Source organism: Erinaceus europaeus, chromosome X, assembly GCF_950295315.1.
Source record: "Erinaceus europaeus chromosome X, mEriEur2.1, whole genome shotgun sequence".
Taxonomy (NCBI): Eukaryota; Metazoa; Chordata; class Mammalia; order Eulipotyphla; family Erinaceidae; genus Erinaceus; species Erinaceus europaeus.
Window position 1 is genome coordinate 112,623,249 of NC_080185.1, and position 72,089 is coordinate 112,695,337.

Here is a 72,089-nt window from a genome sequence, read left to right on the forward strand (position 1 = left end):
AGCTCCCCATCTGCAGGGGAGTCGCTTCACAGGCGGTGAAGCAGGTCTGCAGGTGTCTATCTTTCTCTCCTCCTCTGTCTTCCCCTCCTCTCTCCATTTCTCTCTGTCCTATCCAACAACGACAACAACAATAATAACTACAACAATAAAACAAGGGCAACAAAAGGGAATAAATAAAATTAATTAAAAAGAAAGAACCTCCACAACCCCAACAGATGATTCCTCAATGCCTTCTTTTATTTCAAAGAAGCACAGGCAAAAGGAAATGGGTTTTGCATTTAAAGCCAAATACAACCATGAAGAAAAGCAGAAACAGGCCTCTCTTGGAAAACAACATAATATTGGCTGTTACCTACACTGCTTTTCTCAATGCATTTAGATGGTTCTGTGGCAATGCACATAAAGAGTGCCTACTAGAATTCCTAAGCAGGTTTCTCTATCAAAGTATCTTAAGGTTTCACAGTATCATCAAGTCACTGTGATGGCCAAATACTTTTTGTTCACTAGTATCTTATCTGCAACACAAGTTAACTTAAGACCAAGTGAATAGGAAAAAACAAGTAAAGGAAAACTCTTGATTTTGCCCTCAAAAGTGGCAGACTAATAATTTTCCATCTCTTTCACTGGTGCTATAAGTGCTGAAAGGATCACATCACTTCAGTTTGTACCTTGTTGGGATTTATTAACTGTGATTCAAGCCCCATTTGTGTGCGCACATGCACATGCACTTGTGAATACGTGTGTGGTATGCCTTGACTATAGCCAACACTCCACTAGGGTAACTTAAAACAAAATAGGAATTTATTTACAATAGCAAAGATGTCAAAAATAACAGGAACAATATATAACAAATCCAAGAAATATTTTATGAAAAAGGCAAACAACATATACACATAAAACAAAATCCAAAAGGGCAAACTTATAAATTTTGACTTTGTCTAAACATGGCAAGATGGTGTTTTATGAATACTTAAGTAACATTGGGCCAATTACACACACACACACACACACACACACACACTTTTCAGCCATTCTGTTTGCTCAGTCTTCCTCTGAATTCTACTTACCGTTAAGGAATGTAACTCAGGAGAGGCCATACAAGATGTATGGCATACAGGCTATATGTACACTAAAGTATAATATACTTACTGGCAGGCAGGCTCACACTTAGAAAGGGGAAAATGGAAGGTATAAACTATGTCCCATTTTTACCTGCACATTGTATTTCTTGTGTATGTGTGTGTGTGTAATTTTGTCTACCATAAAGATGTTACACTAATCTTTGAAGTTCCTCAAGTGCTCTAAAAGAGTGCTTCTCAAACTTGAGTATGCATCAGAATCATTTGGAGAACATGTTAATAAGACCCATGTCAGGATCCCAATGCCCAATTTCCTAATTCAACAGGTTTGGGATGAAGCTGAGAATTTGCATTTTTAACAAAAGTCCCAGGTGATTATGTTTCTGCTGCTGCTGGTTGGGCACAATAAAAAAAAAAAAAAATCACCACTCTGGCTGGGATCTGTCAGGCCTGCTATTCCAGATAGTCAGCATGCAATGGTGATCTTGCCTGTAATTGTGGACAGTGAAGCTCAATGTGCTCTTGATCATTCACCTTGTTTTTCTATTGACTATTTTGACTATTCAGCAAGTAACTGTTACTACGTAGTTGAAGAACTGCAGCATCTCATCTTAAAAATCAAAAATGAAGGGGCCAGGTGGTGGCGTACCTAGTTGAGCGCATGCTACAATGTTCGAGCCCCCAGTCCCCACCTGCATGGGGAAAGCTTTGCAAGCTGTGGAACAGTGCTGCAGGTGTCTCTCTCCCTCTCTTATCAATCCTTTCCTTGATTTTTGGCTGTCTCTAACGAGTTAAGATAATGATTTTTTTTTAATATAAAAAATGGGGTGGGAGTAGATAGCATAATGGTTACGCAGAGACTCTCATGCCTGAGACTACAAAGTCCCAGGTTCAATCCCCCTCATCACCATAAATCAGAGCTGAGCAGTGCTCTGGTAAAAAAAATAAAAAATAAAAATCTAAAATGACTCAAGCCTATTTCATTATGATTCTCTTCTTGACTCACGAAAGCTTCTACCTAACTTCTGACTTCTATGACAATGATAAACCTTTAGCATCATCAACCACAGTCCTTCAAACTGGGCATAAAAAGTAACTAACTGTAAAGCAAGGCTTCTGATTAAATATGCTATGAACTGATAATGAATTTTAAGTGCTCTCAAAAACCTCTTAGTGCATGGGAAAATTATCTCAAGGGACTAGGAAATGCTAATAAAGCAAATTCTTTATGAAGGGGGGGGGAGAATTTCCAGGACATGCTCATCAAAAAGTCACCAGTCACCTCCTGACATCTCTGAATTATTACTTATACATTCGGAGGGCTGAGATATTATCAGTATTTGCATCCAAGTCACAAAATTTAAAATGATCAAGCATTTTGCATTCTACTGCTGCATAAAAGGAATTCAGAAATGGGGAAATGAAAATAATCCACTGCTTTTGATGTTTATTAGGCTTTACAAAAACTGTACATTTTTTTCTTAAGAAAAAGCATTAACTTAGTACTGGTATCAAATAAACTAAACATTCATTAACAGGAAAATATTCTGATTTTTATTTTTGCACGTTATTCTCAAGTACACAATTACAATAATGTCACACATCCCTATATGATTTTCTTTTTATGTATTTTACTTTTTTTTACAAAGTATACAGAGGGAGGGACATACAATATTTAATAGGATACTTCTACAGAACAATAACTTATATTATGTCCTTGTAAAAATCTGTACCTCTTTAAAACATTTAACTGAAACATCCATTTTAGCTTTGCTAATCAAAAAATTTTTAAGAATTAAAACTAGGCTGTTTAACTAATGTCAGTACATAACAGTGACTACAATTTCATATTCTTTTTATACAGACAAATACATTTTATTGTATTCACTTGACCAAACCCTTAATACCTTTTAAAGGTTTCAATATTGTGCTTTAAAAAGAAAAGAACTGTGTATGATTCCAGACTTATGTAAGAGAAATATAAAGTGTGAAAAGTGTTGTGTTCCTTATCTTTCAGTTTATTTAAAAAAATATAAATGACCAATTATTTATATTTTCTGTATTAATTTTCTAGGACATTTAAAAAGTAATAAATGTCCACTGTTACGTGTTTTCTTTTACATTTCTAGAAATAGAAATTGAGGAAGATTTTTAAATATTCTCACAAAAAAACGGACAGAGCTTTCAAGAATAGTACCGCAGGGCAATAAATCACACAATTGTATGTTAATTTATAACCAAAGTACATTATAGGGCCTAAGAGGGCAGAGAATTCCCAGTGGGGGAGGCCCAGGCCTTGGCTTTGACTGGCAGCCAGGTTGGAGTTCATAACAGCCTAAAGTACTTGATTTAGAACTAGACTAAATCATACTAGTAGTACTTCAGAGGTTTGCCAAACATCAAATATTGAAATTTCTAACCCTATAAATACAACTCTTGAATACAAATATTGATGGCAAAGAGAAAAGGTAAAAACCTAACAGCACAAGGGGGATGGAGCACCATAATGGAGTGGCAAGGCAGCTACCACCAAGTGGGAAGTAAAACCCCTCAATCACCCGTGCTGGATACTCTTGTACTGACAGCTAACTTAAGGGACTCCAAAAAAACTTGTTTTCTGTTCTCCAAGATTCATCTTAACATGACCAAATTAACTAAGTTCATGCTATGAATTTATAATTCTGATTCAGAATTATTTACCAAAACAAAAACAAACAAAAAACCAAAGTTAACTCTTGAAGAAAAACAAAACTGAAAGACTTAGTAATGTTCCAAAATAAGGCCTCAGATTTTCCTCATGCACTTAAAACACACCTTTATCTTCTAATCAAAGCCAACTTGAGCGTTAAAACAGTTTTTAAGGTTTGCTAACTGGAACTAAGAAGTAACAGAGTAGGCTGAACTTGCCAGGTGTAGGACGTAATTAGCACCCAATCTGGTACATGGAGTCTTTTCTTCCTCAGACCCCCTCACTTGGTAATAGAAAATTCCCTCATTGGCTTCTCAGAGAACTTGAGGGAGTTATGCCAATTGATACTCATTAGCTTTTCAGAAAAATATAAAGGCATGGAGCTGAAGTTGTATGAAAACATTCTAACTAGTAACATCTTAACTTCTATTTTTCAATTACCAAAGATATTTAAAAGAAAATACCTTTACTCTTTAAAAATACTAGTGTCCTTATTTTCCTTCTAATTCTTCACCTGAGTAGTCTCTCTGAAGAGCATAACTTACAAAATGCTCTCTCATGCATCCCTGCATCTTTCATGTTACTGTAAATTTAATACTTTTCATTATAGATTTTAAACAACTACTACTTGGAGTTGTGTGTATAAATATGTAAAATAAGCAATACACACAGATACATGTTATATATATATGTGCATATAGATAATCCAGGGTACATTTACATATATAAAGTTGCAAGAGATCCTATGAGCCACAAATTACCTCTAGGATATTCTGAAATGCAGTCCTCAATAAGTCTCATTTGCAGCACACAACCATTCCAAGACAAAGCAGCACAGACAGAATAATCAAATTACAACAAGATCAAGCAAAAAATTTCAATAAAGTTGTCTAGAAGTTTGCTATGCTGACAAGAGGTGTAAATACTCCAAAGAAACAAACAACAAAAAAGCATATTTTGTCTGCAAAACAAAATGAGAAGTATACAGGGCCCCAAACACTGCTCTTTACTCAGCTAAGCCAAAGAACACAAAGAGCGAGTGTGAACTTTTACTGTCATGTGGCCTGAAAATAGTAAGATAAGTATATGACTTACTTCCATGTTAGGATAGTTAGATCTGACTGTAAAATCTCCCAATAATATTAGTAGATGCCTCTGACAATTTTGTTGTGAGAAATTTATGGGGGGAAATGAGTCCACATGAATACTTCCAGAGTTACCAATCTAAAATTACCTTAACTTTAAGTTAAATGGTCTTAGAAGAGTACCAACAAGGTAAGCAAGGTAAATATATTTAAATAAATATAAAACTTCTAAGATAGAAAAATTCAATATAGAACAAGGGATTACTTTATTAAAAGCAACTTGCTTGTTGCTGCTTTTCCCCAATTATTAAACAAACTGAATAGAATTCAGAACACGCTACTGAACAAAATGTAAAAAAAAAAGTCAACTAGAAGCAATAACTCTATTTGTACACAGCATAAATCAATATACAGTATTGTATGTGAATGAGACTGGCTTTGAAATGACTTTTCTGTTTCAAAGCCAATGTCTCTACAAATGTTTGTGGAAGTACTATTAGGGCAGGCCAACTTCTTTATGATGCCGCATTATGTGTTGGTTCTTTTCAGAAGGTCTTCGGAACCCTTTCTTGCAGTACTCACATCGGTGAGGATAGTCTTTTGTATGAATGGAAATTACGTGCCGTTTAAAGCCTGAGGCATCCGTAGTGCTATACTCACAGTACTCACACTGATAAACTTTTCTGCCACTGTGTGTCTTCATATGCTTTTTAAGCTCATTTTGCTGCCTAAATCCCTTTCTGCATCTCTTACATCTAAATGGCAGATCCTTTGTGTGAACTGAGAGAATATGGCGACTTAAAACAAACGGATCTGCAATCTTGAAGTCACAATGTCTACATTGGTGCATTTTTTTACCCTTGTGGGCAGCCACATGTTTCTTGAGTTCTGAAGGCCTGTGAAAGCCTTTATCACACATGTCACACTTATGGGGATAGTCCTTGGTATGAACTGAAATTATGTGTCGTTTCAAATCACTTGAGTTCGAACTCTTGTGGTCGCAGTGCAAACACTGGTGTGTTTTGCTTTCTTGATGGATAAGAGCATGTTGCTGCACCTCTTTGGTATCTGAGAAAGTCAGAAGACAAATGTCACACTTGAATGGCATCTCTTTACTATGCTTAGTTTTTACATGCGTTTTCAAGTTAGAAGAGTCTGCAGACCTATATTCGCAGTACTGGCACTGGTATGGTTTTTCCCCAGTATGGATTCGCATATGTTTTTTGAGCTCTGATGGGTGACGAAAACCTTTACCGCACTCCACACAAATATGTGGAAAGTTCTTGCTGTGCACTGCCAAAAGGTGGCGATTCAACAACCCTTGTTCAGCTGTCTCATATTCACAAAATTTACACTTGTGCATTTTGTTGGTTCCTTTTTCTTTATGCACCATTTTGTGAGTAAACAAAGCCCCAGCATGAGAAAAATGCTTCCCACATTCATCGCACTCAATGGCCTTCTCCGTCTTGCTGGTGAGCTTGTGACTTTCCAGGTGGTTATGTAAACTTATCTTCTTGTTGGTAGTGTAATCACAGTCAGTACAGCGGTACTTCTTCTTGGTTAGGTGTTCAGGATGGTTTTTCATGTGCCTCTTCAAAAAGCCTCTTGACTTAAATTTTTTCCCACAAATCATGCAAGGATAGACAGTCAAGGGATGTCCATCAGGGCCAATAATTATAGCTAAGAATGAAAAAGAAAGGAGCATGAGTCATCAAACCAAGTTCTGTTTTGATTTCTTCAAGAATTTAAGGTGTGTATTCTGAGCTTCATTGGGCAAGCATGCTCCTAAGTTAGGCTACTTAATAGTTCCTTTACCATTTTTTCAACACAATCCCATCACAAAAAAAAAGTCTGAAATTTTCACTCAGTGTGTCACTTCCTCCATTTATGAATTAAATCAGGTGGTGGCACACCCAGTTGAGCATAAATATTACCAAGCACAAGGACCTGGGTTCAAGCCTCCTGCTCCTCACTTGTGGAGGGGGGGGGGGCGGGGCACGGATGGATGGATGGGACACACGACACTTCTTGGGTAGTAAAACAGGTCTGTAGGTGGCTACCTTTCTCACCCTCTCTCTGTCCTATCCAATTAAAAAAAAGTAAAAAATGGCCGCCGGAAGTGGGAATGGTGGAGTCAGTGTTGGCACAGAGCCCCAGTGATAACCCTGGTGGCAATTTACAAAAAAAAAAAAAAAAAAAAAAAAGGAGAGAAATCAGTGCAAGATTCTTCATAAAAATCAAGTTTCGTAATAAAATTTTTTAAATTTGGCTATACAAAAAGAAATTTTATATCAATTCAGTTAAAGTTTAAATATACCCACAAAATATGTAAATTGATATAAGAATAGACAAGAATGAACTGATGTATTTCTCCTGCTTCTTTGTAAATTATGCTGGCTTTATGCTGACATAGCCAGATTCTGTAAATAAATGTATTCATTTCGTTTTCAAAAGGATGAATGTCCAAAAAACATTTAAGGGAGTTATTTTTTTCATCTCCACATAGAAATCACCAGAGTGATTTGAGTTTTTTTTTTTTTTTTTTTTTTTTTGGTATTATCTTTATTTATCTGATAGAGACAGCCAGAAATGGGAGAAAAGGGGGTGCTAGAGAGGGAGAGACAGAGAGACACCTGCAGCCCTGCTTCACTACTTGCAAAGTGGCGGACTGGGGGCTCGAACCCAGGTTCTTGAGTGTTGCAACATGTGCACTCAACCAGGTGCGCCACCACCCAGCCCCGAGTTTTTTGTTGTTTTTTTTAATATTTATTTATTCCTTTTTGTTGCCCTTGTTGTTTTATTGTTGTTGTTATTGGGTAGGACAGAGAGAAATGGAGAGAGGAGGGGAAGACAGAGAGAGGGAGAGAAAGACAAGACACCTGCAGACCTGCTTCACCACCTGTGAAGGGACTCCCCTGCAGGTGGGGAGCCGGGGGCTCGAACTGGGATCCTTACACCAGTCCTTGTGCTTTGCGCCAAGTGCGCTTAACCTGCTGAGCTACAGCCCGACTCCCCCGAGTTTGTTTTTTAACTCATGTTTGATCCATGTTTCTTTTTATGCAAGGAAATCATTCATGAATATCACTGAATTCTTAAAATTATATTTTCAAATTCAATACATAAACACTACATGTAGTCTAGCAGCTAAAATGCTATTACAACACCTCAGAAGATGCATACTAGAGTTTCATCTGAGAGCTCGCAAAACACGCTCCGCTGTGGAACTCGTGTGCCCTCACCTGTTTGGTACTGCCTGGAATCAGGTCTTCTCCTTTTCTTTGGTTTTTGTTTAGCCAGTCTGCCAAGCCCAGCAGACTCATCTATGTGCAAGAGGGCACTTGCAGTGCCATTCCGGTTTTCAATTCCATCAGAATTATTACCTAACAATGCGCATTAAAAAACAAAATTATACAGTATAATAAATTATAAAGAATTAGGGGTGCTTTATTAACTACAACAATGAAAAGTAAGTCATGATACTCATGAATGACAGAAACTCCCCATTCTAGGTAATGGGAGTTATGAGCACATTTATATGGTGAAACTACAGAAAATGCCTAGCTTCCAAATCTTATAAAAAAAAAAAAAAGTCAGCATTTTGCCCCATGGGTACCGTGTTGTCCCCAAACTGTAAAGTCATGGGTAAGATAAAATCAAGACGAAAAGTTTCAGCTTGAGAGCCTGTGGACTTCTTGGATTACATAGACATGAAGGGGATTTCTGTTAAAAAATAACACTAAAAGGAGATTTTATAATCTTCCCTTACTCTTGTTCAAATCAATAACCTTTATAAGATACTGATATTTCAGATTTCTGAAACGTAAGACCACAGAAACCATTTTTCAAACATGGATTCATGTTCAGTCCAAGAACCAACTGTAAGAGCTGAGATTTGACTTACCGTAAGCTGCTGCCCACGCTATTGGCATGAAAGTTTTGATTTCATTGTCATCTATTTGCTGTTCGTGCGCTGCAGCGGCTGCAGCGGCTGCGGCAGCAGCATCCTCCTCCCCTACAATCACTTCCATATAAACTTCATCAGCAATTTCAGCGACATCTAAGTGGAAAATAACGTACACTTTTGAGACCAGGTCTACATGACTACAAGAAATATATTTTATTTGAACTCAGATAACAGGTAAATAGAAATAAGGTTCAAATGTCATATATCTAAAACATAGCTTTTAGGGACGGGACAGCTCATCTGAGCAATCAATACATATTCCTGAGCAAATCATTCATATATTCTTGGCTTTCACCATTATTTGATGCTCTGGTTCTCTTTCTTTCTAACAAATCTTTAAAAAATAAATCTTTCTCCCACAAAAAGGCCACCTACTTACTTAAATCTTCATCTTCTTGCTGAGAGTCGTTGACAGTCATATAAACCATCTTTTCCCTTGGCACACGAATACTGCTATTCTGATCAAGTAACTCAACTCCATGATCATTCTCAGGCTCACTCTCCACAATGTCCACAGTGCCACCTGTCAGGGAAAATGACAGCTCCAAGCATGTATACAAAAACTTAGCTTCCATCTGTTTTCATGTATTATATTTTACATACTATTCTACTGCTATACTGGAATCTTTTTTTTTTTTTAATAAAGTTATCTTCAGAAATTTCAAATGTGCTTAATTTAAACCACCCAAAAGTAATCAGACTGAAGCATCTGGATCAAAATATGCAGATATGCTGAAGGTTTCCTCTTACCTAAGTCATCTTCTCCAGGGTCAGCTTTAAAAATATACACCTTGATGACTTCAGGGCAAGTGCCATCCACTTTACAGGGATCAATTTCTGACTCTGCGTCCATAGTCATTTCAGAGGAACCATCGTGCTCTATTTTGCCAGCATCGTCCACTGAAAAGGGAAGAAACACATTACAATAACAGTAAATACTTAAATAAAAGGTTTGGTTTTTGTTTGTTTTGTTTTTCCCTTTTCTTACCAGAGCACCGCTCACCTCTGGCTTAAGGTGGTTTGGGGGGACTGAACCTGGGTCTTCGGAACCTCAAGCTTGAGAGCCTCTTTGCATAACCATTATACTATCTACCCATGTCCATAGTTTTCAAAATGTCCTTTTTATTGAGAGTCTGTAACTCGATTCACCTAAGAAATTTTTTTATCTAGACAGACATCAGACATGTGAAATGTGGTCAAACCAAAGCCAAGTTACCAAGGGGCTCAGACTTCCTAGTAAAGAAACTTCCAAGTTTCTCAATCTTGTCAAGTGTCAGAAGCTCTTAGGGAACTTAAAAGCCTAGGTCCTCGTCCAGCAATTCTATAGAATCAATATGTCAAGGAGTAGGTGCTGATAAGCACAGAGCTAGAAATAGCTCTCCATCTCCAGAGATTCTGTTCAGAGTTTGAGAACTTTTGCTATGGGAGACTTGTAAGCAGAATCATGACAAGGTCAGATTACCATTTGGCTATGCCACCCTGCTAGCCTTGAGAAACAGTGATCCAAAGGGATCAAGACATAAAGCACAACCGTGATGCAAGTGACAAATGAAAAGGTCTCAAATCAGGACAGAGGTATTACAGACTGAAATGAGCAGAACTTAGCATCTGACTAAAAACTGAACTTAATAAAGGAGCCAAGGATAGCTATGGGGTTTCTGATTTAGGTGACTGAATAGAAAAGGAACATTTTAAGAAATGAGGTAAAGGATCTCTTCCTAAGTGTTTAGTCCACTGATTTAAGGACCAAAGGGTAACAAGTCTAAAAGTTCTCCGAGCTCTTGCCTGTTCCCATCACTCTATGCCTATTGCACCTTTTCGCCTGTTCCTCTCAGAGGGTACAATTCACTGTATCGTTAGTATCTGGGCTTCCCCCATTCATTACCATCAACAGAACAGAACCTGTATTATCAATATTCAGTCTTTTAAGACCGAGTCTAGTAATAGAAGATGAATCAACGATTCAATGGCTGAAAAATTAAAGTCAGCTGCTGGGCATTCAAGTCTAAAAGCTGAAGATAGACACAGACTTAGGGGTCAGTTCTATGGTCACCAAGGCTTGAGTTTACATCATGAGAACTTAGCATAAAAGAGTGGGCTGAAGACATCATGGGGAATGCCACAGTTTGAGAGTCGAGAAGAGCTGGGGCTGGCAAGATAGCTCACTTGAATAGTGTGCTTATTTGGTTATGACCACAACCCAGGTTTGAGTCTGGTTTCCACTACACTGAAGGGAACCTTAATGTTGTGGTGTCTTTCTCTTTGTCTCCCTATCTCTCTGAAAGTGTCAGTCTGGAGCAGTGAAACCCTAGTGACAAGAGGAAAAGGACAGAGGAGGGTAAGGAGCTGACAATAAAACATGAGAAAGGAAAGCTGATTTTGTTAGAAGAAAAACATGGAGGAAGCTAGAGTTCAATATTCCAAGAATCCTAGTAAGGCACATGACAATAATGCAGCAAGTGCACAGGCCAAGGAAGGATGTCTACAATGACTATAGTAAACATTAAGACAGTAGTTTCCAGTGAAGAACAGGACAGTAGAAGCCATCTGGTTGGATCAGAGTAGATAAAGGACTCAGTGGAATGTATGAAATTGTTTAAGAAGTCTAATTCAGCACATGGCGTGAAGTGTACGGACTAGCATAAGGATCCCAGTTCAAGCTCCTGGCTCCCTACCTGCGTGGGGGGGGGGGGGAACGACAAGCACTTCACAAGTGATGAAGCAGGTCTGCAGGTGTGTTTCTCTCTCCCCGTCTACCCCCCTCTCTTGATTTTTTTTCTGTCCTATCCAACAGCAGCAGCAATAACAACAACAACAACAAGGGCAACAAAAATGAGGGGGGAAATGGCCTCAAGGAGTAGTGGATTCATAGTGCATGCCTAGAGGCAAAAAAAAAAAGTTAATTCAGAACAGAGGGGGTAGACAGCATAATGCAAAGAGACTATCATTCCTGAGCCTCCGAAGTCCCAGGTTCAATCCCCAACACCACCAAAAACTAGAGCTAAGCAGTGTTATGGGGGAAGCAGAAAAAAAAAATTCAGAATAGAGAACAAAGGAACACTAATTAGAATGGGTTGCTGTGCCAAGAATGCTTTTGTTTAAAATAGGGATGCCAAAAGATATATAGAACAGTGATGTATGCTCAGCCTACAAATGAAAATATAATAGAAAGTGAAAGGCTACAACCAGAGGCAATGGTGAAATTCCTGGGAGCATGATCTCAGAGATGCTGAAATTAGGAGCAGAGATGAAGGAATTTTCCTGAAATAGGGGAAATGTGCTACCCTTCTGACATGTGAGGAGGTAAACATGGATGAGAACAGAGCTACATTGTGTTAGGGAAGGGAAGAAGCTGGAGGTATTCATGGCTGGTGTCTTCAACTGGAGATATGAAATATGGAACAAGGGCTTTGGTTACCAGTGAAACAGTGGAAGGCTAGTTTAAGAGCTTAGAAGCTAGGGAAAAAGAAAGAGCTGATTCAGGACAAGTTTAATAATAATACGGTTCAATGAGAATAGCTAGTTAAGCTCTTTGTAGTTTGTTTTTACCAGAGCACTGTTCAGCTTTGGCTGTGCAGAGGGTTCAACTAGGGAACTCGGAGTCTTGGGTATGAGTCTTTTTTGCAAACCATTATGCTATCTCTCCTGCCCCGTAGTTTGTTTTTTGTTTGTTCTTTTCTATAAGGCAATGAAATGAACTCAGGACCTCACATCATGCACACATGATACTGCTGAAAAGCCTTCAAGGTCCTTTTCTTTTTCTTTTTCTTTACTTAGAGAAAGAATGAGAAACAGTGAGATAGAAGCAACATCTCAGTAGTGTTCCACTATCAATGGGGTTCCCCAGTACTGACCATGTGTTCCTTATGTGGTACTGAGGCATGAACTAAGGGCCTTCCCTACCAAGTGATCCATCTCTTTGAAGTATGTAAGGAAGAAGAAAAAAGGAAAAAAAAAAAATCAAAGTTCCCTGAACATACCTACATAAATTCAAGTACCTTGAATACGGCTTATAAAAAATGTCTATGGGGGAAAGAGCTGGTAGTATGTTCTACTGAGGCCTGATATGTTTACCCCCTCAAAAAAATCAAAATATTTTCATAACATGCCAAGTTAGTTGAGCCAACTGTTATTTTAAAAGAGGCCAGAGCACTGCTCAGTTCTGGCTTTTGGTGGTGCTGAGGATTGAACCTGGACAGGGCCCAGAGCCTCAAGTATGAAAGTCATTATGGTGTCTCCCCAGCCCACCAATGTTATTTTATTAAATGTAGATTTGGAGGTAGTATTGGAAGGACAAAGATCTCACAAATTAAGAGGGTTTTAAATAAATCTGTTTACATCTTCAGATAACTCATCTCTGAACAGTTTGATGTTGCTGAAGAAGTTTAGCCCCTAGGGGCCAGATGTTGTACCTGGCTGAGTGCACATGTTACAATGTGCAAGAACCTGGGTTCAAGCTCCCAGTCCCCACCTGCAAGAGGAAAGCTTTACAAGTCGTGAAGCAGTGCTTCAGGTGTCTCTGTCTCTCTCCCTCTCTATCTTCCCCCTTCCTCTTGATTTCTGGCTGTTTCTATCCATTAAATAAATATAGTAAAAAATTAAAAAGAAGAAGCTTAGCCCCTTTTGCCAAGGTTTGTTAAAACCGATCCGAACAGATGCTGGAAAATCAAATGTCCTTCTGTACAAAGAGCAAGGTCAGGCCCACTGGTTTTGCATACATTAGTTTGTCAGTACTCCTAAGATAAAAACCTTTGATGACTAGAAAAATCTAATCATTTTGGAGCTTGCAAAATGTCATGTATTTAACTGTAACTTGGAATAAAAGGTCTATGTGCTTTCATAAGTGTGTAGGAAAACACATATCAAATATACAGGCTTACCTAAGCCAAATAATGCTGTTCTAGTATTAAGGAAAAGTAGAATTCACCTTTGAAATTTTCACCCTGAGAATTTGCTCCACTAACTCAGTCAAAGACATTCTGAATATGAAATGTTTGTACAAGTGATTCATTTAAAAACTTTGATAGTCCTTTTAAGTACTCAAAATTTCACTGTGATTTTTAAAGTTACCATTAAAATGAATTTCTAACAGGCAAAGAAAGCTTTAATAAAATTGAGTCCTTGTATGTATGATTTCTGCCTAAGTGCTTTCTCCTGAAGTAGTAATGAAGAACTTAAGAGATTTAAAATAAGGTCTCTCCAAAATAGATAATTTCTGGAAATTAAGACTGCTTCTAATAATAACTACCATTTGCATGACATTTTGCAATTTCCACAGCATTTCTATATACTTTAATTTTATTCTTACCTTTTCCAGAAAAAGAAATAAAAACTCTGAAATGATACATGATTTGTCTAAAGCCAGTAAAGTAGAGAGGGTAGGGAGAATGAGGAGATGCCTATCTTTAGAAACCAGTCCTTTATTTTCATCTTCTAGCTTTTTAAAGAAATACATGCCCACGTGGTCTGGGAGGTGGTGCAGTGGATAAAGTATTGGACTCTCAAGCATGAGGTCCGGAGTTCAATACCCAGCAGTACATGTACCAGAGTGATGTCTGGTTCTTTCTCTCTCTCCTCCTAGCTTTCTCACTAATAAATAAATAAAGTCTTAAAAATAAATAAATAAATAATACATGGCCACTGTAAAAAAAAAAAAAAGGTCAGTATAAGAAAATCACCACTAGTCCTACCAACTAGAGATTTCATCATTATCAGAGTAATTTTCCATCTTAGTTTTTTTTCTTTTTTAAGCACTGACACTACAGTTTCCTTTAGGTTTATATAATAATTATCTTTACATTTCATCCAACTTCAAGCTTTTAAAGTGGACTTATCAACAAACCCATTAATAAAGCAAAACTATAGCAAAATGTAAGTGTACATTAAACTGCTTCAAGGAAGCTTCAGTAAAATTCCCTAAAGACTGAAATTAAGGAATGGCAATGACAACAGATAATATGGTGTCTAAAAATACGCTTCATTAAGATTTCAGAAAACCCAGTAGTTTCTGGAAAATAAAAAATAAAAAATAAATTGCTGGGGCAGAGGGGTAGGGAATAGACCACTTCAACAAACATTTACTAACTACATATACCAAGTGCTAAACAAGATGCCAAGTCCTGAAAACACATAAGCTGTTTACACTTAACAACCTTATGAAATAGATAATACTATCTTGTCTGCCATTCTCTTCTAAGAGTCTAGACAAATTGAATTAAACTTTTACTTTTTTTTCTTTTGGCTATCTTTGGGGCTTCATTGCTCTGGGTTGACTTTTTCAGATAAAAAGACAGAGGCACAGATAATGAGAGAGAGAGAGACACCCCGAGACCACAGTATTGAAGCTTCCTTCAATATGGTGGTAGATGGGCTCAAACCTAGGTCACGCACATAGCCAGGCAGTGCACTAAGCAAGCTATTTTGCCAGTCCTTAATTGCAATTTCTGCCAAGACAGAAAAGATATGGTATTGGATTTGAAGTGGAATAGCACTGCTCAGCTCTGGTTTATGATGGTGCAGGGAAGTATCTGGGACTTTGGAGCCTCAGGGATGAGAGACTCTTTGCATAAACATTATGCTATCTTCTCCACCTGGAACTGTATTTTAAAAAATGTTTTTATTTATTAATGAACAAAGAGAAATCAAGAGGGAAGAAGGAGATGGAGAAAGAGAAACACCTATAGCACTGCTTCACGGCTCATGAAGCTTTCTCCCTATAGAAGGGGAATGGGGGCTTGAACCACTGTCCTTTGCATGTTATAACGTGTGCTTTACCAGGTGCAGTACTGTGCAGCCCCTGTGGAACTGCTTTTTTGTCTAATTAAACATCTTTATCATTTGACCTTCTCTCCCCAGGTCCCCAAACACTCAAGACATTGCCCTCAGTCAGCTTTCCTAAAATACAGATCTTTACTCTTTAGCCCAGAACTGTACCCCAGGTAACTGTACCCCATTTCCTACCAGGTAAAATACAAGTTGCAGCCTAGCATCCAACCTCTGCCCAAACTACCTTCTGACTTTAGTCTTTATTCCCTCAGAAATGCCGTGTCCTGAGCTTAAACTTAACATAATTTCATTCCCTACTTCTTTATTCCTCTCTCCTCCCTCCCACCCCCCTTTCTGTACATGTATTATAAGTACCTCTCGTCTCCATGGAGCCTGTTCAGAGGCTACGGAGACTTTTAAATAGTCGCGACAAGGTCAGATCACCAATTGGTCGTGTTACCTTGCTGGCCTTGAGAAACAGGGATCCAAAGGGATCAAAACAAAGCACAGTCGTGATGCAGGTAGCAGACTGACATGGCCCAAAGCAGGGCACAGGATTTACAGACAGGTAGCTGGATGTGAGTACTATTTGGTCAAGTAGAACTTAGCACTTGACCAAAAACTGAATATATACACAGATTTGCTTGCCTTACAAATTATACAACTTATTATGCAAGAAAAACAAGTTGTCCGAGCAGCATACACATGCACACCCACACACCCCAGTTCCTTGCAGAAACTTCCTTCTAACTCTTGAAGTTTCAAGTCCCAGGGCTTAGTCTTCAGCCTTGGCTTATCTACAAGTACTCCTTTGGTTAGCTCATTCTGTCTTAGAGCATAAATTTCACTAATTGCCAACAAATCTTATGTTTACATTCCCACTCTAGTCCAGTCTTCCAAACTTAGATTTATACATGTCCTTGGTGCCTCTCAGCTATATCTCACAATTAAGTCTGTTCAAGAACAAGAGCCAGGACAGTACTCTGGCACATGTGATGGAATCAAACTCGAGACTTCATGCTCTTAAGTCCAGTACTCCAGCCACTATGCCACCCCTTGGGCTGCTCAAATATTTCAGAAAACCCTGACCATACTTGTAACCCCAAATCCTCTTTATACATCCCCCCACATCTATTATTTATCCTATATCACTTACTTATGTCCGTATACCTTTGTTAGACTAGAAATCTCTATGAGGGAAAGGCATTTTCGTCTATTTTGTTCATTGATATATCCCAAGAGCCTACAGCACTGCCTGACATTTAGTAAACACACCACATTCATTTGTTATATGAATGTTGGTCCTCAAGTCAATTCTTAATTCTTTTTTTTATTTAAGATTTTATTTATTTATTAATGAGGAAGATAGGAGGAGAGAGAAAGAACTAGACTCTGGCACATGTGCTGCCAGGGATCGAACTCAGGACCTCCTGCTTGAGAGTCCAAAGCTTTATCACTGCGCCACCTCCCGGACCACATAATTCTTAATTCTTTGTCTGTCTGTAAGACTTGAGTTCTTAGGGCCAGGTGGTGGTGCACACAGGAGAGTGCACACACTGTTATGAGCAAAGACCTAGGGGGTAAGTGATGCCCTGGTCCCCACCTACAGGAGAAAAGCTTCACAGACAGTAGAACAATGCTGCAGGGATCTCTCCCCTCTATTAAAGGAAAACAGGGGGTGTGGGGGAGGGGATGGGGGAATGGCCACCAGGAGCAGTCAGATCATAGATCATTGAGGCCCAGTCATAAGCTTGGTGGCAAAAAAACAAAACAAAACAGAAAAACCACTGAGTTCTTTACAATATTTCATGTTTCACTGATAACATAATTCAACTTTAAAGTCAACATCTGCTATCATTCTGCTGTGAAAAGATTGTGAAAGTAACGTATTTATATGCCTCCCATTATTCTAGTTATATTTAACTGATTTTTACTGAGAACTGTTCTACAAGGCTGTTGTTGGCTCAGTGGTACAGTATCACACTCCCCAAACGTGAGTCAGTTTTTTATAAAGTGAATCAAAACTCATCACCAATCCTTTTATCAATTTCTCCTTTCTAGAGTCCTTTCATACTGATTAGAATTTGGTTTGTAGGAACAAGTACTGAATGGTCTTAAGCTGCTCTTCAATAAAACCAGACAGTGGCCAGTGGCAAGTAAACATTTTCTATTTGATGGAAAATAAACCATTCCTTTAAAAACAAAAAATTGGTTTGCTAGATTCTAGCATATTATAGTTTACATGGTAATTTTTTTCTTGATTATATTTTTAAAAAATCAAAATATAGCATCCTTTCTTTTTATTTAAAGATATATGTATGTATGATAGATAGAGGAGAGAGAACCAGAGCATCAACCTGGCATAAATGACACCGTAGATCAAACTCTGGACCGAATGCTGGAAAGTCCAGTGTTGTAGCCACTGTGCCACGCCTCCCGGCCCTCGATCATGTTTTACTATCCTCCCCAGCTAAAATTCAATTATGTTAGTTTACTTGCCAAGAATTATCTATTTATGCAAGAGAGGAAGTGAGAACCAGTGCCATTCTGACATATGTGGTGTCAGGAATGGAACTCAGAATCTCCCATTTGTAAGTTCTATGCTGTACTGCTACACCTTTATCTGTATTGTCTTCTAACATATTCTCTGTATTGCCATTAGTTCATCTCTTGAGTTAAAAATAAAAAATAAAAACACTGCAATATCACTGAAGTTGTAGACCAGTACAAACCAATAGCATTTTTTTTTCTTTTCTTTTTTTTAAGCAGAGCACTGCTCAGCTCTGGCTTACGGTGGTGCAAGGGGACTGAACTTGGGACCTTGGAACCTCAGAAATGAGTCTCTTTGTATAACCAGTATGCTTTCTACCCCCACCCTCCAATAGGATTGTCTGTGTTATGAAAATCTTTATCTACACATATACTATTAGCCAGATGTGGCTACTAAGTGTTTGAAGTGTGGTTGGTACATTTACATGATATTTCAGATCAGCAGACCTGTCTCTCTGTGTCTCTGTCTCTCTCTGTCTCAAGATAAAGAACTTATAGGACTAGGAAGGATGCTCAGTGTTATTAAGCATGAATGAGGACATGGTTTTCAGTTCATTTCCTAATGTCATATAAAATAAAACTATATCAGGATAATTAGAAATAGCAAGAAGTCATTGCCTCAAAAGTGGGAATGAACAAAGAGTAGGTAAAATAGGCAAAGGATTAATGCCTTAAAGAACAGCTGTCATAGGTGTGGAGTTTTCAGTTGTGTGATTTCAAGAGTTGGGGGTATAGGTAGTATTAATAGCACAACAATGAAAATATACTTATTGCCACGGAAATGTTAATAGGATGTTATACACATTTCACCAAATTTAAGAGTAGTAAACAAATTAATTAAGCTTTGGGCAGAATTCTACAATTATCGTATTTCCTTTTTTAAACATCTCCCAGGATACAGAGTCATTTTGTCCAAAATAAAAAAATAAAGGAAATAATTGCTTAAAGGGAAGAAACTAAATCAAGGACTTTTCTAAAGAAAAGATGCTAATGAGGTCTCTAGGGGATTGTTGCCTGGTCCAGTTGGTTTTTATTATTAACAGTGAGATAGGAGTTGAGTGCTATCACATGTTTGCAACATGAGTAAACCTTGAAAGCATAATGCTAACTAAGAGAAGCCAGGGAGAAAAGGCTGTATAAAATGCCTCTATAAAACATACAAAATAGTGGTTGCCAAGGAATCGGGGGAGGAAGGAGTTGGGCCTGACTAGTAATTGGTTTGGGGTTTCTGTTTGCTATGAAGAATAAGACAGAGGTAATAGTTATATAACATGGAGAATATACTGAAAAATCAATTATATACTTGAAAATGGCTGGGTGGGAGCTGGGCGGTGGTACACCTGGTAGAGAGCACATGTTACCATGCCTGAGGGCCCAGATTCAAGACCCCATGCCCAGCCTGTAGGAAGGAAGTGCTGCAGATCTATCTCTATCAGGAGGGAAAAAAAAGCCTGGCTGAATTACAGTCCATACTAATACTTTATTTTAGCTGTCCACTGATGAAATTTGTGTTGTCTTCACTATTTTGTCACTTATCATCTAGATCATCAGCTGCTATAAACATCTCTATGCATGCTTTTGTGTGAGCATACATCAATGGCTTGCTTTGTTTTGCACTCTTTTTTTAACATTTTATTTATTCCCTTTTATTGCACCTGTTGTTTTATTGTTGTAGTTACTGTTGTTGTCGTTGTTGGATAGGACAGAGAGAAATGGAGAGAGGAGGGGAAGACAGAGAGGGGGAGAGAAAGACACCTGCAGACCTGCTTCACTGCTTGTGAAGTGACTCCCCTGCAGGTGGAGAGTCGGGGCTTAAACCGGGATCCTTAAGCTGGTCCTTGTGCTTTGCGCCATGTGCACTTAGCCCGCTGCGCTAGCGCCCAACTCCCTGTTTTGCACTCTTAAAATGGTGTCCTTGCATCTGCTGATGACACTTATATCATGGAAAATACTAAGTCTTTAGAAATATCTAGAAGACCTGTAAGATGACGGCTAGTAAGATAATTCACCTGGGAGGGTGGATGATCCAGGTCTAAGTCAAACCCCCACTATACAGGGGGGAAGCTCTGGTACTGTGTATGTCTCTCTCTGTCTAAAGATAAAGGACTTACAGGACCAGGAAGGATGTGGTCTTTTCTTTTCTCCCTCTTGTCTCTGTCTCATTGTCTAGCTAAAAAAGTCAGCCCAGAGCAGTGAAGCTGTGGCAAGGAGGAGGGCAAAAAAAGTGAGGGATGGGGGTAGATAGCATAATGTTTATGCAAAAGAGACTCATGCCCGAGGCTCCCAAGTTCCAGGTTCAATCCCCTGTACCACCAAAAGCCAGAGCTGAGCAATGCTCTAAAAAAAAAAAAAAGACAAGCTGAAGATAAGAAATGATCTCTTGGAGCCGATTGGTGGCACACCTGGTTGAGTACACATATTACAATGTGCAAGGCCCCAGGTTCAAGCCTCCTGCAGGGGAAAAGCTTTGTGAATAGTGAAGGGGGGGCAGGTGCCTGCCTGTCTTTCTCTTCCTCTCTATCTTTGCCATCCCTCTTTATTTCTGCCTGTCTCTATCCAATAAATAAAGATTAAAGGAAAAAAATAAATAAATAAAAGAAGAATGAAAAAGAAATGATCTCTTAACTGTGGCCCAGAAAAGAAATCTCAAAAATATCTGTTACTTCAATTTAAGGAAAAGCTAAAGAAAATTTTAAGTATAGTTAGGGCCATTAAAATAAAGTAAAATCTTGGGGCCGGGTGGTGGCGCACCTGGTTGAGTGCGCATATTACAGTGCACAAGGGCCTGGGTTCGAGCCCCCGGTCCCCACCTACAGGGGGAAGGCTTTACCAGTGGTGAAGCAGGTTTGCAGGTGTCTCTCTGTCTCTCTCCTCCTCTCAATTTCTGGCTGTCTCTATCCAATAAATAAATAAAGATTAAAAATTTTTTAAAAAAATAATAAAGTAAAATCTTTTAAAATAAATTTTAAGATAAACTTTATTGTTTAAATCATATGAAAGAGAATTGCATACAAGAGAAAGAAGTCAAAGTACCACCCCAGCAAATGTGGTACCAAATGTTGAACTGGGAACATCCCTTGGGCATGCAAGTTTTTTTTTTTTTTTTTTTTTTGCCTCCAGGGTTATTGCTGGGGCTCGGTGCCTGCACTACGAATCCACTGGTCCTGGAGACCATTTTTCCCATTTTGTTGCCCTTGTTATTGTTGGATAGGACAGAGAGGAATCAAGAGAAGGAGGGGAACACAGAGGGGGGAAGAGAAAGATAGACACCTGTAGACCTGCTTCACCACTTGCAAAGCAACTCACTGCAGGTGGGGAGCTAAGGGCTTGAACCGGGATCCTTACACCAGCCCTGGCGTTTTGGGCCGTATGCGCTTAACCCGCTGCTCTCAGGCACGCAAGCTTTTAACTCACTCATCTAAGTTACTCTGTAGTCCAAAATCAAGTAAAATTGCTTTAAAGATTTTTTATTATAATTTTTTATTTATTAATGAAAGATTTAGGAGGAGAGAAAGAAAACCAGAGCATTACTATGGTACAGGTGTTGCCAGGGACTGAACTCAGGACCGCATGATTGAGAGCCCAACACATTAGCCACTACGCCACCACCTGGAACACATCAAGTAAAATCTTAACACTGCAACTCTGCCAAATTTCAACAGAGTTTTTTTGTTTGTTTGAATTATTTATTTGCTAGGACAGAGAGAAGCTGAGAAGGAATGAGAAAGACAGAGACACCTGCAGTACTGTTTCACCACTTGTGAAACTTCCCTCCTACAGGTGAGGATAAGGGCTTGAACCCACGTCCTTTTGCATGGTAACATGTCCACTTATCCATGTGTGCGACTGCCCAGCCCACCTCAATAGGAATTTTAAAAGTTTTGAACTAGAAGTTAGTGACCCTATGAGATCTGAAATCAGCTAATTTCAAAGAAAAATAAAGATGCTTTCACCTCCTCAGTAAGTTACTTCAACAGGAAGGTTGAAAACACAAATCTTTCCTAAAGGTTTAACAAGATTCCCAGGTGTGAATATTAGGCTTGAAGTCAAGGAGGTAAACCAAGCCCCTTATAAAACCATATTCAGAAATGCTGTCACACAGAAAGTCAGTTCTTCAAATCAGAATACTTATTCTGACAAGTCCAGAAGCCTTACTACTTAGTCACCTCAATTTTGTGGCCAGGTTGGCTATTTAACAATGGAAATATGGACAAATTTCTCTTGAAAGGGTACTTGAGCTCATGAGCATCTGTAACAGGGGGTTTCTCTATATTTTATTTTATTTATTTTTTTTTTTTAATTTTATTTTATTTATTTATTCCTTTTTGTTGCCCTTGTTGTTTTATTGTTGTAGTTATTATTGTTGTTGTCGTTGTTGGATAGGACAGAGAGAAATGGAGAGAGGAGGGGAAGACAGAGAGGAGGAGAGAAAGATAGACACCTGCAGACCTGCTTCACCGCCTGTGAAGCTACACCCCTGCAGGTGGGGAGCCGGGGTTCGAACCGGGATCTTTATGCCGGTCCTTGTGCTTTGCGCCACCTGCGCTTAACCCGCCGCACTACAGTCCGACTCCCCTCTCTATATTTTATCATGAAATCAGGACAGCAACTCCATGATCCAAATGTTTTATCTCCACTTTACAGATGTAAAATAAGAGCACCTAAAAGAAAATTTAGCTTGCAGGAACATTCTGCCAATGAGGTAAATGTTCTAATACATCAATTATACTTGATACTTAGCATTTAGGATTCCCCTTTCTTATCCTCAAGAAATTTATTCCTGGGGTTAAAATTCCATCTTTTTTATTATATAGCCTATAAAATATTTCAAATAATTTGTTACACTCTCATCTTTAATTCTTGAAACTCTCCTGTAAAGAGTCAGAGGTTTAATGAAATTAGCCTCATTCTATAGAGAATTAAAGGGTTCGAGACATTCAAGTGACTGTCTTAAATGACAGTGATCTCTAGGATAGTGTCAGAGATGTAATTAATGAAAGAAATTTGCCAAATTGCACTGACCAGGGCTGAAAGCATGGTTAACTGACCTAGTAAACCAAGAAATGATTTCTTTCATGCTATAAATTCATAAGGAAAACAAAACAATGACCATTATAATCCCACTCTGCCTGCTCTTAGTCAAGAATTTCCTGATGGAACAAGTGAAACTAGTCCAGAGCTCATCTTGCCAGCTGAAAAAGACTCTAGGTGACGCTAGCAATGGCTAGCAGATACCGACAGGCAGACTCTGCACTGGACACCTGATGGATGTGCTCTCACTACCACTCTGAAAGTCAGGTAGCATTTCACAAATAAGAAAATTAAGGGAGGGGCCAGGCAGTGGCGCACCTGGTTGAGTGCACACACTACTGTGTGCAAGGACTCAGGTTCAAGCTCCTGGTCCCCACCTGCAGGGGGAAAGCTTCACGAGTGGTGCACGTGTCTCTGTCTTTTCCCCTCTCTATCTCCCTTTCCCCTCTCAATTTCTCTCTGTCTCTATTCAATAACTAAAAAGTAAGCAAAATATTAAAAAACAAAAGAAAATTAAAGGCAAAAAGAAGTTAGTAACTAATGCAAATTCACACAGCTAGTGAGTAGCAGGGTGAGTCTCCAAAGGAAGGGTAGCTAACTTAAGGTGCAAGTGTTGTTAAGACTCAGAAAGGAAAGGCTGCTCTCTCTCTCCCTCTCCCTCTGCCCCCACTTTCTCTCTCTCCCGCTTCCTGACACCCAATTATTCCACAAAGTAATTACAGATCTGTTCAAAGGGCAAGTTGCCAGATGATTTTGACTAAGTCTCAAGCAAATAAGCAGCAAATATGAGTCACAAGACCCATCTGAAGCCCTGTTTATAAGATTTTCAAGATACATTCTTTTTTACCCAATCTATTTTGTGGTGGTAAGAGAAGGTTATCTTTACCTTATTTGAGCATTTTATTCTTGACAAAAACTTCAAGAAAGTATTTTGGGAGGCAGGGTGGTTATGCGCACATAGAGCAAAAACGCAAGGACCGGGAGTTGGGCAGTAGCACAGCAGGTTAGGCACAGGTGGCGCAAAGCGCAAGGACTGGCATAAGGATCCTGGTTCGACCCCCTGGCTCCCCACCTGTAGGGGAATCACTTCACAGGCAACTTTCTCTCCCCATCTTCCCCTCCTCTCTCCATTTCTCTGTCCTAACAACGACATCAATAACAACAATAATAACTATAACAACAATAAAAAACAACAAGGGCAACAAAAGGGAAACTAAATAAGTAAAATATTAAAAGGGCGTAAGGAACACGGTTCAAGCCCCCAGTTCCCCACCTGCAGGGGTCACTTCACAAGCTGTGAAACAGGTCTGCAGGTGTTGATCTTTCTCTCTCCCTCTCTGTTTTCCCCTCCTCTCTCCATTTCTCTCTGTCCTATCCAACAACAATAGCAATGACAACAATAACAACAAATACAACAAGGCAAAACAAAAATGGGGAAAAATGGCTTCCAGGAGCAGTGGATACACAGTGCATGCACCAAGCCCCAGCAATAACCCTGGAGGCAAAATAATAATAATAATAATAGTAATAATAATAACAATAACAACTAAATAGAACTCCACACTCATTACCATCAAAAAGTTTTATAAAATTTATGGGCAAAGTAAATTTTCCAATTTTATAATTAGCATGTTAAAAATGACAATATACTTTTACTTAGGCAAACTAACTTAAAAGACCAAGTTTAAATTATTGTAATTTTTCTTAATTTGTTCTTCCTTCTGCACCACAAAAAAAAAATTTTGGTCCATACTCCCAAGAGAGGGTGCAGGCAATGGTGTACCCAGTTTAGCACACATATTAATAACTGTAAGGGCCCAGGTTCATCCCCTCCCCGAGTCCAGCTCCCCACCTGCAAGTGGGATTTGTTTCATGAGTGAAGCAATTAGGGAAAGATGACCAGAGAGCACTAATCCCCAATCCCTAGGGGACCCAGCACTTTGTGACCAGGAATCTTCTTTTTTTTTTTTTTTAAATATCTATTTATTTATTTCCTTTTGTTGCCCTTGTTTTTTTGTCTTTCTTTTCTTTTTGTTGGTTAGGACAGAGAGAAATGGAGAGAGGAGGGGAAGAGAGAGAGGGAGAGAAAGATAGACACCTGCAGACTTGCTTCACCGCCTGTGAAGTGACTCCCCTGCAGGTGGGGAGACGGAGGCTCGAACCAGGTTCCTTACACTGGTCCTTAACCTGCGCTTAACCCGCTGCACTACCGCCTGACTCCCAGAACCTTCGTTTTTTATACCATTACTGAAAGGGAAGAGAATCTAGAAAACACCAGAGGAAGTCAGGCACTGTTTCCCTTATCTAAGAGGAAAGAAGTAAAAGGAAGAACAACTGTAAATAGTAATAAGTGTGAAGGTACCTTAGAAAGGAAGTGTTAGATTATCTAGACCTGTGAGAACTATGGCAGTTTCTGGGGAGGGAGAGAACAGCAATGAACTCTGGTGGTGGAAATAGTGGGGAATTATACTCCTATTATAATTTAGTAAATTGCTTTAAAAAAAAAAAGACATGGAGATGACAATAAAACCTAAAGAGTAGCATCTTCTTAACATCAGAGACATACAAAGAATATTATTTCCTGCAGCTATTTATAAAGCAAAGTCTGACTCATCATCACCAGATCTTCTCCACCTTTCCCGTGGTATAAATCGATGTTTCACAAAATAGCATCTTTGCTAGCCAGCTGCAAAGTGGAAACGTCAGGAGGTTTAAGACACTACAGCGCCATTAGGGATGTCTGGCAGTTGTCTCAGATTAAAGGAGAACTAAGAAACAACTTGAGACACAAAATTCCGAAGTCCTATAAAAGCAGCATGACCTTCTCTAGCCTGATCAGAACCAAGTAAGAGTCCATAGCTTCTGGCAGCAGTGGCTTGGGTGAAGCATAACATCCAAAGACTTTCAATTATTGCTTTTATAGGTTCAACAGCTATTTCTTTGACAAGCTGCAGAAATTGCATATTGGTTATGCAAAAAGACTTTCATGCTTGGGGCTCCAAAATCCCAGCATCAATCCCACACACAACCAAAAGCCAGAGCTGAGCAGTGCTCTGGTATCTGTCTCTCTCTTTCCCAGTATCCCTGTCATCAAAGCAAATGAAAATATAAGGAAACTATAGTGTCACAAAGATTATTTGTACGTATACACTACCAATGTGTGTGATCTACTCGGTGGGTCTCCTACCACACGTCCCCCACTCGTTAGTTCCTTCTTTACCTTTACTCCCACTCTGTCACTCACTAACACACACCAACTGCCAAATGCTGTCCAATTATCTCTTCTTTCTGTCCCTTCACGAACCTTCAAGAAGGCAATGTGTACTAACCACTTCACCTAGTACACTTCCACCAGCTTCTCAATCTGTATGGCACAGCTCCTCTCTTTCCTAGCTCCTCTCCTTCAGCCCATGCATTTGTGAGACTATTCTAACTAGGATACCAATGTTCTTCTAAACTGCCCAATGAAATAGCCAGCTCTCTTCTCAGTGGCTGACACTTCAAGTGAAATCAGCATGTTCTGGTTCTCTCTCTTCATCCTTCTCTATCATTAATAATAAATCTTGAAGAAAAAAAAGTGAGGGAGATAGCATAATGATTATGCAAAGACTGTCACAACTAAGGCTCTGAAGTCCCAGGTTTAATCCCACAGACTACCAGAAACCAGAGCTGAGTAGTGCTGTGGGGAGTGGGAAGGAGGGGACACCTCAAATTTGACATAGGACACTATTTTTTCCTATCAGAACAGCACAAAGTAAAAAGGAAGATAATATCCTGTTTTGGTAGTATAGGTAAATGGACATTCTCATAAGACTGGTCAGAAGAGTTTTATTAGGAAACATACTGAGGCATTATAACCAGACCTGTAAATGTGTGTATCTTTTGATATAGCAATTTTGTTCCTAGCAATCTGTTCTAACAAACAAAAGTACAGAAAGGTATACAAGTACATCCGTTAAGTCCTAAGGTTCTCAGCAAATGTCAGCACCTTTTTTCACATACTATACCATTTGCCTGGAATGTCTGCCTTTCTTCATCTTGTAGAACTAGAATTCATCCTTGAATTTAAAGGTCAGCAACTTCATCTTGTCTCCACAGCAACTTAGTCACAACTCTGCATCACAATGCAGCCTATCTTTCTCTCCCACGGTAGGGTAGACTGTAATCTTTCCAAGGACAATGATTTTATGCATCTTTTTATTTGGTACATATCCACTTCTGTACCACCTACAATGTCTGACACATAGCAAGAGTTCAATAAATGTGTTGAATATAAAGGTGTTTTCTTCCTTTTTATAGCAAGAATTCTCTGATTTTCAAATCCTGAGGTCTTTTAAAAAGTATTACTTAAAATGCTGGTAACAGACAATGTATATTAAAGTCATACATTATAACAGAAATTAAACAAAGCAGAGTCTGTTGGTTTTTTAAGTTTAGTTTCTAAGGTATAAGAATTTCATACTGGGTCAGGATGTGGTCTATACAACTGAGAATTTTATCTCTGGAAGAGGTAACAAGAAATACGTTGTAAGAGGACACAGCTGTCCTCTCAGATGTTAAACATTTAAAGGTGTATACCAAAACACATTTTTCTTCAATAGCCTCAGTCACATAGCTGAAATGTTTTGTAATTTGGTTTTATATATTCCAGAGCTCTTTTCGATGCAATGTCATATAGATAGTATTTTAGATATTACAAGAAGTAAACTAAATAAGTTTACTATTTGATATTATACATTCATGTATAGGGATATTAAGTAGTTTGGCTATCTTTTTTTTTTCCTACAAGTTGAACTCTGTTTCAAGAGGGTTTCTAATTCTAATACGGGCTATTAACAGACTCATCACATCCTTCATGACTTCATAAAGTTCAGTTCTAATGTTTTCCATTTTTCTTTCTAGATTACAGAAACTTCAACTTTCCATTGCATCCCTACAGAAAAACAACTCTTGATTCTGCATCACTTCATTTTTCTTAGTTTTGGGTTCTTTTACAGTCTCCAATCTGGTCTATGAAATTTACTGTAATTTTACAATTACAGAAAAGTCAAAAAAATTTCACATCTGATCTAAGTTAGGAAAGACAGCCTTAAAAATACTTTTGATGGAGTCGGGTGCTAGGTAGCAGCGCAACGGGAAAGCGCAAGGACCGGCCTAAGGATCCCGGTTAGAGCCCCAGGCTCCCCACCTGCAGGGGAGTTGCTTCATAGGCGGTGAGGCAGATCTGTAGGTGTCTTTCTCTCCCCCTCTCTGTCTTCCCCTCCTCTCTCCATTTCTCTCTGTCCTATCCAACAACAACAACAACAATAATAACTACAACAATAAAACAACTAGGGCAACAAAAGGGAATAAATAAATATTCAGAAAAAAAAACACTTTCGATAATCACTATACCCCAAGACTTACAGGAAATCATAAGATAGTCCTCACAGTTGCTTTTGTCATCATCTTGCTGGTCCACAGGGATCCCATTGGCATCTATGACTGCTTCAGAGGCACAATCTGCTACCAGCACCTCTTCTGAAACTACATCGCTTGTCAGAGGGTCAGTGACGATTTCTGCTTCCACTACACTATCATGAACCACGTGCTCAACGTCAGACACGTGTATTGATTCACTTGTCAAGACGTGTTCTGGCATAGACATTGAGGCTGAAGTAATGTCAGAAGCTAACACATCGTCTGGGACTGTGCAGTGTGTTAAAGAAACTTCTTCAGTTACATCTGAGTCCAACACTTGTTCAGGAATGATGACTGTTTCAGAAACATCAGATTCTTCCATGATATCTGTGCACTGAACATCTTCTATAACAACGTCCTCAATAACATCTTGGATTACAACTGAGTCAGGATCATCAGGAACAAAGTTATGCACAGTTATGTCTGAATCCACAACATCTGAAACAAAAACAGTTTCTTGTACTTCCACAACAATCTGATCACCATCCATGTGTGTAACATCAGCTCCTTTAAAAAAAAAAAAAAGTACAATTTCAGGTCAGCAAGCATGACCACTTCAATTACTATGTTATTTAACTTCTACCAGGAAAATAGAATAGCTCCTTGGTTTTCTCAAACACTGAGACAGATTAAAGAAATAATTTAAAAAAAAAAAAAAAAAAGACAACCTGTTCTTTAGTTAAATCAGAGATAAAAATTTAATATAAGAATCTTTATACCCATCCCGATCAATTAATACATGTGGAATTAATACAAAACCAAAGCCTTTAAGGGAGTCACAAAAGAAAACCATCACTGAAAGTAGAATTCTGAACAAAAAGTAAACCCAGCAGTTGGAGAGATGGCTCAGTGGGTACAGCATAGAACTCGGATGTATAAGGCAGCCCTAGGTTTGACTCCCAACATGACACGTGCTAGAGTACTGCTCTACTCTCTTTCATAAAATGAATAAGTCTTTTTAAAATTTAAATTCAACCAAGAGACTAAAGTGAACACATATGCCTGGGTACCTAAGGAATGGTATTAAAATTAATAAAGAAGTGGGGGCAGATAGCATAACCGTTATGCAAAGAGACTCTCATGCCTGAGGCTCCAGAGTCCCAGGTTCAATCCTCCGCACCACCAAAAACCAGAGCTGAGCAGTGCTGGTTTAAAAAAAAAAAAAAGCCAAGAATACAATACTAGGTGACAGTTTTCCCTCATATGTTTGTTCTCTCTTCCTTCTCACTCCATCTTTCTCTCTCCCTTCCTCCCCTCAACTAGTACTTTTCTTCTTTTCACTTCTTTTACTTCACTTCCATTTTATTCCTTTCACCTTCTTCCCTTTAGTTCTGATACATTAACCCTATCAATACCCTCCACTTATAACTAAAAAAATTAAAACATTACCTCTGAATCTAGGCTATAAAAGAAGCTGGACCGGGAGTTGGCGATAGCACAATGGGTTAAGCACACGTGGCATGCAGTGCAAGGACCAGCTGAAGGATCCTGGTTCGAGCCCCTGGCTCCCCAACTGTAGGGGAGTCGCTTCACAGGTGGTGAAGCAGGTCTGTAGGTGTCTATCTTTCCCCCTCTGTCTTCCTCTCCTCTCTCCATTTCTCTCTGTCCTATCTAACAACAATAATAACTACAACAAGAATAAAAAAAAACAAGGACAACAAAAGGGAAAATAAAGAAATAAATAAAAAACAATAAAAAAAAAAAAGAATATGGACCAAGGAGTGCCCAAAAGGAGGAAAGACAACTGGTTAGAGCCTCTTCAGTAAAGAATAAAAGTGGGGGACCGGGGGAGGTGCAGCAGGTTAAGCACACATGACACAAAGCAAGGACCAGCGTTAGGATCTGGATTCAAGCCCCCGGCTACCCCCATGCAGGGAAGGATTGCTTCACAAGCAGTGAAGCAAGTCTGCAAGTGTCTTTCTCTCACCCTGCTCTCCCCTCCTCTCTCGATTTCTCTGTCCTATCCAACAACATCAACAACTACAAAATGGAAAACATGGCCACCAGGAGCCGTAGATTCGTAGTGCAGGCAGCGAGCCCCAGGGATAACCATGGAGGCAAATAAATAAATAAATAAATAAAAAGAATAAAAGTGCAACTTCTCAGAAGAGGTGGTAGGTGAGTTCAGTTTGGAGCAAATGTACCCAACTTCACCAAGGTCCTCTGCCTCCGTCTAGCCTCCTCCCAGCCCCTCCAACCCTAAGCCTCGGTTTCTCAAAATACAAAAGCCCTACTCTGATCTACACTGCAGTTAAAGAGGTAAATGAATTGAAACCCAGTGAGATTCAATGATTTCACCAAGATCACACAATTTGTCCAGATTATGGTGCTCTGAATGCCCCAAATGGAAACTGAAATCAGCTATTCTTGCCCAAAATATTAACAAGATAAAATAAAATTCAATCCAGTATCTTAACCTCAGATCCAGAGAAAAGCAAAAGAAGTTTTATAGTAAAAGTCTTACCTAAAAAGCGACTTAGTAAATTAGTACTTCTGGATATGACTCAGAACAGGCCAAGCCAGCCAGCTGCCTAACTCAATGACTATGTGTCACTGGCCAAAACCTCAAAGAGATACATGGCTTTAGCAAACACAAATGATCTAAACCTTTAGGGCCAAGTCCTTAAAAATGTAGGATTTTTTTTCTTCTTTTATTTATTTATTTATTTATTTATTTTTGCCTCCAGGGTTATTGCTGGGGCTAAGTGCCCGCAGCACAAATCCACTGCTCCTGGAGGCTACTTATTTTTTTACTGTTTGTTGCCCTTGTTGGTTTTTTAATCATTATTGGGGTTATTATTATTGTTATTGATGTCATTGTTGTTGGATAGGACAGAGAGAAACAGAGAGAGGAATGGAAGACAGAGAGGGGGAGAGAAAGAGAGACACCTGCAGACCTGCTTCACCGCTTGTGAAGCCACTCCCCTGCAGGTAGGGAGCCGGGGACTTGAACTGGGATCCTTATACTGGTCGTCTTTGCCACCATGTGTGCATAACCTGCTGCACTCCTCCCCCCCCCCCCTTTTTTTTTTAAACCAGAGCACTGCTCACCTCTAGCTTGCCGTGTTGCGGGGGAATGAACCTGGGACTTTGAAGCGACAAGCATGAGTCTCTTTGCATAGCCATTATACTATCTATCCCCACATAAGGATGGCTTAATGATGGCTAATATCCCTTTTAATTACATCTAGAAATACTAACAATACTTGTTTGCTTTAATTTCTATGTAACTTCTAGAAAGATGGCTTGGACTCATTTGTATCCAATATTAATACCAATAATAAGCTGTGTAATCTTCACTCTGCAGATACGGAGGTGAAAGCATTTAGTGGCAAGAGTACTGGCTACAAAATCCAAAACAGAAAACATCTGGACACTAACAGTTTTGTGACCCTGGGCAAGTCATTAAACTTCTGAGTTGTGTTTCCTCATCTGTAAAATAAGGACAGTAGTTATCTGCCATGCATACGTCACAGAACTGTGGTGAAGATCAAATGGGAATGTATAGGACGTGTTCTAAAAAACTGTAATGAGAGGTTTCATTATTAGGGCATATGACAATGGAGGCTCCGGCAGATGAACACCATAATGTTAACAATCAGGGCTAAAATGCGCTCCCAGAGGGCTAGAGAATGGGAAAGGTACCATGGAAGGGGGGGGATTATGGGGATTGGGTGGTGGGAATTGTGTGGAGTTGTACCATATGTTTTTGTTCACTAATCCTTTCTTAAATAAAAAATTTAAAAAAAAAAAATGCAACAGTGCTCTAGTCTACCATTTAGCTCATGTCGCAGACTTACTTCTGGCAAGATTAAGTCAGCAAAGAGTGTGAGCTTTTATCCAAAGAACTCAGGTCCTCTTTCAAGCACATTACATTTCATGTTCAAACTTAGAAATGATTAAGACTTTGCATTTACCATTATTGAAGTTAAATTACCAAATGTGAATCAAGACTATCCCAAAATGTTAACAAAAATATACACAGGACTTGGGAGAATAGCACAATGGTTTGCAAAAAGACTCCAAATGGTTAAGCTCCAAAGATCCTAGATTCAATCTCCAGCATCACTATAAACCAGAGCTGAGCAGAATATATATCCCCACTAGAGATTAAATAAACTTTTAGATTTAAAATCCTAAAAAGGTTATTTCTTTTTTTAAAGTATAGTTTTCCTTTTTTAAATTTGTATTTATTTATTATTGGATAAAGACAGAGGGAAACTGAGAGGGGAGAGGGAAAAAAAACCTGCAGCCTTGCTCCGCAGCTCGTGAAGCTTCCCCCCCCCACACACACACACACACACACACAAACCCCTCACAGGTGGGGATGGGGGCTCAAACCTAGGTCCTTGCTCTCTGTAATGTGAGTGCTTAACCAGGTGTGCCAACACCCCAGCCCCCGTTATTTTTTTTGTTTTTTTAATTTTTTATTTTTGCCCCAGGGTTATCGCTGGGGCTCGGTGCCTACACTACAAATCCACTGCTCCTGGCGGCCATCTTCTCCCATTGTTGTTGCCATTACTGTTGTTGCTGGAAAGGACAGAGAGAAATTGAGAGAGGAGGAGAAAACGGGGGGTGGGGGTGGAGAAAGATAGACACCTGCAAACCTGCTTCACAGCTTGTGAAGAGACCCCTCTGCAAGTGGGGAGCCAGGGGCTGGAACCAGCATCCTTACGCCGGTCCTTGAGCCCACCCAACCCCCCATTATTTCTTTAATATAGTACAATATGATCATTTCAAGTCCACCTCAGGGAGGTGGCTCAGTGGGGAAAGCACAGGACTTGTATGAATGAGACCCTTGGTTTGATTCCCAGACATGGCATATGCTGGTGCTCTGATGTGTGTGTGTGTCTCTCAAAAAATAGAGGGCCAGGCAATGGCACAGCAGATTAGGTGCACATGGCGCGAAGCGCAAGGACCGGCACAAGGATCTCTGTCTTCCCCTCCTCTCTCGATTTCACTGTCCTATCCAGCAACAATGACAACAGCAATAACAACAAAAATAAATAAACAAACAAACACGTTTGAAAATAAGGTATAAAGGAGCCAGGCGGTGGCACACCTGGTTAGGTGCACACATTATAGTGCACAAGGATGCAGGTTCAAGCCCTTAGTCCCCATCTGCAGGAAACTTTCATGAGTGGTAAAGCAGGGCTGCAGGTGTCTCTCTGTCTCTCTTCTTCTCTATCTCCCCCCCTCTCAATTTCTATCTCTATCCAATAATAAATGAAAATCAAAAAAAGAAAGTCTAGTAATATAAAGTCAAATTACATTATAAAACCCAGTACAATCAATTTACAATGCTATCTTTTTTGCCTCCAGGGTTATTGCTGGGGTTCAGTGCCTATACCATGAATCCACTCCTCCTAGAGGCCATTCTTCCCCCCTTTTGTTGCCCTTGTTGCTGTAGCCTTGTTGTGGTAATTATTGTTGTTGTTAATGTCGTTCGTTGTTGGATAGGACAGAGAGAAATGGAGAGAGGAGAAGACAGAGGGGGGAGAGAAAGACAGACACCTGCAGACCGGCTTCACTGCCTGTGAAGCGACTCCCCTGCAGGTGGGGAGCCGGGGGCTCAAACTGGGATCCTTACTCCGGTCCTTGCGCTTTGTGCCACATGTGCTTAACCCGCTGCGCTACTGTCCGACTCCCTTACAATACTATTTAAGCAGAACTATGACAAATCCATAATCTCAAACAATTTTTTTCTTTCTTTAATAAGCTGGGACATCTCAGATGTATGTGATTTCACCACTTATATGATCCCCCCCCCCCAATTCAGGTATTGAGACAAAGAGAAAGAGATACCATAGCACAGAGCTTCCTCTGGTGCCACAGCACCTTTTGTGTAGTGCTGGGGGCTTGGACCTTGTCTGTGTGCCTGGCAAGACATGTGCTCTACCAAATGAGCTATTTCTTTGGCCCTAATTTCTATTTTTAGAATTCACTGATTAAATTTTTCTTGTACAGTGGTCAGTAAAGCTGTCTTCCTGAAGCAAAGGGCTCTCTTTGTCAACTTGTGAGAACAGAATGTAGGTCTTGGATTTTTACTTATAATGGAAAATAGCATGATCGTGTGCTATTTTATGATCAGCACTCTGGCTGGTGGGCTAGATAAGAGATTAAGGGTAAAGAAAATAATTTAGAAGTTATTGCAGACTAAGATGACAGAGCCTGTCTCTGGGGGAGGAAGTATAGAGAATGTAGAAATGTAAACAGTGACCATTTTCAAGAGAAAACTAACAAGACTCAGTGCTATATAACATGAGATGAGAATAACTGAGGGGGACACTTAAGGCTTGGATATTGTTACACAATAATAATAATATGAGTTGGTTGTGAGGGACTTCGATTTTTAGGAGGGCAATGATAATGTGCTCACTTTAACAGTGGTAGGCTTGATGGGATAACTAGGTGTCTAAGTGTGAATACCAATGTGACAAATTTGCGGCTAGTTGAGAAGTAGAACAACCCAAGCAGTTATACCTGTGTCAAAAAATGAGTGTGGCTCTTGTGGTTGCAATTCAAGTCCATCTTCATCCATGGCCTTTAATTCTCATCAGTCACAACTCCTAAATGGGGGGGGGGGGGGGGGAAGCGAATATTACTTTATCTCATGCATTTAAAATGTCACCTTGACACCTACATTTCTAAGACATTCAAAATTATTTGAAAGAAAAACAACTGTTGAAAAAATCTGTCTAAAAATAAAAAGAAAATTGATTTCCAGTGGTATTTGGGCAGCTATATGACAAGCAAAGACAGATAAATAAGTCAACTTTACCTAGACTTTTCATGTAACTGAGAGGTTGTTTACATCACACACACACACACACACACACACACAAACACACACAAACACACACACACACCCCTTGATGAATTTCAACACATGTGTGACCACTACACTGCCCCGACCTTCAACACACTCTGTAGCTTAGTGGGGGAAGGGGTAGTAAGTATTCAATTTTCATATTATCTGAGCTTAATGTAGTCAGTTATCTTTCAGCCAATATATTAGACAAATAGTAAAAATTCAAAGTGTAAAATTGTACTAACCACCCTTTGCTGTCTTCCTAACTAACAATGAATGACCTCTCTTAACTAACCCACTGATCTAGAGAAATAAAATTCCCATTGTATTTATAGTCTCCCTGGCTATAGCTGATTGACATTAGTTATAAAATGGATTTTGGGGGGGGAAGGTCTTTGAGCACAAAAATAATTTTTAAAAAAGTTCTGTCCCTGAGAATGTGAAACCAAGGAAGTCTCAGAATCTGTCTTCCTCCTTCCCACTCTTGCTCCCAGAACTGTAACATAGGAGTCATTTTTCAACTTCAGTTTAAAACTGAGATAAAGTTTACAAATAAAAAATAAAGAGAATCCAGTGAATGCTCTGAGGGACAAAACAGAGGAGGCCCAGTGGCTGAAACATTGGGGTAGAAGGGGTTCCCAGTTTTGATACCTGGCATCACACATGCCAGAGCAATGCCATAGTAGTTCTCTCTTCCTCCTGCCCTATCTCATCATAAAAAAAATTGTCCTTTTTAATACATAGGCTGAGTCTTTGATACATTGACTCTCTCAAAAGCCTAGACCAGGGAGAACAGAAGCAACCGGTAGCACAGCTATATACAAAATGCTGGGTATTATACCCCAAACCCTAACAAAGGGACTTTTCAAAATTAACCCAATCACCAAATAATGTGATGATAACAATAACTATGCATTGTCTTCTTGAACCCTAAGACAGCAGGAACCTCACATTTCCACTAGAGAGCCTATATTTCCCCCAGTCCTGGAACCTTATGGTGGGGCCCACTTTCCTGCATGCTTCTCTCAATTCAAATCAAATAATACTGCATCTGCGGATCGCAACCCAATCAACACAACGAGTGCCACCCCAGCATGCTTCACTTCAGACTGTGTCCAGAGACTTCAGGTGTGGAATGACAACCCTTCAACTTCAACACTCGGGTGAGACCTGTTCTTTCATAGTATTCTCTAATTCCATTCCAAGTGTTCCACTCCCCAATAAAGTCCCCAAACCTAGATACAGTCCAGGTCCCCTGAGATAGAGCATATGTTCACACATGCCCATAAACTAGGGGAAAATATATACCTGAAAGCTGAAGTAAACAAGAGCCTGCAGGAAATACCCCCCAACACCTCATCTGCACTATTCCAGCCTTTAGGTCCATGACTGTTCAACAATTTGTTTGGCTTTGTATGTTAACTCTCTTTTCAGCCACCAGGTTCCGGATGCCAGCACGATGCTGACCAGACTTCCCTGGACAGGCGACCCCACCAATGTGTCCAGGAGCTCTGCTTCCCCAGAGACCCACCCTACTAGGGAAAGAGAGAGGCAGACTGGGAGTATGGATCGACCAGTCAACACCCATGTTCCGCGGGGAAGCAATTACAGAAGCCAGACCTTCCCCCTTCTGTAACCCACAATGACCCTGGGTCCATACTCCCAGAGAGGTAGAGAATGGGAAAACTATCAGGGGAGGGAATGGGATATGGAGATAGGGTGGTGGGAATTTTGTGGAACTGTACCCCTCTTATCCTATGGTTTTGTTAATGCCTCCTTTCTTAAATTAAAAAAAAAAAAATCCCTGAGCCAGGTAGATAGCATAATGGTTATGCAAAGAGACTTATGCCTGAGGCTGGCTCCAAAGTCTCAGGTTCAATCTCTGGCCAGAGCTGAACAGTGCTCTGGTTAAAAAAGAAAAAAAAATCCCTTTTAAAATCTAATTTATTATTGAATAGAGACAGTGAAATTGAGAGGAGAGTGGGAGACAGAGAAGGGAAAGGAGATAGGCAGACACCTGTGGCACTACTTCACTGCTTGTGAAGCTTTCCTCCTGCAGGTGGGAGCCAGGGGCTTGAACTGGGATCCTTGTGCACTATAATGTGTGCACTTAACCATGTGTGCACAGAACCATCTTTCTAAAGCACCATCTTGGTGATGTCATTCCCCTATTAAATATTTATGGCTTTCTATATCTCTAAATAATGTCGAATTCTTGCTATCTCCTAAGTAAGTTCCAACCCCAAACTATCTTTCCATTATTCTCCTTTTCCTTCCTCCTTCCACCATATAAACGTTTCAGCCAAACAAAATCCCGTGTCCCTGTAACACCCTGATTCTGCATTTGGTTCAGGATTTCTTCTACCTGGAACACTTTTTCCCCATCATCACTGTTTTGATCTTTTCCCCAAATCATATCCCCCCATGAAAGAAAAAGCTGAAAATAATTTCTCCCTCCTCTATATTTCCACATCATTTCATCCTCTCCCCTGTTCCTTTTATTTAACTAGAACACTGTTCAGCTCTGGCTTATAGTGGTGCTGGGGCTTTTGATGCCTTGGGTAGGAAAGTCCTTTTACATAACCACTGTGCGATCTCCCCAGCCCCACTTTTCTCTTGCTAAACTTGTTTTCTACTTATTAGTAAACTTATATATACATATTTCTTAAAGAAATCCTCATGACTCTTCCCTCTCTATCACCCACTACACCCTCTCAATTGCTCTTCTCTATCCAATAATAAATAAATAAAAATATTTAAAAGAAGATCCTCATGAGGGGCAGGAATACATAGCATAATGGTTATGCAGAGTCTCATTCCTGAGGCTCCAAAGTCCCAGGTTCAATCCCCCGCACCACCATACACCAGACCAGAGCAGTGATCTGGTTAAAAAAAAAAAAAAAAAAGGCAGGCTGGCAGGCAATATTCATGAGAAACTCACATTAATAATGGTCAAATCATCAACTCTGAGACTACTGCATTCATCTTCCCCCCAAAAAACAATGTTTTGTGTTATTTATTCAAATTGCTTTGAATTAAAAATACCAACCAGAGATGGAGTTTTAAAAAAAAACAAGAAAAACCAACCAACAAAAAAATGTTCAAGCATTAAAAATGGAAAGAGTTCATGCCCAGTATAGGTTGCCACTGCCCTCACGCTACCAAAATCACTTCTGGCTGTATAACAAGTGGCGTGCGAGCAAACACACAATTATAAAATGATAAGCATACTAATCTTCCAAGCATAATGGCATAGTAAACCAAATTAAGAAGACAATAAATGAGATTTGATAAGGTATTTAGGGCCAATTCCCACCATTTATCTGAATAAACCCAATCTATCAGTTCTAGCTCTCAAACTACACAGTAACTGCTTTTCTCAGTATTCATCCTGGGCTTTTCTAGTAGAGCTTGACTGATTATCAATTACTTTAATTTTGAAGTTCTCTTCTTCCTCAGTTTCCTGAAGTAAGATCTTAGTTCTCTCCCCACCTTCCAGACTGCTTACTCTGCCTCCTCTCTCCCCTCACTGCCTTGCCCAGAGTGATGCACTCAGCCCACTTGTCTTCAGCTTTCTCTTTATTATCATGGTTTCAATTACCATCTACCCAACGTGATTCTCCAAATCACATACCAAGCACTTCTACCAAACTGTCTGCTAAATATTTTCACCAGCCCTGCTTTCTCTCCTGGTATGTCTATGGCCTTGTATTTTTTCTCTGCTCGAATTCAGTCAGACTGCCAGATCTTGTCTGTTCTTTCTTCACATATTTGTGGGAATCTGTTCCTTTTTATTCCCACCGTCATCATTCACTCTCAGCTTCGGATTTCCTGATTCTCGGAGGATAAAAATAGCCTCTTGACTCTCCTTTCACTCCTTTCTACTATTCACACAACAAATGACCAGGAACCCTAATACAAGTCTGGGCTGGTGCCAAATGCAGAGGCATTCCTGCAATAGGTGGGCAGACTAATCCTCCTGATCATGGCAATCACTGCCTAGCTCAGAAAGCTTCACCAATTCCCCACTGTTCAGGGTGCTCTAAAATATTAATCCTAACTACACAAATGGACTTATTTACTGTTATTCCCCTCATTTCACAACATATATACTTTCTTAAAGTCTGTATGTGGTTTTTTGGTTTGGGGGTGCTTTTTTTTTTTTTTTTTGGTCTTCACCACTCCAGGCCAACTGTTTAGATATAAAGGCAGAGACAGAAATACCACAGCACAGAAGCTGCCTTCAGTGTGGTAGAGGCTGGGCTAGAACCTGACTCATGACAAAGCAAGTGCTCCATTCAAGTGAGCTATATTGCAGGCCCTATTCAGTTTTGGTTTGTGCTCCAAAGCAGAGATGACTATCGTTCAAGTTGGTAACTCCTATGAGAAAAGAACTAGACTAGACAATCAGAATAAAATCATGTTCTTAGAATGAAACCTAGAAAAAAAAGTTTTGGGATCACGTACAGGTTAAGAATGTGACTGCCAGGAGTCAGGCGGTAGCGCAGTGGGTTAAGTGCAGGTGGCGCAAAAACCATCGTAAGGATCTGGGTTGGAGCCCTGGCTCTCCACCTGCAGGGGGATTGCTTCACAGGCGGTGAAGCAGGTCTGCAGGTGTCTATCTTTCCTCCCCCTCCTCTCTCCATTTCTCTCTGTCCTATCCAACAACAACAATAATAACTACAACAATAAAGGCAACAAAAAAGAATGAATTAAAAAAAAAAAAAAAAAAAGAATGTGACTGCCAAAATACCTGAATGTGCCTGTAACCAAGCAGAATATGCAGAAACCAAGCAGAGGTCAGTTGGATATAAAGACCAATAAGCAGGGCTAGGGAGACAGCATAACGGTTCTGCAAAAGCCTTTCAAGCCTGAGGCTCTGAGGTCCCAGGTTCAATCCCCAGCACCACCATATGCCAGAACTGAGCAGTGTTCTGGTCTCTTTCTCTCTCTCAGTATCTTTTCCTCTGTATTTACTCTTTCTCATTAAAATAAAATAAGTAAAAATAAAAAAGACAGAGAAGGGAAAAATATAACGTGTTATATATTTTTTAACATTATAAATATGTAATTTAGGTAAGCACACACTAAAATTAGTCTGATTAACAAATAAATCTAGGGTCCCATTCCCACTTCAAACTCAATTTCACTTCCCAACTGCAGGAGTCATGATTCTAAATATGCTACGGAAGAATTCAGTGGATTAAAAAAATATACATATGTATATGTAAGACTGGGGAAACATCATAATGGTTCTGCAAAAGACATTCATGCCTGAGGCTCTGAGGACCCAGGTTCAATCGCCAACACCACCATCAGCCAAAGCTGAGCAGTGTTCTGGTCCTTCTCTGTCTCCCCCTTAATTAAATATCAATTCTCCCTTAAACTCTACATATGATCAAAATCCTAACGCATTTCTGTTGCATATAAATTGACTATATATTGATATATGTGTGTGTGTGTGTGTGTGTGTGTTTTTAGACTATATTGTTGGTCAATCTGGCTCTGTGCTCATTATTTTAATAACTATAACTTTATAAGCTTTTATATGTGGTAGTATACGTCTTCTAACTTTTTTCAAGATGGTCTTTGTTATTTCTGACCCTTTGGACTTCCAAATAAATCTGGGACCTGGTCTATTAGGAAAAAAAAAACAAAAAAAAAAAACCCTGGCAGCCCAGTAGGTGGCACAGTGGATCGATAAAGCATTAGTCCCTCAAATATAAGGCCTAGTTTAATGTGCCAGAACAATGTTCTGGTCCGAGAGCACATTTTGAAATATGTTGGTGGCTGATGAAACAGCTCACTTGGATAGTGTGCTGCTTTGCCATATATATACAGCCCAAGTTTGAGCCCAGCCCCCACTGGTCTCTTTCTCTGTCTCTCTCTTTCTCTAAAAAAACAAAACAAGGAAGTCGGGCAGTAGCGCAGTGGGTTAAGCGCAGGTGGTGCAAAGCGCAATGACCTGCATAAGGATCCTGGTTCGAGCCCCCAGCTCCCCACCTGCAGGGGAGTCGCTTCACAAGCGGTGAAGCAGGTCTGCAGGTGTCTCTCTCCCCCCCTCTGTCTTCCCCTCCTCTCTCCATTTCTCTCTGTCCTACCTAACAATGACATCAATAACAGCAACAACAATAACTACAACAAGGACAACAAAAGGGAGTAAATAAATATTGAAAAAATAATAATAATAATAATATATTTTTTAAAAATCTGCTGGGTGCACCTCAGGAGATGGCACAGTGGATAAAAGATTGGACTCTCACGCATGAGGTCCCAAGTTAAATGTCCAGCACTGCATGTACCATTAATAAATAATACTTTAAAAAAATCTATTGGGGGTAGGGGGTGTAACACAACAGTTACGCAAAGACTTTCATGCCTGAGGCTCCAGTCCCAGGTTTAATCCCCAGCACCACCATAAAACAGGTCTGAGTAGTGTTCTGGTAAACAAACAAATAAATCTATTGGGGCTGTGATCAGAATTGCATTTAATCTCTATGTATCAGAACTGACATCTTGAGTGAGGAGATAGCTTAATGTGTTAGAGAACAGAAACTGCATGCCTGGAGCACCTCAAGTTCCAACTTTAATCCCTGGCCATAAGTGAGAGTTGAGTGGTACTCTGATCTCTCATAAAAATAATTCTTAAAAAAAAAAAAAAAAGTAACTGACTTTCTAATGATGAACCTTCAAATTCATAAACACATTATCTTTCTCCATTAATTTAGCTCTTCTTTCATTTCTCAGTAATACTTTAATATCTAAGCAGGCTTTATTCCAAGGTTGGATGTTTTCTGAATTTAGTTGCACTGACTTTTAAATTTGATTTTCAAATTGTTGCTAGTATAAAAAATGGACCATTTTATACATCATTAGTCCCCAACTATAAGGCATATTAGAATGTCAAATATAACAGCAAAAGAAAAATCACAAATTTGAAAATAAAGCTCTAAATAAGACAATGGGTAGTAAGCAAGAGAGCTCACCTGAAAGAGTGTGCCTGCTTTGTCTTGTGGACAGCCCAGGCTCCAGTCCAGTTCCCACCACACTGGAGGAAGCTTCAATGCTGATATCTTTGCCTCTCTCCCTCTGTCTGTCTCTATCTCTATCTATCTGAAAGGGAAAAAAAAAAAAAAAAGTCAGCTTAGCCGTGAAGTCCCAGCGGTGACTAAAAAAAAAAAAAAAAAAAACAGTCCAATGGACAGTAAGAAAATTCAAAAAATCACAACATATTGAAAACTACATAAAACCAGGCCAGTGAAATAGCTTTGGGAAAAAAGTGTGCTGCTTTGCCATGTGTGCGAGCCAGGTTCAAACCCTGTCCCCTCCACACGAAGGAAGTGTTATGGTCCCTTTCACTTTCTCTTCCTCTTTCACTCTAACTCTATCTTAAAATATAATTTAAAAAAATATTACAATCAATTCACATAAAAATCACAACATACAATTATAGTTCAGAGGAAAATCACATTTTAAAAGGGGTATGAGTAGATCAAATACTGATACCTAAACCTCTAACTTAAAATTGTAAAACATCAGAAATGCAGAAAAATTAGTAAAAAATATTAATATGTGAACATGAATAGAAAGTACAGAGCTACTCCATAATCTTAGCACAGGCAAGTTATTGGTTGTGCAGACCAGGAAAAAAAAAAAAAAAATCAATGAAGTTAACTACTTTAGTCATTAGAGAAAATTAGTATTTTAACTAGTATATCTGAAAATTTTAATTTTTCTAAAATAGTTTTTGTATAAAAAATACCTCAAGAAAAAGACAAAATTACTTGTTATCATGAAAGAAACTATTAAGTAAGTCAACTCACCAAAGGACACCAGGCACTTTCAGACAAATTCTTTCAAGAAACAGGCAGTCTCTTTTAAGTACAACTTGTTTCAAAAAGAATACTCCCCCAACTCTGAGATTAGCATAAGCTTGTTATCAAAGCAAAGGCTGGGGGGGGGGGGGGTATGACAAAAACAAAGGGATGCACAAATCCAGGAAATCATAAAGATAGTTTAAAAGAGAACATCTACTAAAGCAATTTATCACACCAATTATATACAGCAAATGCACTAGAAAAATCAACTCCTATTAAAACTCCAAAATGATGAGTAGAAGAAAACTGAGATAGTATCTACTTCTGCCTACAAAACCTACTACAAATATTATATTTAGTGATAAAATATTGAAAGAAAAAAGCTCATTAATGGGCCGGGGAGACAACAGTTGGTTATGAGAAGATTTTTGTGCATGAGGCTCTAAAGTTTCAAATTCAATCCCTGGCAGAACTGAGAAATGCTCTGGTCAAAAGCAAACAAAAAATAGTCCAGGTGGGGGGGGGACAGCATAATGGTTATGCAGAGACTGGGGGGGGGGGGGCGGCAGTAGTGTACATGGCGCCAAGCACAAGGACCTGTGGACCTGCGTCTGGTTCAAGTCCCCGGCTCCCCACCTACAGGGAGGGTCTGCTTCGCAATCAGTGAAGCAGGTCTGCAGGTGTTTATCTGTCTCTCTCCCTATCTTTTTCGATTTCTCTGTCCTATGCAGCAGTAGCAACAAAAATGGGGAAAATAGCTGCCAAGAGCAGTCACCAAGCCCCAGCAATAATCCTGGGGGAAAAAAAAAGTTTTAATTCAAAGAGACTCTCATGCCTGAGGCTCCAAAGTCCCAGGTTCAATCCCCCACACCATCATAGCCAGAGCTGAGCAATACTCTGGTTAATATATATATATATAATGTATGTATGTATGTATACACACACGGATGTCCTTTTATCAATGATCCTAGTCAGTACTGGGCTAGAGACTGATCAGTGCAGTAAAAACCCAAACAATGGAGACGGGCCAGATGGTGGCTCACCCAGTAGAGAGTACACAATGTCAGGCAAACATTTTGAATTAAAGTGATGCTATACTTTATTATCCAGAATTTCCATTTTTAACTTAGCAAGACTATTTTTAAATCATATTTCAGGGGGAGGGGGTAGACAGCATAATGGTTATGCAAAGACTCTCATGCCTCTCAGGCTCCAAAGTACCAAGTTCAATCCCCCCAAGCCCCACCATAAGCTAGAGCTGAGCAGTGCTCTGGTAAAAATAATATTAATAATAAATAGATAAATCATATTTTGGCATATTTAAAAAGAAAATTATGAGAAATGGGTAGGGTGTTCCTAAGACTATATATTCAGGATCCTACTGTAAATTGCTTTTCTACTCAAAGCTACTCCATCTTTGCAAACAATGTTGTCTTCTGCCAACAAGACTATTGGAATTCTTAAAATGTACCATTAGCTTTTTTTAAAAATTTTATTTATTAATGAGAAAGATAGGAGGAGAGAGACAGAACCAGACATCACTCTGGTACATATGCTGCCAGGGACTGAACTTGGGACCTCATGCTTGAGAGTCCAGTGCTTTATCCACTGCACCACCTCCCAAACCACCCAGTAGCTTTTATTATTGTAAATCAAGAATAAATAAACTTACAAGGGACGGTGAAGACAATCACTTGAATAGTGTGCTGATTTGCATTATATATAGGTGACCTAGGTTCAAGCCTGGAAGGATATTTGGGTACTCTGGTCTCTTTCATTTTCTCCCTTAGCTTCTATCTAAAAATCATAAAAGAAGCTTTAAAAAGGGGTGGGGGCTCTAGCAGCTGAGGTGATGGCTCAACAGCTAGTGTTGGACTGACACTGCAGTTCAATCCCCAGCACCACATAAACCAATGTGATGCTCTGACTTCTCTGTCTCACTGAAGCTCTAGCTCATATGCAATAAATCTTAACAAAAAACGAAACTCCATTATCACCTATGGCATTTTTTCTTCCCAGTCAGACACCCAACTTGACAATTCTGCCTTTAGTTGTGTTGTCTGGCAGGAACTAACTCAACAATGTAAAAAAGGGTTCTGCCCAAGCTTGTGCAAGTGCCAGTAATGAAAACGACATTATGGCTACTGCCCAGACAACGCTGTCTATCTCTCCTTCTCCAGTTCTCTCTGTATCATATGCACCCTCTGTTAGGAGGAGGAAAAAAAAAAAAAAAAAGGCCACCAGGAGCAGTGGAGTTGTGCCAGTACCTAGTACCAGCAATAACCTTAAAATAAGCCAGGGGAAAAATAACTAAAAATTCTGAAGGGGGGTTGTCAGACACAACACCATGTACAAGGACAAAGGTTCAAGCCCCTGCTCCCCACCTGTAGGGGGCAAAGCCTTATGAGTAGTAGAGCAGTGCTGTAGTTATCTCTTTCATTCTTCCTTTCCATCCGCTCCCCTCAAATTCTCTGTCCTATAAAATATCTATCTATCTATATTTATTTATATAAAATAATTTTCTGTCGAAGTGGTAATAGATGTAGAGATGACTTAGAAAGGAAGTGAAGGCAGGACCATTGAAAAAACAGATTGATATAGTTACAGAATCAGCCCATATCTGTGACCTTGGGAGAACTACTATAGTTTCCAATGGAAGGGGATGGAGACACAGAACTCTGGTGGTAGAAACTGTATGGAATTATATCCCTTTTTAAATCACTAATTTAAAAAAAAAAAAAGAAGAATTTTCTTAAGAGGCTGGCAAAATAGCTCACTTGGGACTTTTTTTTTTTTACCAGAGCACTGCTCAGCTCTGGTTTAGGGTGATGCAGGGGACTGAACCTGGGACTTTAGAGCCTCAGACATGACATTATGCTGTTCCCCCCAAAAAATAGCTCACTTGGCACGTACATGGCCCAGGTTCAAATCTGATACCCACTGCATTAAAGGTCTCTTTCCTTCTCTCTTGATCTTTCTTTCTTTTTTTTTTTTTTTTAATATTTATTTTATTTATTTATTCCCTTTTGTTGCCCTTGTTGTTTTATTGTTGTAGTTATTATTGTTGTTGTTGTTGTTGGATAGGACAGAGAGAAATGGAGAGAGGAGGGGAAGACAGAGAGGTGGAGAGAAAGATAGACACCTGCAGACCTGCTTCACCGCCTGTGAAGCGACTCCCCTGCAGGTGGGGAGCCGGGGTCTTTCTTTCTTTTTTAATTTATTCATTTTTTGGATAGAGATAAAGAGAAATTGAGAGGTTAAGAGGAGACAGAGAGGAAGACACATGTGAGTGGAGGTAGATAGCATAATGGTTATGCAAAGAGACTCTCATGCTTGAGGCTCCAAAGTTCCCAGTTCAGTCCCCCACACCACCATAAACCAGATCTGAGCAGTGCTCTGGTAATAATAAATTAAGTAAATAAAATTAAATTTAAAAAAAATTAACACAAGTAGAACCTGAAATGTAATTTGCATATCGCACCAAAGTAAAAGACTCTGGGGTGGGTGGGTGGGTGGGGACAATACAGGTCCATGAAGGATGATAAATGACATAGTGGGGGTTGTATTGTTAAATGGGAAATTGGGGAATGTTATGCATGTACAAACTATTGTATTTACTGTTGAATGTAAAACATTAATTCCCCAATAAAGAAATAAATTTTTAAAAAAATTAAAAAGAGAGATAAGAGACACCAGCAACACTGCTTCACTGCTTTGTGAAACTTCCCCTCCACCTACAGGTGGGGACCAGGGGCTTGAGTCTGGATCCTTTAACATTATAATATATGCACCCAACCAGGTGCACCACCATCTGGCCCCCTTTTGATCTTTCTATCTGGAGGGAGGGGAAAAAAAGAATAAAAACTCTAAAGAAAAACAAACACATTTAGTTATAAAGTGATCAATCATTAGATCAGCACAGTACAGGTATAAAGACAGTCAATCATATCAATGAAATCAGAAGAGACCAACTAGAACAGATGTGTCTACATGAGACCATGCTACACCCTCAGGGGAGAAATGCTGAACCACTGGGCAAACCCATATAAACATATATAATTAGATCCCTACATCATACAATAAAAATATTCCAGATAAATTAATGACCTAAATTGAAAACAGTATCATTATAACCTTGGGGTAAAGGAATAATTTCCTGCAGTCACAAGAATACATAAGCCATAAAAGAAAACAACAGTTCTACTCAGTTGTCCGGGAGGTGGCACAGTGAAAAAGCTTTGGACTCTCAAGCAGGAGGTCCTGAGTTCGATCCCCGGCAGCACATGTGCCAGAGTGATGTCTGGTTCTTTCTCTCTCCTATCTTTCTCATTAATAAATAAATAAAATCTCAAAAAAAAAAAAAAAAGTTCTACTCAGAACAAGCAAAATCAACTCTTTAAACAAAACTAAAAAATAAGCACAGATTGGTAAAAGGTAACTCATATTTTGGATAATAAAAGGATATTCATAAACCAATAGAAAAAGGTAGCAAAAGAAAAAAGACCAAGGATAGGTAGAAACAGTCCATAGAAAATGCAAATGGACAAGAAATACAGTGTGTGTGTGTGTGTGTGTGTGTGTGTGTGTGTGTGTGTGTGTGTACCTCAGTGATCTAAGAAAAGGAAGATAGACAGTAAAGACACACCATTTATATGAAACAGACTAGAAAAAAATTGCTAATTTTAATCTTTTGGCAATAGTCTGGAGAAACAGAGGCTCAAACACAGTTGGTGGAAGTGTCAAATGAAACACAATTTGGCAATTTCCAATGAAGTTGATAAAACCACCAAGTCTTCAATGCAGTTATTCTACTTCTATAATCCTAAAACAGAAGAATCCTCTATAAGGATAATCACTGCGGTGATGTTTGAAATTGCAGAAAACTGCAAAGAATTCATGGTCCTACCACAAAACTAGATAAACAACAGTATATTTTATAAACTTGGAATACAATAAAATAAAAGAACTACATTAGCAGTGTTCAAACTTCTTGGTCTTGGGTCTCTTTACCATTCTTCAAAATTGAAGACTGCTAACACCCAAAGAGTTTTTGTTTGGGTGGGTTCTACCTATAGGTAGACATTTTTTTAAAAATATTTATTAGCAGCCTGGGAAGAGGCACAGTGGATAAAACACTGGACTCTTTTTTGAGTGTGAGGTCCTGAGTTTTCTCCCCATCCAACATCAATGTGCAAAAGAGTGCTACTCTGTTCTTTTTTTAAATAAAAAAGTAAATCTCAAAAGTATTAATTCATTAAAAATGATAAACCCACTATATGTAATGAGTAACATTAATTTTTAAATGCCTTATCTTTCAAAGCAAAAGTACTTAGAAAAAAGAATGCTATTGTTCTGTATTTTTGAAATCTCTTTAAAAACAGGCTTAATAGAGGACATGTGGATTCCCATAGCTGCTTCTTGTTCAATCTATTGTGACACTGAGTGTCACAGAGCCTCTGTTACATATTCTCACAATATAGAGAAGAACGCAGCAGGAAGAATCCTAGGAATTCCTGGAGCACATTTTGAGACTCACATATACACAGCACTGAAAAAACAAAAACAAACAAACAAAAAAAACCCTCAAAGCCACACCAGGCTGAGTGAAAAATAAACGTAAAAGGGGCCGGGTGGTGGCGCACCTGGTTGAGTGTACATGTTACAATGCACAAAGACCCAGGTTCAAGCCTCTGGTCTGGTCCTCACCTACAGGGGGAAAGCTTCATGAGTGGTGAAGTAGTGTTGCTCGCTCTCTCTCTCTCTCTCTCTCCCATCTCCCCCTCTCTCCCCTCTCTCCCTCCCTCCCTCCCCCTCCCCTCTCTATTTCTGGCTGCCTCTACCAAATAAAGATAATACAAATAATTTTTTAAATAAACGTAAAATAGAACACACAGTAGATACCACTTGTGTTAAGTTAAAACACACAAAGCAGGGGGTCGGGCGGTAGCGCAGTGGGGTTAAGCAGACATGGCACAAAGCACAAGGACCGGTGTAAGGATCCGGGTTCAAGCCCCCGGCTCCCCACCTGCAGGGGGGTCAATTCACAAACAGTGAAGCAGGTCTGCAGGTGTCTATCTTTCTCTCCCCCTCTTTGTCTTCCCCTCATCACTCCATTTCTCTCTGTCCTATCCAACAGCGACATCAATAACAACGATAATAATAACCACAACAATGGTAAAACAACCAGGGTAACAAAAGGGAAAAAATGGCCTCCAGGAGCAGTGGATTTGTGGTGCAGGCACCGAGCCCCAGCAATAACCCTGGAAGCAAAAAAAAAAAAAAAAAAAAAAACACAGAGCAACACTTGATATTGTTTTTGCTATGTACATACTGAGGACAGTGGAATGATTCTGTCAAAGAAAAGACTGGAAGGGAATAAGGACAAAAAGTCAAAGTAGTAAATAAGTAATAAAATATCTAGACCTGTCAAATCTGGAGATACTTTTCAGTAATTCTGAAATATTTCATTATTCAAGATTTTTAAAAATATTTTAGCGGGGTAGATAGCATAATGGTTATGCAAACAGATGGTCATACCTGAGGCTCCAGAGACCGAGGTTCAATCCCCGCACCACCATTAGCCAAAGCTGATCAGTGTTCTGGTTAAAAAAAAAGAAAGAAAATATTTTCTTTGCTTTATTTTAATGAGAGCGATACAGAGAAAGACAGAGACCAGAGCATTGCTCATCTCTGGCTTATGGTGGTGCTGAGGACAGAACCTGAAACCTCAGAAGCTCAGGCATGAGAATATTTTGCATAACCATTATGCTATCTCCCCAGCCCCACTATTCATGGCTTTTAAATATATAGTCTTTTTATTATACCTCTCCTACATTGACATTACTGCAACCCAAAGTCAGGTTTCTTCAAGTGTTCTAATAACGCACATTATAGCAAAGTAAACCAGTTGGAACAACAACAACAACAAAAAAAATCATGCCTCCTCTTTGACTAAAAATAGGTGATCAGGGAAATATCTCAACTAATACAGCATCACACTTTCACGCCTGAAGTTCCCAGCACTTTATGTCTCTGTCTCTTGTGAAGCTCTCTCATGTGTAATGAAGATAAATCATATGTAGCTAGCTAGCTAGTTTTAAGATACTTGGATATTACATAGTGTTCCTTGGAGGGCAGACAAAACAGTTCACTTGGATAGTGTGCTACTTTGCCACATGTGCAAGCCAGGTCACATTAAAGGAAGCTTCAGTGCCATGGCTTCTTACCCCCCCCTCCATATGATAAAGTCAGTCCAGAACAGTGAAGTCCCAGAGATGACCAAAAACAAAGAGGAGGTGGAGGGGAGGAGAAAGAGGCCAGATGGTGGCTCACCTGGTTAAACACTTACATTACAGTGTGCAAGGAACCAGGTTCAAGCTCCTGGTCCCCACTTACAGGGGAAAAGCTTCAGGAATGGTAAAGCAGGACAGGAGTCTCGCTGTCAATTTCCCTATCTTCCCCCTCTCCTCTCAATTTCTGTCTCTAAAAACATTTTTAAAAATTTTAATAAAAAGGGGAAGAAGGAGAGGGAAAGTAAGTTATTTGGGAAAAAAAAAAATAGCATGCCAGTGGCACAGTGGATAAAGTGTTGGGCTCTCAAGCATGAGGTTCCGGGTTTGATCGCATGTACCAGAGTGATATTCTGGTTCTCTTTCTCTTCTATCTCTTTCATTAAAAAATAAATGGGGGGGGGGGGGAGTCGGGTGATAGTACAGCAGGTTAAGGGCATGCGGCGCCAAGCGCAAGGACTCTCCTAAGGATCCAGGTTCGAGCCCCCAGCTTCCTACATGCAGGGGGTTGCTTCACGGGCAGTGAAGCAGGTCTGTAGGTGTGTATATCTTTCTCTCCCCCTGTCTTCCCCATCTCATTCCATTTCTCTCTGTCCTGTCCAACAACGACGACATAATTTCAACAATAACAAGAAAATAACAAGAGCAACAAAAAAGGGGATAAATAAATATTTTAAAAAATTAAATTAAATTAAATTAAATTAAGGAGTCGGGCGGTAGCGTAGCAGGTTAAGCACACATGGTGCAAAGCGCAAGGACCAACTTAAGAATCCCGGTTCGAGCCCCCGGCTCCCCATCTGCAGGGGAGTCGCTTCACAGGTGGTGAAGCAGGTCTGCAGGTGTCTATCTTTCTCTCCCCCTCTCTGTCTTCCCCACCTCTCTCCATTTCTCTCTGTCCTATCCAACAAGGACAGCAATAACAACAACTACCACAATTAAAAAAACAAAAAGGGCAACAAAAGGGAATACATATTTTTAAAACTTTAAAAAATAAGATTTTTATTTTTCTATTTTTTTAATTTTTCATTATTTATTTTCCCTTTTGCTGCCCTTAAATTTTTTTATTTTTAAATTATCTTTATTTACTTTTTGGATAGAGAGCCAGAAATTGAGATGGAAGGAGGAGACAGAGAGGGAGAGAGACAGAGAGACACCTGCAGCCCTACTTCACCACTCGTGAAGCTTTCCCCCTGCAGCTGGGGACCAGGGGCTCGTACCTGGGTCCTTGGGCATTGTAACGTGTACTCAACCAGGTGTGCCACCGCTTGGCCCCGATAAAAGTTTTATTTATTTATTTATTTATTTATTTATTTATTTATTTATTCATTCATTCATTCCCTTTTGTTGCCCTTGTTGTTTTATTGTTGTGGTTATTATTGTTGTTATTGATGTTGTCATTGTTGGATAGGACAGAGAGAAATGGAGAGAGAAGGGGAAGACAGAGAGGAGGAGAGAAAGATACCTGCAGACCTGCTTCACTGCCTGTGAAGCGACTCCCCTGCAGGTGGGGAGCCAGAGGCTCGAACCGGGATCTTTACACCGGTCCTTGTGCTTTGCGCCACGTGAGCTTAACCCACTGCGCTACCTCCTGACTCCCCCGATAAAAGTTTTTTAAAAAGAAAGAAAAAGAACACAACAGGCGTAGGAACAGACTTGCCATATTCCAATCAGCAAAGGGTGAGGCTACCCTGGGGACTACCCAGCTCTGTGGTATGTATACCGGTATGTATAGCCCACACCTTGGCCAAAGAACAGTGACTACACATCTGAAGAGCTCAACACTTTTCTACTACAGCGCCACTCCGTAACCAGTAACCAATATTATTACTTTTAAAGATAATGACCACGTGCCAGGTAATGCTTGGGAACAAAATGAGACTGCCTACATCCACAGTTTAGAAAAGACAAAAATACCAACAGTTAAAATATAATAGATTAGATGCTAAATTGAAGATGTTCACATTGCTATGCAACCGAGAAGGAGAGGCCTGCAAAAGTGGTAGCATCACCGCCAGAATGAAAACAAGAAGCAATTTTTGTTTTAGGGGCTCTGGGTTGAAAAGAAAAATGTGTTGTTGTTGTTGTTGTTTTTCACTAACTAGTACTAGGCAGCTAGTAAGTAATTAATACTTGATTAATTTGGTTAGAGCCCTGCTAAGACAGTAAGATACTAGGCAGAGATGGTCAATAGGCAACTGAAAATGCTAGACGAGAAACTAGAAGCAAGGGAGGAAGGAAATGAACGCTGAAATTAGGAAAGAAATAAGAAAAAGAGGACAGAGGGTTGACCTTGAGGCAAATTCCACTACAGAAGACAGAGAAGGCACCGCCAAGTTTCTGTAACACAGAAGAGTTTTAAGAGACACACCCACTGACATGCTGGGAAACCATTTCCCAATTTGGAGCAATGCAAGACTTAGGAGTACATGGGATGAGAGAATAATATTGGTGAAAGGAAGAGATGGCAGGTGAGGTCTGAGTAAGATGAGCAAACCCAGGAATGTTTATAAGGAGAGAGAGGGAAAGACAGCAGCAGTTAGAGAGCAGTGATGCAAGCAGCTGAATCACAGGCAGCTCTGTCCTCCATCCCAGAGGACAGGCGGGGCTCACACTCAGAGCAGCTGTGCCTGAAGGCAGCCAACCTCCTCCTCTGCACCCCACCCTGGGAAGGGGCAGAGGGAAAGCCTAGGTAGAGACAGAAACAAGGGGAAGCGGAAGGAGAGAAACAACTGCTTTTAAGCAGGTCTTCTATTCTTCAGGCTCAATTAAGAGATTAGGTAATCTGCTGAGGGTGAGTGGTTTCAAGGAGCAGATGAGAAGTAGCAGTGTAAAAAAGAAAGTCTAGAAGCACCAGTGTGCACAAACACTAATAATGCAAAGTCATCAGTGGCAGCACAAATTCAAAAAGCAATCTGAAAATTTCAGAAAGCAATCTGAAAATAAAAAGTAACTTCACTGTGAGCACATTTTAAAAAGAAAGCTTACATTTATCTGAAACAAATAGGAGCTAAAAACTGACACCTCATATAGCCCAGATGCTGCAGCAATAAGGTATTCCACCAGTTTCCGGAACACCAAGGTCTATGCTCGTAGGCAAAAAGCATTTGATAGTTCATTGCTTCAAACAGAAACCCTTCTAAGCCATACATTATTTTCTTAAATTATATAACTTGAATGGAATTTAACCTTAACCTCGAACACCCATTCTCACTGCACCCAAACATCTATTCCTGCTGCACTTGTATATGCAGCAAAACAATTCTCCCCCTTTTCAGAGCTCGTCTGTGTCTTTCCCGGCTGTTAAGATAGAAAGCAACTGGTTCTTCTAAGTTTACATTTGCCCTCAACAACCACAGGTGGCCTTAACTTCTAGTTGGCCTCCTATAGCTGTTTTTCCAACTTTTCTGCACCAGGGTTGATCATAACAAATGTGAGAATCACCAGTTCCTCCCCTCCTCTCATGGAACATCACTGCTCTGACGTGCTGCAGTGCAGAAAGAGACCAGAACAAGTTTAGAGGATTTACTCTACCTACAGGTTTACATAAAATTCCAGGAACTGCATTCCCATGTGTGCAGCAACGATGGTCAAAATACCAGCAGAAGGGCAGTGAAATAGCTCACTTGGATACCATGCTGCTTTGCCGTGCATGCGACCCAGGTTCGAGCCTGGCTCCCACTGTATTGACCAGAGTTTTGGTGTTATGGTTCTTTTTTTTCCCCCTCACTCTCTGCCTCTCTGTCCTATTTCTGCTAGTAAAAATAATAATAATAATAATAATGATAAATATAAAGCAGAAAGATTGGCACAGTAAACAGCATTAGCTGCTCTCTCAAACCAAAAGGTGGACATTCTCATCTGGGAGAACAGGACCAAGTAAAGTCCACTGCTTTTAAAAATAATCACTCTAGGGGGAGCAGGCCGTAATGCAGCGGGTTAAGTGCACATGGCATGAAGCTCAAGGACCAGCATAAGGATTCCCTCGGCTCCCCACCTGCAGGGGGGTTGATTCACAAGTGGTGAAGCAGGTCTGCAGGTATCTATTTTTCTCTCCCCTTCTTCCCCTCCTCTCTCGATTTATCTCTGTCCTATCCAACAGCAGCAATAACAAGGGCAACAAAATGAGAAAATGGCCTCCAAGAGCAGTGGATTCTTACTGCAGGTACTGAGCCCCACCAATGACCCTGGAGGCAATAATAATAGTAATAATAATAATCACTCTACTAACCAGCTTTTCAAAAAACTGAGTTCCATGGGCATACTTACATGTTCATTCCTCACTTTGGTAACTCCCAGCTCTAGTCCTATAATTTTCAATAATGGTAAAATCAAATGCTAGGAACTTCTCCCTATTTGCCTACTACAAAAATTATAATAACTTTGGGTAAGAAGGTTATTTGGGGTAAGACAAGGGTAGGAAAAAAAAAAAAAAGGAGCAGCTGTCTAAGAGACCCATCATTCCAAGAGTAATGAAACTAGCTTAACTTTTAAATAGAATATTCAAGATAACCAACCATTCAAGTAATGAAAACATGGGTCAATGTACTACTCATTATTTCTTTCCCCCACCCTTTGTCTTCTGGTCATCATGACTTTTTCTGATAGAGACAGAAAGAAGCAGAGTGAAAGAAGTCACAGCACTGAAGCTCCCTTCAATGCAATGGGGGCCAGGCTCTAACCTCGCTGTGCACAGGACAAAGCAACATATCATCCAAGCCAGCTATTTTACCAGTCCCTATTCATTATTTCTCAACTCCTCAAACATTTGTGAACTCAAGGGAACTACTAAATGAATATAAAGCCCAGTTAAGGTGTGTCATCACCTGTCTCTCCTGCCTTCCCACTCCCAAGGAGTGTAAGCCTGTCCACTCAGCTACTTTTCCAACATGGACACTCTCTAGTCTGAATTCTCACTACTCCCCTACCTACACTATATAATATATATAGTATATGTATACCTATACTATATATAGTCAAGACCGGTTTGTTTTTTTTTAAGAAGCTTCACCCTTGACATATCCTTTCTCCATCCCTACCTCCACCCAATGAAGTCCTTCCTAACCTCCAAAGAGCATGTCCATCAGGAACCTTGCCTTGTTGTCATCAGCTGAAACCCCAGTAAATGGCTGGATTGTCCCCACAGCACTTTAGTGTATTGCACCTCCCTTCACCGATCGCTGGGGGAAAGAAAAAAAAATCGAACTTAAATGCTCTGTCTGCATTCCAGAAACCTTCCCCCCCTTTTTGTTACCCTTGTTGTTTTATTGTTGTAGTTAATTATTGTTGTGCTTGATGTCGTCATTGTTGGATAGGACGGAGAGAAATGGAGAGAGGGAGAGAGAAAGGCAGACACCTGAAGACCTGCTTCACCACCTGTGAAGCAACTCTCCTGCAGGGGGGGACGGGGGGGGGGGGGGGCCTCGAACCGGGATGGGATCCTTAAGCTGGTCCTTGCGCTTTGTGCCACGTGCACTTAACCCGCTGTGCTACCCCGCCCAACTCCCCCCAGGAACATTTTTAATCTTTCTTAGCACCTAGCATTGCGAACTTTGGGCTGTAGAGCTGGGTTGCATGGATTCATTCAAAACTACTGTAAGGGAAGGACTCCCATCTTGGAAACTTTTCAAATCAAGGAGAGAATCTAACTACCATGACAGTCACATACACAAAATATACTGCAGACTGGGGAGACAGCATGATGGTTATGCACACGACTTCCAAGCCTGAGGCTGAGGACTCATGCTCAATCCCAAACACCACCATCAACCAGAGCTGAGCAGTGCTCTGGAAACACACACACACACACAATGCATCGCACACTGCATCGCACACACATACACACACACATACACACACACACACACACACTGCATCGTACTGTACTGTCTTTTAGTGTGACAAACTTTCTACCCTTTTCTTACTGCTCCAAATCATCAACCACCACCAACAGATCACTAACTCAAATAATCCTTTTTTCAAAAGTTGTTTTCCAAATAAATGACCGAAAAAACTGAAAAAACCCTCTTTCAAAATGTCATTCCTCTGCCTTCGGGCTGTGCGTTTTGCACTCTTTCCTCTATCGGTGAGACCGCATTTTATTTGCTATGTCTTTATTCAGATACTGGAGATGGCAGTGATTGTTGGGCAACGTCATTAAGGAGACCCCAAAAGGCACCTCTAACTTTGCTCCCGTGAAGAGAAAATGGGCGAGGGTTCCACTGGCCTACTGCCATCCGCCCCGCCAGCCTTCGAGAAGCTACAGCGCCGGGAAGAAGCACCGGGTGGCGGGTGCTGAGGGAGCAGCAGATGGCCCCGGCGGTTGTCTGCTGCAGCTCAGTTAAAACGCAGCGGAAGCGGCAGCCAGTCACGGGGCTGAAGGAGGCAGGGCAGGAAGGTGGCGCTGCCGCGGAGTTGCCGCAGCCCGAGCTCCCATCATGGCGGCGAGGGCAATGGCCGCCGTGGGGAGCGAGCACGCCCCCCTTAGCGCGCACACGCCGCCGTGCCGGGCTTCCAGGCTCCGTCACCGGAGCCGCCGCCGCCGCGAGCTCTCCGACCCCCCCTCACGGGCTGTAGCGGAATTTTCTCTGCAGACGCCGCCTTCAAGATGGCGGCTCCCCCTCCCGGCAACCCCCTCAATCGTCCCCTGCAGCAGGCGCCGAGCCGCCGCCATCTTTTCCCCCGTCCCTCCCCCCCGCCGATATTTACATAGCGAAAATCGGCCCGGCCGGCCTGCGGCCTTCACCTCATGCCTGCAGCCTTCGCCTCCTCGCCAGGCCTCGCCCCGGCGCCGTGCCCCTCACCGGCCGCGGGGCAGACATGAAGCCCCTCGGCCGCCTCCCGGGCCAACGGGCAACCCTCTCCCAACCCCCGCCCGTTTGCGAAGCGCGCCTCCGCCGCCACTCGGGGCAGCCGGGCTCCTCCCCGGGCCTAACTGCGGCCTCCTCGGGGCCTGCTCGGCGCCGCGCGCCAGACCGCCCGGCCTAGTGCGGAAGGGGCGCCTTGCGGGCCGCCGACCAGGCCGGGACCAGGCCGCTGCGCGCGCGCTAGGCCCCACGGCCACGGCAGCGCCCGGAACTCACCGGACGGGCGTGCAGGCGGTCGCCGACGGTGGCGGGTGCTGCAGGCCGGCCTTTCTCTGGAGCACTGGGCCGGGCTCCGGCTGGTGGGGCGGGCGGAGGGAGGGAGGAGGGGCCGAGCTCGAAGCTGACAAAAAGCGGCCCAGCTCCCCGGCACGGGCCCGCCGTCAGCACGTCACGTCACCGCCCGGGAGAGAGACCCAGGAAAATGCGGAAGGGTAGATAGGCCCCCTCCTCCGCCCGGTTGGTCCCCCCGGCGCCCCGGGTCGGCGCCGTTCACGCCCCGCGGCCGGGGATCCCAGTGGCCTCGCTGCGGCGGGGTCTCCGGCGGCCTGAATCTCCGTTACAGCGCCCCCCTTCTTTCCACCTCCTCCGCGCTCCCGCCCGCCGCCGCCGCTACACACGCGCGGCTGCCGCCACCTCGGCCGTAAAGCCCGCGTGGGGCCGCGGTCTGCGACCCCGAGGAGCTGCAGGCGGCCTACCCCGGCCGCCCCTCACCGTCGCCCGTGGGCCGCGGCCGCCCCCCGGGCCCTCCCCGGAGACCTACCGCCTCTCTGTGCCCGTTCTGGCCGAGGCGATGGCTCGAGTTGTTTGCAGGCCCTCAGACCCCCGCCCGCAGTAAATGTGTTTTCTTCATCCCTGTGGCTGGAGAAGATAAATTTAGCAACCCCCGCCGTCCCCTGCCTTGCTTACCCAAAAAAAAAAAAAAAATTTAATTTCCTTGAAATGAAATGAAAATAGGTTTGCCAACCTAAGTGGTTATGTGGGCAAGAGGAAGGGGAGAAGGGTTATCCCAGAACAACTACCAAAACAAACTACAAAACGTTTCGTTTTGTTTTGTTTTTAAGCACTCAGAGAACCTAACAGATTTTGTTACTTTGGGGTGGGCGAGTAGTACAAGAAAAAAGGTTACACACATATGGACACTGGTTTCGTACACTGCAGTAAGGAATTTCTCATATAGAGGTTCTATAGTCTGTTTCCGAGTTTGGATGCCTTATGAGACCTAAATCTTAGGTAATTATTTCATAAATAATGGGTTTTTTCACATTCTATAACGTAGTGAGAGGTAACAGAATTGGGTATGGATGGTCTGTTTTGGTTTTCGAACTATTTATAAGCCTTTCAAAGTTTAGGAAACACCAAGGAAAGGGAAATTACGTATTTGATTAAACAAAGCACCAACAATTTTCTGTTAATTGGTTTTGAAATTTTCAACTCCTTCCATGATGAACTTGGAACCCAAGCTGTGTTTAAAAGGGGTCAAGGAGATAGCTCACACATTTTCTTGTGTGAGAACCTCCCCAGCCACCACATAGGAACACCATGTACAGGGAAAGTGTCACCATCCCTGCTGTGGTGTCTTCTCTCTTGTCTCACCGGCTATTCTAGGGAAGAAAAAACAAAAAAAAAGTCCCAGAGTCCTGGGATTCTGCTGGCTATAAGCAGCAGTAAAGCCCCTGCAGCAATAACAACAAAGACAAAAAGAAAGAAAAGAATTACTAATTAATCAAAAATCTTCAACTCAACACTAAACGTTAGGTAACACTTTTAAAGAGTAAAAAGCACAAATAGTATAAAGCAAGCATGTAGCATACTGGGTATAAACTATCTAGAAAATGGAGTCGGACGGTATTGCAGCAGGTTAAGCGCAGGTGGTGCAAAGTGCAAGGACCAGCTTAAGAATCCCTGTTCAAGCTTCCGGCTCCCCACCTGCAGGGGGTCGCTTCACAGGAGGTGAAGCAGGTCTGCAGGTATCTTTCTCTCCCCCTCTCTGTCTTCCCCTCCTCTCTCCATTTCTCTCTGTCCTAACAATGACTTGAATAACAACAACAATAAAAAACAAGGGCAATGGGAGTCAAGCTACCGGTAGTGCAGCAGGTTAAGCGTAGGTGGCGCAAAGGGGAAGGACCAGTGTAACGATCGGGGTTCAAGCCTCTGGCTCCCCACCTACAGAGGAGTCGCTTCACAGGCGGTGAAGCAGGTCTGCAGGTGTCTGTCTTTCTCTCCCCCTCTCTGTCTTCCCCTCCTCTCTCCATTTCTCTCTGTCCTATCCAACAACAACAATAATAACTGCAATAAGGGCAACAAAAGGGAATAAGTAAATAAATAAATATAAAAAACAAGGGTAACAAAAGGGAAAATAAATATTTAAAAAATTAAAAGAGCAACAAAAGGGAATAAATAAATACTAAAAAACAAAATCTAGAAAAAGGTCATATATTTTAGTTGCCTGTCTTAACTTTTAAAGCTCCTATGCTACAAGTTGTCTTTGCCCTCAGACATCTATAAAAAAAAAATAGAGAGGGTCGCACTGTAGCGCAGCGTGTTAAGCAAGTATGGCACAAAGCACAAGGACCAGCCTAAGATTCCGGGTTCGAGAGAGTCGGACGGTGGCGCAGTGGGTTAAGCGCAGGTGGCTCAAAGCGCAAGGACCAGCGCAACGATCCCAGTTCGAGCCCCCGGCTCCCCACCTGTAAGGGGGGTTCCCTTCACAGGCAGTGAAGCAGCTCTGCAGGTGTCCTTCTCTCCCCACTGTCTTCCCCTCCTCTCTCCATTTCTCTCTGTCCTATCCAATGACGACATCAATAACAACAACAATAATAACTACAACAATAAAACAAGGGCAACAAAAGGGAATAAATAAATAAATATTAAAAAAAAAAGAATCCAGGTTGGTGATTTGTAGTGTAGGCACTGAGCCCCAGCAATAACCCTGGAGGCAAAAAACAAACAAACAGAAAAAATACAGTTATAATTTATTTATGAAAGAGAGAACCAGAGCATAGCTCTGCCATATGCCATGCCAGAGATCAAACTCAAGATTTCCTGCTTGGAATCCAATGCTTTATTCACTGTGCCACCTCCCAGGATGCACCCTCAGACATCTTATCAATTATAAAATACTATCAAAAATGTTTGATGTACAATTAAAATACAGGCAAAAAGGCTTTCATGTGTAAGGCTCTTAAGTCCAAGATTCAATCCCCAGCACCACCATAAACCAGAGCTGAGCAGTGCTCTGGTCTTTCTCCTGTATCTATCTCTCATTAAAATAAAATATCTAAAACATTTTTTAATCAAAACAAGTGACTTTATTTAAAGAAGTAGAATACATGAGAATGTACTGGATGATCACTTTCCTCTCAAGACTTTAATTTTTTTTTCCAAGCAGTTATATTTCCTTTCAAAGATGATAAATGACAATGTCTTCATCATTTCTAGACAGTCCTATTAAGGGACTGGGAAATAGTTCACCCATACAGTGAACACTTTACTAGTCTTGAGGACCCAGGCTCAAGCCTCCAGCCACCTCACAGGAGCATCTATACAGGGAGGGCACTAGAGCAGTACTATTGTGTCTCTACTCTGTCTCTCTCTCGTCCTCTCTGCCTCCCAACCTTAAAAAGAGAGAGAGAGAGTCCACCAGGAGTGGTGGGATCCGGCAGAAACAAAGTCCCAGTGATAGCCTGGTGACAAAAAGAGAAAAGAAGGAAGTAAGATGTGTTCCATCAGGATGTGACTATTTAGAAGAAAATAAGTAAATAAAAGAGTAATTTTTTTCAAGTTACAGAAATAACTCATATTAAATAAATCCTTATTTTATTTATCAATGGCAGAGAGAATGAACCCACATTAATATAATTCACAAAAAATGATGACCAATGATTATGTACTTTCCAAAAGCAACTATTTAATGCTATGGTATATGAAGATGGAGTCTTATCAATGCAACTGTAAACAGAATGAACACAAAAACCTAATGTCAGCATTCTTGCTGTTTCTTCCATGATTACTATCAGTCCAGCATACTAAAGCACTTAGTGTGTCAAGGAACACAAATAAAAAGGATGTTTCCTCTATTTAAAAAACCAAAGTAAAGGATGGAGAAGGGGGCCGGGTGGTGGCGCACCTGGCTAAGCGCACGTATTATAATGTGCAAGGACCTGGCTTTGAGCCCCAGGTCCCCACCTGTAGGGGCAAAGCTTTCCAAGTGGTGAAGCAGTGCTGCAGGTGTCTCTCTGTCCCTCCCCCTCTTTATCACCCTCTTGATTTCTGGCTGTCTCTATCCAATAAATAAAGATAATTAAAAAATTAAAAACATTTTTAAAAAGGATGGAGAAGATAACATAATGGTTATATAAAGGACTTTCATGTCTGAGGATCTAAAGTCTCAGGTTCAGTCCCCAGAAACACCATAAGCCAGAGCTTACCAGTGCTCTGGTAAAAAGAAAGGAAGGAAGGAAGGAAGGAAGGAAGGAAGGAAGGAAGGAAGGAAGGAAGGGAGGGAGAGAGAGAGAGAGAAAATGAATGAATGAAAGAAAGAGAAAGAAAAGGAAGGAAGAAATACAGATATTTATATTATTATAGAGTCCTTTGCAGGGGCCAGGCAGTGACGCACCTGTTTAAGCACTCACATTATAGTGCGCAAGGATCCAGGTTCAAGCCCCTGGTCCCCACCCGCAGGGCGAAAGTTACACAAGTGGTGAAGCAGGGCTGCAGGTGTCTCTCTGTCGCTTTCCTTCTCTATCTCCTTCTCCTCTCAACTTCTGTCTATTCACTGACAAATACATTAAAATGTTTTTTTAAGAGACCTTTGCCATTCTTCTTCTTTCTTCCTTTCTTATCATTACTTTTCTTTTTTAAAAAAATCATTTTTTAAAATTTTTTATACCAGAGCACTGCTCAGCGCTGGCTTATGGTGATGCCCCTAGGGGATTGTACCTGGGACATTGGAGCCTCAGGCATGAGAATCTCTATGCATAACTATTATGCTATCTACACCCACTCATTACTTTTCTTACATAAAAAGACTATCAACCACAGCAAAAGAAACTACTACCCAAACCAAGAGACCCCTCACAGAATGGGAGAAGATCTTTAGACGCCATATATCAGATAAGAGTTTAATAACCGACATATATAAAGACCTTGCCAGACTCAACAAGACAACAAATAACCCCATCCAAAAACGGGGGGAGGACTTGGACAGTATATTCACCACAGAAGAGATCCAAAAGGTTGAGAAACACATGAAAAAATGCTCCAAGTCTCTGATTGTCAGAGAAATGCAAATAAAGACAACAATGAGATATCACTTCACTCCTGTGAGGATGTCATACATCAGAAAAGGTAACAGCAGCAAATGCTGGAGAGGGTGTGGGATCAAAGGAACCCTCCTGCACTGCTGGTGGGAATGTCAATTGGTCCAACCTCTGTGGAGAACAGTCTGGAGAACTCTCAGAAGGCTAGAAATGGACCTACCCTATGACCCTGCAATTCCTCTCCTGGGGACATATCCTTTTTTAAAAAAAAAAATTCATTATTTTTTTTTTATTTTTGAGAGAGATGCAGAGAGAGAGACACACATTGAAACACCAGAGCACTGCTCAGATCTGGTTTATGGTGGTGTGAGGGATTGAACCTGGGATTTAGGAGCCTCAGGCATGAGAGTCTGTTTGCATAACCATTATGCTGTCACCCCCATCCCCCTGGGGATATATCCTAAGGAACCCAACACATCCATCCAAAAAGATCTGTGTACACATATGTTCTTGGCAGCACAATTTGTAATAGCCAAAACCTGGAAGCAACCCAGGTGTCCAACAACAGATGAGTGGCTGAACAAGCTGTGGTCTATATACACACACAATGGAATACTACTCAGTTGTAAAAAATGGTGACTTCACTGTTTTCAGCCGATCTTGGATGGACCTTGAAAAATTCATGTTATGTGAAATAAGTCAGAAACAGAAGGATGAATATGGGATGATCTCACTCTCAGGCAGAAGTTGAAAAACAAGATCAGAAACGAAAACACAAGTAGAACCTGAAATGGAATTGGCATATTGCACCAAAGTAAAAGACTCTGGGGTGGGTGGGTGCGGAGAATACAGGTCCATGAAGGATGATAAATGACATAGTGGAGGTTGTATTGTTAAATGGGAAACTGGGGAATGTTATGCATGAACAAACTATTGTTTTTACTATTGAATGTAAAACATTATTCCCCAATAAAGAAATAAATTTAAAAAAAAAAGACTATCAACTGTGGCCCAGGAGGTGGCACAGTGGATGAAACATTGAGGTCCTGTGTTCAATCCCCAGGAACACAAATGCCAGAGTGATGCTCTGGTTGTTGTTTCCCTCCTTTCTTTCTTCCTCTCTCTCTCTCTCTCTCTCTCTCTCATAATGCATCATATAGATATTATAAATATTATTAATAATAAAGAAAGAGAAAGGAAGCAGAAAGACAACAAATAATGTGTTGAATAGTGTGTTACTTGACCATGTGTGCGACACAGGTTCAAGCCCAGCCCCCATCTTACTGAAGGAAACTTTAGTGCTGTGGTCTCTTTCACTCTGTCTTTGTGGAAGGAAGGAAGGAAGGAAGGAAGGAAGGAAGGAAGGAAGGAAGGAAGGAAGGAAGGAAGGGAGGAAGGGAGGGAGGGAGGGACAAAGGGAGGAAGGAAGGAAGGAAGGGAGGGAGAGAGGGAGAGAAAGAGGAAGGAGGGAAGAAATCATTCCATGTTATGTTGAAATACAAAATACAGTACATGAAAATATTTATAAAAGAACACAGGACTCTTACAATGACCCTAACCCTATAAGCAAGCACTACATGATTGACCACCTGACAATGTTCAAATAAAGGACCTACTACAGCCTACTTTGTATCGATACCTTTGTCATTGTTCTAGTGCTAGACCTATAAACAATTCCTTTTTTAAAAGTTTTTTTATTATCTTTATTTATTGGATAGAGACAGCCAGAAGTCGAGAGGAAGGGGGAGATAGGGAAGGAGAGAGACAGAGAGACACCTGCAGCCCTGCTTCACCATTTGCAAAGCTTTCCCCCTACAGGTGAGGACCGGGGGCTCGAACCTGGTTCCTTGTGCACTGTAACATGTGTACTCAACCAGGTGCGCCACCACCCGGGCTCTATAAACAATTCTTAGCACAGGCAGTAAAAGATTCAGTTCTTCCTCTTGAGGACTCTAAATAAGGTGGTTGTGTCTGGCAAAATTCTTAAGTGCTTTCATTTTCTCACATAAATACACGATAAAGAGAAATTTTACTTAGGGAGATTTCCAGCAGAACATTTCAAAGGCATAAGCTAGGAGGAAAATATAAAATGTGAACACAAAATAGTTTCAAAGCAGTCAAGGGGATTTTGGCCTATACTTAAATTTGTTTGTTCTGTCAGTACTGTTAATGTATATCAGATAGTTAAAAGCATATGCTCAAGGCTTTGACAGTGTTTTAATAACTTAACGAAAAATCCCTGACATGTTTATAGGTCCTTGAGCCAGAAATAATACAAGGCCTTTCAATCATTTCTCCAGAAAAAAAGATTAGTCAGAAAAGAGGCTGTTGTGAAAGAAAGAAAGAAAGAAAGAAAGAAAGAAAGAAAGAAAGAAAGAAAGAAAAGGTAGGTAGGTTGGTTGTTGATTTTTCACTGACCAGTAGAAGTACAAATAGGAAACAATATATCATTAGCTTATGAGGAAAATGACCTTCTTGGGTCAAACTGTAATAATTCATTATTTAATTTCCTAAAGGTTAACAATATCTAACCCCCCCTAATAAGATCCTAGTTTTATTGAACTAGACATACCCTATCAAAACTAACCATTTATCTAATACTTGATACTTAGAGTGATCATCTTATTTTTATCTTAAGATGAGCAAGTTGCACATGTTGGAATTCAGCTGACTATAATGCTTATAAGAGCTTTTTTTTTTTCCTGTTGTTACCAGGGCTTCATTGCTCCAGGTCAACATTTTCAGATAGGGAGCCAGGAGAGAGAGAAAGAGGTCACAGCACCAAAAGTTCCTTCAATGTTTTGGGGGCTGGACTCAATCAAGTAAGATTTTTTTTATTTCTTTATTGGATAATTAATGGCTTACAGTCAACAGTAAAATAAAATACAATAGTTTGTACATGTGTAATATTTCTCAGTTTTCCACTTTACACATAACAATTCAAACCCTACTACGTCCTCCTCTGTCTTCTAGGACCTGAACCCTCCCCCCAACCCCAAAGTCTTTTTTTTTTTTTGGTGCAATACACCACACGTAAGAACTTTTAATCTGCTTACATAGTACTCAAGGATCAGGGTTTGAGCCCCGGCTCCCCGCCTGCAGGGAGGACACTTCACGAGTAGTGAAGCAGGTCTACAGGTGTCTATCCTTCTCTCTCTCTGTCTCAATCTCCCCTTCCTCTCTCAAATTCTCTCTGTCCTATCCAATAAAATGGGAAAAATGGCTCAGTGGTTCTTGTGTTTCAAGATTTTATTTTTCATGTTATTTTAATTTTGTTATTGATTTAATTATGACCAACAAGTCCATTGATTAAGAATGGTACAATTCCACACAATTCCCACCACCAGAGGTCTGCATCCCATCCCCTCCATTGGAAGCTTTCCTATTCTTTATCCCTCTGAGAGCATGGACCCAGGATCATTATGGGGTGCAGAAGGTAGAAGGTCTGGCTTCTGTAATTGTTTCTCCACTGGACATGGGCATTGGCAGGTCAATCCATACTCCCAACCTGTTTCTGTCTTTGCCTAGTGGGGCAGAACTGTTTCAAGATTTTAAATCTGGAGCCTCTGGAGCCCCAGGCATGCAAGTCCTGTGCTCTGCCATAAGAATAATACTGAATGACAATTAGGTGACTATTTTTTTTTCCCTCCAGGGTTATTGCTGGGCTCGGTGCCTGCACCATGAATCCACCGCTCCTGGAGGCCATTTTGTCCCCCTTTTGTTGCCCTTGTTGTTGTAGTCTTGTTATTATTATTACCATTGTTGATGTTGTTCGTTGTTGGATAGGACAGAGAGAAATGGAGAGAGGAGGGGAAGACAGAGAGGGGGAGAGAAAGATAGACACCTGCAGACTTGCTTCACCGCCTGTGAAGCGACTCCCCTGCAGGTGGGGAGCCGGGGGCTCAAACCGGGATCCTTACGCCCGTCCCTGCGCTTTGCGCCACATGCGCTTAACCCACTGCGCCACCGCCCGACCCCCTATTTTTAAAATATATTTATGTATTTTATTTTGGATAGAGACAGAGAGTAGTTGAGAGGGAAATGAGGGGAGAGAGAGACACTTACAGCACTATTTCATGGCTCCGGAAGCTTCCCCCTGCAGGTAGGGACTGGGGGCGTTCACCATAATCCTTGCCCTGCCTCTCTATTTCTTTTTCTTAATATTTTGTTTTAGGGGCTGGGAGGTGGCACATCTGGTTGAGCACACACATTACAATGCATAAGGACCCAGGTTCAAGCCCTTAGTGCCCACCTTTGGAGGAAAGTTTCATGAGTGGTGAAGCAGTTCTGCAGGGCCCTATCTATCTATCTATCTATCTATCTATCTATCTATCTATCTATCTACCTATCTCTGTTTCTATCTCTAGCCCTCCCGTCCCTCTTAATTTCTGTTTCTATCCAAAAATAAATAGATAAATAATGTACAATAAATATTTTAGTTTAGTTCAGTGAGAGAGAGAGAGATACAGAGAGAAAGACACAGAAAGACCAGAGCACTGCTCAGCTCTGGTTTATGGTGGTGCTGGGATTGAACCTGGGACCTTGGAGCATCAGGCATGAAAGTCTTTTGCAGAATGATTGTGTTGTCTTCCCCAATCCAGTTGTCTCTAATTTTCTTTTGTCATTATTTAATTAATTTATTTATTTTTAATGAGAGAGAGTCATTAAAGGACCGGCTCAAGGATCCTGGTTCGAGCACCCGGCTCCCAACCTGCAGGGGGGGTCACTTCAGGGTGGTGAAGCAGGTCTGCAGGTCTCTCTCTCCCCTTGTCTTCCCCTCCTCTCGCAATTTCTCTCTGTTCTATCCAACAACAGCAACAGCAATGATAACAATAACAACAAGGGCAACAAAATGGGAAAACTGGCTTCCAGAAACAGTGGATTTGTAGTGCAGGCACCGAGACCCTGCAATAACCCTGAAGGCAAAAAATAGAGAAATAAAAAGAAAAAAATAAAGAGAAAGAGAGAGAGAGAGAGAGGAGAAGGAGAGGGGCCAGGTGGTGGTGTACCTGGTTGAGCATACATGTTATAATTCACAAGGACCTAGGTTCAAGCCCCCATCCCCACCTGCAGGGGGAAAGCTTTGTGAGTGGTGGAGCAGGGCTGCAGGTGTCTATGTTTCTTTCCCTCTCTACGACCTTCTTCCTCTCAAAGGGCTGTCTCTATACAATAGAGATAAGAAAGTTAAAAGAGAAAGAGAAGGAGGGAGAGATAAAGACACTTGCAGACTTGCATCACCTCTTGTGAAGCGGACCCCACTGCAGGTGGGGAGTGGAATCTCAAACCCGAATCCAAGCTTCGTACTATGTCCTTAATCGGGTGCACCACCACCCGGCCCCAAAGAACTCAGTTTATTAGAGCACATAGGACCCAGAGGTCCCTAGTTTAATTCTCAGTACCACATTATGCCAGAGTTGAGCAGTATTCTGGTCCCTATCCTTAGGCTTTTTTTTTTTTTTAAGTGTTATTTTAGGGAAGGGGAGATACTGTAAATATTATGCCTCCAAAGTCCTAGGTTCAGTCCCCCACACCACCATAAACCAGAGCTATGCAGTGCTCTGATAAAATAAAGTGTTAGTTTTTATTTTTCTATGTTTCAAATTTGTGGACAGAGGCACAGAGAGAAAGTGAAAGAGAGTGGTCTGGGAGATGGCGCAGTGGATAAGGCACTGGACTCTCAAGCATGAGGTCCGGAGTTCAATCCCCAGCAGCACATGTACCAGGGTAATGTTTAGTCCTTTCTCTCTCTCCTCCTATCTTTCTCATTAATAAATAAATAAAATTTAAATCTAAAAAAAAAAGAAGAAGAAGAAGAAGAAACTGAAAGAGACCACAGTTCTAAAGCTTCCTTCAGTGTGGTAAGGGTTGGGTCTACCCTCATTCTTTCTCAACCATAAAATAAATATGGGGCAGGGGGAGATAGCATAATGCTCATGCAAAGAGACTCTCATGCCTGAGGCCCAGAAGTCCCAAAATGAGTCTCCCACACCACCATAAGCCAGAGCTGAGCAGTGCTCTGTTAAATAATAATAATAAATAATAATAATATATAATATGGGGTCAGGGGAGACAGCATAATGGTTATACACAGGACTTACATGCCTGAGGCTCTGAGGTCCCTGGTTCAATTTCTAGCACTATCATAGGCCAGGACTGAGCAGTGCACTGGTAAAATAAATACATAAATCAATAAAATAAATATAACAAATCTTTTTGTTAAATAGGTAGAAGATTTGAACAGGCACTTCTCCAAAAAGGACACACAGATGGCTGACAGGCATATAAAAAAATGCTGATCATTACTGATTATCTGTGAAATGCAAATCAAAACCACAATGAGCTACTACCTCACATCTGTGAAATAGCTTACATCAAAAGGAACAATAACTAGAGTTGGAATAGGAAGCCTTGTGCACTGTTGGGGGGGGGAGGGGCATAAACTGGAGCAACCATTTGGGAAAACATGCTAAAATATAGTTCTATGCTAAAAATAGAACTACCATAAGATCCAGCAATCCTACCTCTTGGTATCTGAAGAATATGAAAACATTAACACAAAAATTTATATCCATTCCAATATTTATTGCTGTGTTATTTACAACAACTGAAATATAAAGATGTGGCAAAGCTAAACAAAAATAAAATAAAAGATGAAAATTTGCCATTGGCAGCAAAAGGGAAGGAGCTCGAGGTGAATGTGAAACAAAATTACGTCAGGAGAGAAAAAACAATTAGATGATTTCGCCTAAGTGTTCAATACAAGGATATAACAGCTATGAACAGCAGGAGGTGGCACAGTGAATAAGGCATTGGACACTCAAGCAGGAGGTTCTGATTCTATAACCACTATCACATGCGCCGGAGTGATGCTCTCGTTAGCTTCACACCCCCATCTTTCATAATAAAACAATAAATAAATCTAATAAATGAATAAACCTTTAAAATAAATGAATAGATAAAGCAAAATTGACAACATAGCTAAAGCTACTTGAGGAGAAAATGGCAAGGGTGGGGAAAAAAGTAGCAGGGGAAGTAAGAAAAGGTGGCAAGTTTATTTGTTTAGAGACTGAGAGGCAACAAAGCAGAGAGAGAAAGAGTGAAAAAAACACATCATGGGAGGGGGGATAGTTATGCAAAGAGACTCTCATGCCTGAGGGTCCAAAGTCCCAAGTTCGATCCTCCCACAGCAAGATAAACTAGAACTGAGCTGTGCTCTGCTAAAAAATAAATAAATAGGGGCCAGGCAGTAGTGCAGCTGGTTAAACGCGCATGGCGTGAAGCTCAAGGATCTGCGGTAAGGATTCGGTTCAAGTCCCCGGCTCCCTACCCGTGCGGGGTGGGGGTGGGGTGTCATTTCACAAGCGGTGAAGCAGGTCTGCAGGTGTCTCTTTCTCTCTCCCTCTCTGTCTTCCCCTCCTCTCTCGATTTCTCTCTGTCCTATCCAACAACGACAGCAATAACAACAATAATAAACAAGGGCAACAAAACGGAAAAAATGGCTTTCAGGAGCAGTGGATTCATAGTGTAGGCACTGAGCCCCAGCAATAACCCTGGAAGCAAAATAGTAATTTTTACAATTAAGATTAAATAAATACATAAAAATAAAAGAGACCACAGTACCAAAGCTTCTGTCAGTGTTGTGGGATCAGACTCCAACCTGAATCATGCACATAGCTATGCAGTACAGTATCCAAGTGAGTTTTTTGCTGGCACAGATTTTACTTATTAATTTTTATTATTAATTTTGTTGTTGTTTCCAGGTCTTCACCACTCTGAACCAACTTTCTTGGATAGAGAGAAAGGGAGAAAGAGAGAAAGACAGTGACAAAGCTTCCCCGGTGCCATAGTATCCTGATATGGTGGACCTTGGTCAACTTGTATGAGAAAGCAGGCAATTCCATGTGAGCGATTTGGCCAGCCTGGTATTATTTATTCTTTTTTTTTAACTGGACATGGGCTGCACACATGCTCAGTTTCACTGTTCCATGACCAACACTGCTTTGCCATGTGGAAGACCCAAGGTTGAACCCGGCCCCCTGCTGCACTGATGGAAGCTTTGGTGCTGTGGTCTCTTTCCCTCTTTCTGCTGCCTCTCTGCCTTACCCTTAATCTGTTTCTATAAATAAAGTAAAATAAAATAAAATAAAGGAAAATCAATAGAGAGAAAAGATTTAAAAGACATCAATTGTAGTATATAAACTATTGCAATTTTGAGTCAAACAAGTGAGAAAATGAGATAACTAGAGAAGGTAAACAGGGTTGTTGTCAGCACTGACTATTTATTGACAAACATATTAGTTTAGGTTATGTGTAATAATGATGTATCATGCCTGAGACTCTGAGGTGCCAGATTTAATTCCCAGTCCCACCATAAGTCAGAGCTGAGTAGTGTTCTGGTCTTTCTCTCTCTCTCTCTCTCTCTCTAAAAATAATGGTATGGGGAGAGGGAGAGGGAAGCAAGTTGAGATTTCAAAGTAATTGGGACTTCCAGAGGCTGGGCTACAGAGCAGCAACAGCTGTATTTCTCTCCTCTCCTCTCTCCAGTCAACTAGGAATACCAAAGGAGACCACCTGGGACTGCAACAAGGCAGGACTAAAACGACTTCAGGAACCCTCCAAATCACAGGAGTGAGGGATTAATCTAAGAAGCCTACTTATAGCTTAAAAGCCCTCAGGCTCCCATAGCCTACAAGGAAGAAAAAGAACAAAAGTGGCTTTTGGCCAATGAGCTCCAACTCAGGGATCAAAATAATATTGAAACAACTGTTGATTTCCACAACAGTGAACCCTTTAAGTACCTTACTTAGACACAAGTCAATCCAGACAAGAGTGATCAGTAATTTGAAAAGTTCTGAGAAAGGGAACTCATAAAATACTATATAGAATGGTTAAACCAACAAGAAGAAATATTGGAGAAATGAACCAGGACAAGAGTCCAGCTAAAAACCCCCAAAGGGTGAAGCACAAAATAATGAGGTCAACATCCAAACACTAGTTAAGGAAATAATCATAAGAGTGAGTAAAGAGTTTGAAAGAATTGTCATCACAAATGCAGAAACAACGAATGAGACCCTGGAAGAAAACACTAATTATCTCAAGGTTATTAGAGAGCTGAAAGCTGAAATAGCTGAGCTAAGAACACAACTAGCTGAACAAGCTAAAACAGTATCAGAACAGGGTAACAAAATAGATGAACTCCAGAAAAAGGTAAAGGGCAGAGAGAATAGAATAAATGAGGCTGAAGACAGAATTAGCAAGATCGAGGATGAATTAGAGACAACTAAGAAAGAGATCTCAAAAAGAGATTGTGAGATACTGAAAATAACAACAGAGACCTATGGGATGCCGTCAAAAGAAATAATATACTCATTATTGGTTTACCAGAGGAAGAAAGAGAGGGAGGGGAAGAAAGCATTCTTCAGGACATA

At 40.8% G+C, this 72,089-nt stretch overlaps 1 protein-coding gene across 5 annotated transcripts; it reads right to left on the reverse strand.

Moving 5' to 3' along the window:
* Window positions 1–2,509: 2,509 nt before the first annotated feature.
* On the reverse strand, window positions 2,510–58,185 carry ZFX (zinc finger protein X-linked). 5 transcript variants are annotated; one of them, XM_060182821.1, is made up of 9 exons: window positions 57,620–58,138; window positions 49,789–49,850; window positions 35,107–35,192; window positions 28,570–29,130; window positions 9,568–9,717; window positions 9,197–9,340; window positions 8,755–8,910; window positions 8,093–8,233; window positions 2,510–6,533 (listed from the first exon to the last, which is right to left on the reverse strand). In XM_060182821.1, exons 3-9 carry the CDS (start codon window positions 35,162–35,164, stop codon window positions 5,350–5,352), a joined length of 2,394 nt encoding a protein of 797 aa, XP_060038804.1. In that variant the 5' UTR covers window positions 35,165–35,192; window positions 49,789–49,850; window positions 57,620–58,138; the 3' UTR covers window positions 2,510–5,349. The 5 variants fall into 5 exon arrangements, with proteins under 5 accessions (XP_060038804.1, XP_060038807.1, XP_007534139.1 ...); XM_060182824.1 differs by lacking the exons at window positions 49,789–49,850; window positions 57,620–58,138 and adding an exon at window positions 58,164–58,185; XM_007534077.3 differs by lacking the exon at window positions 49,789–49,850.
* Window positions 58,186–72,089: the final 13,904 nt, after the last annotated feature.

Bases quoted from the DNA above. Each gene is read 5' to 3' on its own strand.
- ZFX (XM_060182824.1), bottom strand. From the start codon at position 35,164: ATGGATGAAGATGGACTTGAATTGCAACCACAAGAGCCACACTCATTT. The intron at 8,234-8,754 runs GTAAGTCAAATC...GCGCATTGTTAG, and splicing joins AGCGTGGGCAGCAGCTTACG to GTAATAATTCTGATGGAATT. The intron at 6,534-8,092 runs GTGAGGGCACAC...TTTCATTCTTAG, and splicing joins TTCCAGGCAGTACCAAACAG to CTATAATTATTGGCCCTGAT.